The following is a 72089-nucleotide window of genomic DNA, read 5'->3' as shown; positions in this document are numbered from 1 at the left end:
CTACCAATTATTATAATCTCAATAAATCAATCTAATTATTATGTTTATTTGCGAAATTATGTATCTCTTAAATCATTAATAAACTATTCCCATAGCGTATTCCTAGCTTTGGACATTTTGCTGTATAAAATTCAGTATCCATTACATTGCAATGAGTTTTATATTTAATAAAAACGAGTTGTACATAAGTCACTAATCGATTCTGATCCCCTGGGTTATTACCCTACACTTGTGACAAAATCATATCATATACAATATACTTTATTCAAGTAGTCTTTTACATAGTCATTATACCAAATTTTATTTAATATAAAGCTAACTAAGAAAAAGCTCAGAAGTTGTATTGTTGCGTTCCGGTTAAAAGGGACTCACCCTTCCAGCCACCCACCCTTTCAGAGCCAGTATAAATACAGGCACAAGGGACATAACATTTTAGTTCCCATTGGCGATATAAGGAATGATTTTTACACCGCCTATGTCTATGGGAGGTGGTGAGCACTTACCATCAGGTGGCCCATTTGCCCGTTCGCCCGCCTATACCGTACATACATTGTCGTGACAATGTTCCCGGCCAACAACAACAGTTAAATAAATAAATAAGACACTCAATAATGTCATTGTTTTAGAACATAACGACCTTAGTTTGGTGTTAATACCGACTTCCGAAAGTACTCGAGTTATTCTTGCTCTAGCTGTCGGAGCGTATGGACCTCTCGGGTAATATCGCTGAATAAAAGAATATTGATAGTAATCAGTTTATGTTTTTATACATTACCTCTTAGTATGAGTAAACTTCCTGATGAAAATGGTGTTTATCAAACTTTTTAAAAACCACAGTCATATATAAACGTGTAAAAATCATGTACAATTAAGTTTACACTTTTTCATAAGTGCTTTTAATTTATTTATTGTTAAATATAACACAAGTTTTAAGATTAACTAAAGCTGTAAATATAATAATAATAATAATAAGGCACTTTAATGTATTTTGTAGCCAAGTCTTTTGTTTAAACGTAGAAATTCATTAAATACGTGAACGTGTTTAATAAAAAAAACTACAAGTTCAGTCGAACTCACCTTCCATAACTTATAACATCTGTAAAGGTATTATAACATAATGAAGCCTAGTCCAAATTTATAGGTGCTCTTTAATTAAACCACTTTGATTTAATATCCTGTAGCCAGCGTTGTTTGTTAGGCCCGATCGTAAGTTGTCGCAGAGCGCTATTAGAGATACGAATATGCTCTTTAAGCCACCGGATATTATCAAAACTTTGGGAACATTAGTTACAAATCTATGCGGAGTAAAAGTTTCACGTGAAGTTATTAAACTAAATTCTACATTTTGATATAAATGAACCAGTAATAGTTCTCGGAAGTGTAACCTTCCTATATATTTCCTAAAGAACTTTTGAAGGAAACACGGAATGAGACCCGCGAGGGCGTTCAACTATAACGGCGTAGTTCATAGTTTGGGTTAAGATTTCCTATTTAGAGACGTATTACATTAATAACTGTCTCGTTTGTCTAATCGCTAAAATATGAAGATATACTTTGAGGAGAAGCCTTGTGGCGTGTGTGAAAAGTGTGGATTTTTCTGTCAAGAAATTCTCAGTACCAGCCCGAAGTTTGGTAGTTTGCAGTATTATGTTTCCGTACCTCCGTCAGCACGTAAAGTCATTAAGTTCAGCACCTGAGGCGGACAGGCAGATGAAACACCTGATAGTAAATGATCACTATCGTCCACATACATTAGCGCAGTAAAAATCATTGTCAATGCGTCACCAACTTTGGAAACCTTTTGCCTGTAGTTACACTGGCTCATTTACCCTAAACCAGAATACAACAATACTAAGTATTGCTGTTAGGTGGTTCAGTATCTGATGAGTGGGTGGTACCTACCCAGACGAGCTTGCACAGAGCCTTACCACCAAGTAATTTACAATGTTTATCATCAAGTGAGAGATGAATTATAAACACAAAGAAAGTATATGAGAACTCAGTGGCGCTTGACAGGATTCGTACTCATGCTCTTCGTTTAAGATCTACATGTCGTAACCACTACGTTGTTTGAGCTCATCGAGTCAATTTACAAAAACAAAGAAGAAAAATAGTCAAGATGACATCATCATCATCACATGAATAATATTACTCTCTAAACCGTACCGTAACAGCCTGTGAATGTCCCACTGCTGGGCTAAAGGCCTCCTCTCCTCTTTTTGAGGAGAATTACTCTCTAAAATTAAATTAAATTTCCTACTACAAACAGCACAGTCGTACCAATTATAGAAATTGGATTTAAGTATTTAAATATTATGGAATATCAATGTTACCGAATAATAAATCGAGCAGTCGATCGTAAAACAGTTCCCTCGAGAATCGACTGACTCTACTTCATTGGTTTGGAGCTTTTACCATTGTCCTCATACACACTTCGAGAAAAGGCCAATTTTGAAGATTTCCGAAGGGCTTAGCTTCATTTCCTTTTATGTCTCCCCAGATACTAAATTCATCCAAGCAGCAATAAAAAATTGTCAGGGACGATCTAAATGGAATGGACATAGAGGTTATTCTTAATTTCTTCGCTTTCGTATATTTTACCGATTTGCTAAATTTAGTCAATTTTAAAAATATTTGTTTTTTATATTTATTTAAATCTATTTAAATGTTAATAATATAGTTGTTGTTTTATATAAATATTAAAACGCGGTTTTACCGCCTCTTACATATATATTTAATTAAAGAAAGTGGTTATTACCGTTTATTATTATTACCGTTCAATATTACATAACGTTAGTATTTACCTTAATTTATACGTTTACGCAGAATATGAGTAATATTTTTGGGTTAAAATAATAATAAAAATAGTATACAGGATAAAATTATCCCTTCAGGGAGAAGGTTTGGAGCTTATTCCACTACGCTGCCACAATGCGGGTTAAGGTAAACACACGAGGCAGGGTTTCAGTGAAATTAGACACATGACTTCAGAGGTGAAATAAATGTGAAATGAAAATGAAAATTCTGTGGTGCATGCCTGGATCTTATCTTAACCGATATCATCTTACTCTTGAATCTTAACCAATGATCGCGGGTTGAACCCGCGATCATTGGTTAAGATTCAAGAGTGTTAATTTCGGTAACCTAACGACAGAAATTACTCAATAATATAGGTATATAAAACGATTAAGATGAGAAGATTTTAGTATATAATATTCGCTTTGCGCTTCACAGTTTCACCAGCGTCGGATATTCTATAGATGTGACAAACGTGTATTATTTTTGTGTGTGTATTGATTTAACATTCGAAAGAAAAAGACACAACATTGCTTAACTAATAACCCGCGAATCACCGCATATAATTGGATTCTCAAGCTGCGACCTGTGGAGCTGTAATGCGTGTGTAACCGTACGCAACAGTTAGTGCCAATGTTAGTTTTCATAGTCATCATAGTCGGTGAAGCTGGAGTTCGTTAGTTATGTTTGTTCACAACAAAATATTCCATTAGCGCTTTTAGTGTTTTTTCAATTTTTAGCCGGAAAGCTCTTGCTTCCGCGTGCCATTGTCGGGAACCGTCGATGCATAAATTGAGATTTAGCAATTTTACAAAAGCAAAAAATTCAATTCTACCGACCCGTTTACTCGAGTTAGTCGATTATTTTTTAATTTAAAAAATATACTCATTCAATTCGTCTTCAGTGTTTTGGAATATTAAAAATAATACTTAAAAATGATTTTAAAATTATATATTTTGGGAAAAACACCTATATTTTGTAAAATATTATAAAAATTGTTAAAAAACGTCTCCTTAAGTAGACTTGAAGCTTATACCACCATGCCGCTCCATTGCGAGTTGGCAGAATTTTATCACACAATATATATAATTTCCTTTACTACTGACAATATTAATTGTATTGTCAGTAAAAAAGGATTCAAAAGTATTATACACAAATAAACTACTTGAAAATTGAGCGTCGTTTATTGGCTATGAATCTGCGACCTTTACTAAAGAAAACGTGTTCTACCTACACCACTGTCCATCACGACTCTACTTATTACAAAACTTAAAATATATGATTTATAATTGTGTTTCGGTTAATTAAAGAGTATAGAATAATAGAAAGGGCAACTAGAAATAAACGCACACGCCTAATGCCTAATATGTAGTTAGAGAGGAGTAACGATACGAGTTACAAGTGTTTCAAGCAGATGTAGTAAAAGTTTGTAAAGCGTAAAGCAGACGTTGTGGCTTTTAGCGGCGAAGTTTTAACTGCATGACGTTTACTCAAAATGCAAATTACAAGTCCCATATATGTAAGGCTGAGTTTACACAGCCCACGGGATGTGATACACGGGACCCCAATATTAAACCACACGATCGCGCCATAAATTCTGCTTTCCAGGCGTTATATCGTGTAATTTGTGTGAATTACATTTTTGATAACTGATCACTCTTCGCATTAATCATTCTTTTTGTTTTAAAAAATATATTACCTTCAGTATTTTTGTTTACACTTCTGCACTAAGTCAATATTAGTTATACGTTTAGTCGATGAAACTCATCATCATCAATCAGACAACGCAATGGTTAGAACATGTAGATCTTAAACGAAGTGTGCGGGTACGAATTCGCCACTGAGTTTACATATGTTTGCTTTGTGACTATATAAGTCATCTCTCACTTGGGAAAATATTGTAAGAAATTTGCACGTTTTGAGTAAAATTCTATCACATGTATCCACTACACGATCTACTGACTCGCCATTTTTTTTATCCCAGGAAACACGTGTTACGCGTTTCCCCCATGGGAACAGTGGTGGAGGTTTGTGAGGCTCGCCGGTGTCCAAGGCACCGAGTGCGCCCCCAACATCGGAATATGCACTAAAAAACCAGCGATACCCTTTCTGTCTTAACGAGAAGCACCACGGAATCGCATGCTACCGTGACGTTTTGCATACTACCGTGACGTTCTGACGGCTACTGACTCGCCCTAGGCCAGCGTGGTGGAATACGTTTCAAAGTCTTTTCCTTAATAGGACTAGTGCTCGATTCCCAGCGGTGAAACTTCAATGGGATATTACTTTATCTGTTTTGGGACAGTATGTAAAGTTGTACATTAGTAATCGTTAGGAAATTTTATTCAAAATAAAAATGTTTATTTTTTAAATTCAAACGAACATTACAATTTACGTCCGTCGATTTCGGATCTGGCATTTGATTTTGAACGATTACCCGTAATGAACGCCCACACGAAAACTCGATCGATTTTAATGTATAATATATATTTAGAAATGAGTTTAGTTGATGTTTTAAATAGTCCTTGAAAGAAAAAGATCTTGTTTCCAAGACAGGTTATTGCGTCACGAGATATTTAAATATTAAATTTATATATTTCTTTTAATGATGAATCTGACCGAAATTAAATTTCAAACCGTTGGATGTGTGATGGTTGTATCGAATCATTTGTTTTTCTTTAATAATATCAGTTGGTTAGTAAGACTTTTCTTTTAAGCAATTTTCTACTCTTTCTCTGCATTATTCTCTCTCTCTTCTCTGTCTGCGTTTGTCACACAGCATTACACAGGTGTACTATATATTTAGTCACTATCACAATTTATTCAAATAGACGAGCAAGTGACATGATCATGATGATCAAAGAGAGAGTTTAAAATATAAGCTCAAATTGTTGTCCGGAGCATGGAAAGTCCTACATTGCTAATTCCTAACTTCAAGGTGCCACTTAAAGTTGCTTGACAGAAACAATAGCATTTATTAACATGACCTGAGAGTTGAAACAGAAATCTGGATTTTCAACTTTACATAAGTTAATTACACCGACGCAACTCAAGTTGTCATGTGGTATGCTTAATTAATGCCCTTAAACTGAAAAACATTTAATTTATAATGAGTAAGTTTTTTTTATAGAATAGGTAGGCGGACGAGCAAATCGGCCACTGATAGTAAATGGTCAGCACCGCTCATAGACATTGTCATTGAAAGAAATGTTAGCCATCGCTTCGCATCGTCAATATCCTTGGGAACTAAGATGTTATGTCCCTCGTGCTTGAAATTACACTGGCTCACTCACCCTTCAAACAGGAACACAATAATACCATGTACTGCTGATTTCAATCAATCAATCAATCAACAGTCAATCGTTGTCCACTGCTGAACATAGGCCTCTCCCAAGGTGCGCCAAAGCTCCCTGTCCTCCGCCTTCCGCATCCAGTTGGTGCCCGCCACCTTCTCAAGGTCGTCGGTCCACTTGGCTGGAGGGCGCCCTACGCTGCGCTTGCCGATTCGCGTTCTCCTCTCTAGGACTCGTCTGCTCCAACGGCCATCGGTCCTACGACATACGTGACCAGCCCACTGCCACTTCAGCCTGCTGATTTTGCAAGCTATGTCGGTGACTCCGGTTCTTTTCCGGATAATCTCATTTCTGATCTTATCCTTCAAAGATACTCCGAGCATAGCTCGCTCCATAGCACGCTGAGCGACTTTGAATTTGTGGACTAGTCCCGCAGTTAGTGTCCACGTTTCGGCACCGTATGTCATGGCAGGTAAGATGCATTGGTTGAAGACTTTCGTCTTCAAACATTGCGGTATAGACGACTTGAGGACTTGACGAAGGTTGCCAAATGCTGCCCATCCCAAGCGAATTCTTCGATCGGCTTCCTTCTCGAAGTTGTTCCTACCGACTTGTATTATCTGTCCTAGGTAGGTATATTCACTAACAACTTCGAGAGGTTTCCCCTCGACGTATATCGGTAGGCCCGACCAAGGTAGCGGTCGCGGTATCGGCAGGGCAGGGGGTGCTAAGAATCACCGGTTCACGGCAGGCTACCGTATAAAACGACTGAAAATGGCAACGTATAATGGACGCTCGATGAGGCTGGACCATCACCTCGCCGAATTAGAAGTAGAGTTAAGTCATATAAACTGGCATATACTGGGGTTATCTGAAGTCCGAAGACAGGGGGAGGACACGATAACTCTAGAGTCCGGTAACTTACTCTACTTCCGCGAAGGTGATAACCTCTCCCAGGGTGGTGTCGGTTTTCTAGTCAAAAAGGATCTCATTAGCAGCATTGTGGAAATCAGTAGTGTGTCGAACCGGGTAGCGTACCTTGTCCTAAAACTTTCCGACAGGTACTCCCTGAAGGTCGTACAGGTATATGCGCCAACTTCGACATCTGATGATCGAAGGTGGTCAAAGCGATGTACGAGGACATCGCAAAGGCCCTCAACGACACCTCGAAGGCCCACTACAATGTTGTTATGGGAGACTTTAATGCTAAAGTGGGAGTACAAGATAGCGGTGAATCGAAAGTTGGACCTTACGGCTTGGGCTGCAGAAATCACAGGGGGCAAATGCTGGTAAACTTTCTCGAAGCGCAGGGGCTTTTTTTGATGAATTCTTTCTTTCAAAAGAAGCCTCAGAGGAGGACCTGGCGAAGCCCCGATAACGTGACAAGGAATGAGATAGACTTTATCATTTCGAATAAAAGGCACATATTTAGAGATGTTTCAGTGATCAACAGGTTTAATACCGGAAGTGATCACCGCTTGGTTCGAGGCACTCTAAATATCAACTTAAAAGCCGAAAGATCAAGAATGATGAGGTCTACTCTCCGACCTACCATGCTCCAAGCTGCTCAAGGCTCCGAAAAGTTCCAAATGGAATTCACCGCGTTGGAAACCATAAGCAGCATTGATGAGAGAACCGACACGCTGGTCAAAATACTGCAAAACACATCCCGCAAGTGTTTTCCGCCACAGAGAAGAGACAACGCACCAAAACTCTCTGCTGAGACACTCGAGCTCATGAGAAAACGACGAGAACTACCATCGTTTTTGTCAGATAAGGCCTTAAACCGAACAATAAAAACGCTGACGCGACGCGATCTCCGACGCTCCAATACCCGTGCCATCAAGGCTGCGATTGAGCAAAATCGGGGATCGAAAGTGTTCGCTCGCAAGTTTGGGAGGCCGCGTCTGACAAAACTTAAAACTGAAAATGGTGGGGTCGTTACCTCTAGGCCTGAGATTGTCGGAGAAGTAGAGAGGTTTTATGGGCAGTTGTTCTCTTCAAGATCGGATAAACCCGTGGGAATCAGTATTGATGACCAGCGCGCCCCTCTTATGCGCCATTACTGCTGATTTGCGGTAGAATATTTAATGAGTGGGTGGTACCTATCCAGACAAGCTGGCACATAGCCCTACCACCATATATATATATATACAGACTTACATTTAAAATTAAAACTGTACATATCATGACCATGTAGAATGATAATTACTTTCGATTATTTTGCTTAAAATATACCAGACTTCATGTTACTAAAACCTTACTTATAAACGTTGGTGATTAGTTAAATACTGTATCTTTTTCTTTCGAATGTCAAATCAGTAATGACAGAAAGAGATAAATCAGTATTTAATTAAACAGTTACTAAGCAACGATTATAAGTAAGGTCGTTAGATTGTTGCGAAATATTTCTTTACTTACTTTTATTATAATAAAAAAAAAATAAGATGAGACGACAGGAGAATTTTATGAGCTTGTTCGTGTAAAAATCCTTGGAATCTTTAGTTAAATTTATATAAGAAATTGCTAAAAAATATAAGACAAACTTCTAATAAGTTTACACACTAGTTCTCTCTCATTCTCTCATTATTTACTTTTATAATAATTACAAAATCAGGATTTGTAATTGATAAGTTAATATATATAAACTAATTTTATAATTGAATATAGTAAATTTTGGTCCATTTGGTCAAGCTTATATTATTAAAAAGCCCCATAAAAAAGACATTTAATTAATTTGTGTTGAAGATATCGTTAGCAAAAATATAACAGAAACAGTTTACAATAACTCTATAACGGTAACAAAATGTAACAATTCAACAATAAACTTTAATATAATCGTATAAAGATTACAAAATGACTGAATTAAAATTAATTCGTCAGTCATAAGACTTGCTCACCGCTATTTTCTTATATTGATTAACTATATATTTATACGCGAATCCAGTTGAGTATACATAATTATAGGTTTTTGTATGAAATTAATGTAACAACAACTTTACGGTTGGGCTTTGTGCAAGCTCGTCTGGGTAGGCACCACCCACTCATCAGATAATCTACCGCAAAACAGCAGTACTTGGTATGGTTGTGTTCCGGTTTGAAGGGTGAGTGAGCCAGTGTAATTACAGGCACAAGGGACATAACATCTTAGTTCTCAAGGTTGTTGGCGCATTGGCGATGTAAGCGATGGTTAACTTTCTTACATTGTCAATGTCTATGGGCGTTGGTGACCAGGTGGCTTATATGCTCGTCCGCCTACCTATTCTATATAAAAAGGGCCTCCTCGCATTGTAAGGGGGCGTTTAAATTATCATGAGATACATGGAGGTTTCCTAACGATGTTTTCCTTTGCTGAGACCGAAATGAATTGTACCAGTTAATAATAAAATCCGTGGAACTTTCCAAACCTGTGATTCAATTCAATCAAATAAGATCATCAAAAAAATAATTATCGGAGTCTAAATAAAAAAAAAATAGATTTTTGATGATATTTTGTGCGTTTTACAATTACATCATGCTATTAGAATCATAATTTCTATGTCTGCTTTACAACCACGCGTAATCGTAAAGATTGTCTATTTATGATTATTGACGCGAAATAATACCGATAACTCACAATATCTAGTCGTTGGAAGTAATAAAATTGTTATTGCGAAGGAGAGGAGGTGGGGGTGGCTGCTATTTTCATTAGAGCATTAAGTCAAGCTGCCGGGAGGCGGGCGGCATTAATCTGTTTACGATATATCAGTTTGTTAGCCTACCTGAATGTACTACATAACGACGCGACGTTACAGGATTGACCTGGTGGATGGAACACTGAACGAATTAAGGTCAAATCTTGAGAAATTCAAGTGTCCCAGTGTATTTTATATAATATACATGTTGGATTTATTTGAAATCGGCTATTCCAATCCAGTGTAATGTTGGAAATTACTTTGTTTTCTTATATTTTGTAATAACGTAAAGTAACAGCATATAAATATGCCAATACTGGAATAAGGTCTCATCTTCTTTTAAAAAAAAATTTTAGAAGCAATTTCCACCATGTTGCTCCAATTGTTGAATATTCATGTGGCAGACTTTCATCCGACACATGAATATCCTCACGATGCTTTACAGACGAGCACGAGATAAACTTAGATACAAATTACAATACATAAAAATTCAGTGGGTTTGAACCAAAAATCTTCTATTAGGAATCACTCGGCTATTTCTGTCATACCAATATATTTCAAAGATTATTTACATTAAACTTAATCAATACAACGGAAATATCTGACTAAATTGTTCGTAATCTGTTTAATAGGTTATGGCTTATACAGATGTGCATTTGGCTTAGCTGTAGCGATATTATTTATTGGGAACATTACATGTTAAATGTTGTCTATGAATAAGGTATTTAAATTAAAATATTAATTTTTTCAGTTTTGTAATTTGTACATTGTAATGAAATAATTCAAGATGTACCTGCGTCCATATAATTTCATATATATTCATACTCATTGTATTTAATCGTTCCAGCCTTTATATAAGTACTTAATTTGTATGTATATATCTTTTGTCGGTGGTGATATATGTAAAAAATATTTTCCTAATAATTTGAAACATTGCAAGAATATATAATTTCGATGGCAAGTAATAATTTGGTAACAAGTTGTTTTTATATTATTATAATTGATGTTGTGCTATGCATGTCCTATGTATGCTTATGCTAAGGTTCGACGCTTCGTTGGTCTAGTGGCTAGATATAGGGCAGCAGATCCCGAGGTCCTGGGTTCAAATCCCAGGCAAGGTCAATATAAAGTTATTGGGTTTTCTGTTGAAAATTCTCAGTAGCAGCCGGAAGTCTGAAAGATATAAGTGTGTACACTCCCGTGCCTCGGAAAGCACGTAAAGGATTGCCGTCAGTGTGCAATTTGTGCATATATCGTGCACTATAATATATTCCGCTAGTCTCATACATCATCATATCAAGTAAAACAATGATTATAGTTAACACCAAACTAACGCATCAGTGTAATTAACTTTTAAAACGTTACGCTTCGAGTGTTGCACCCAAGTTTGGCCTTGAAATTTAACAATGATGAAAATCCTTTAATTAAACGCGGGCGAGATCACATTGAGTATAAAAGTATATTAAAAATTAACGGCGGTACAGACTTATACTGAACTGTATACAAATAATGGAAACCAATAATGACTGTCGATAATATTGCCTTTGTTCGTGCAATGGATGTGTTGCTTGTATCGGTTTTAAAGCAGTTTGTATTGTTTTTAAACGAAAATTTGTATGAAACAGTTTCATTTGGATTGTATAGGATTTTAGCAGATAAATGTAATTATACTTTAAAATATTTGTCCTCAAAGAAACGACCGGATTATTATATAATGATTTTACAACTTTATCATGTGCTTAATTTGTTTTTATTCATTTCTTGCTTGGTAGGAAAAGTAAGAATTTAAAGTAGTAACAGTAACAGCCTGTTAATGTCCCACTGCTGGGCTAAGGCCTCCTCTCCATTTTTGAGGAGAAGATTTAGAGCTTATTCCACCATGCTGCTCCAATGCGGGTTGGTAGAATACACATGTGACATAATTTCAATGAAATTAGACACATGCAGGTTTCCTCACGATGTTTTCCTTCACCGTCAAGCACGAGATGTATTTTAATCACAAATTAACCCCACTACATCCAGTCTATAAGCAAATCAGGTGACAGCCTAAGGGGTACAGAATTGGGACGCGACGTATACTTTTGCGCCAAAAATTTTAAAATTGTTTCGCATTTAGCATTATTTTTTTAATACCCATAGTCCCGTTTCTGTAGCCCATCGTTGGAAACCAATAAAAAAAATTGCACACGGATCACTTGATAATAGTTTCTTTCATCCTTAGACCAGAGTCACACTCCGGAGAACATATTAAGTAGAATAGATAAAATTATTCGAGCCTTTAACAAAAATATTTCTTAACTTTTATCCGCTTTTACATTCCTATGTCCTTTATCCTAAGTTGTCTGGGAGAGACCGCTTTCTTGGCGATAAAACATCCCTTTGTTAGTATTTATTCTATCTCAGTTTTTTCTTTTTATAAACATATTTCTTTTTATATTCAATATTATACAGAACATTTGTATATATATACAGACATGTTGTTCAGGCTGAACAGAATAGAACCATCCTATTTCTAGCCGAGGGTTTTGGTAAAGTGTCTCAATCTATCAATCTATCTTGTGGTGGCGATACACTTATAAACCAACTCACTTCCAAATGACCAAGGAGCCATAATTGTCCGATTTCATGATGATCAGTTGAGTAGTTAAGACATTAAAGCATTACAAACAAACATACTTCCTTATTTATAGTTATGATAACAATATTAAGTAATATAATTATCTATTCAAGAATTTCATACAATCACTCCTTAAGTCATGTTTATGTATTTGTATTTTGAACGAATATAAAATATACATGTATAACACTTATATAATGGCTATAAAAATTTAAAGGAAACCGCGGGCGGATGTGGTATTATAAACAAATATAAATAGACCAGAATAGAGATAGTTTCACTTGATAATGAGAGTTAGTAGCTTACTATTACATTTAGAAATAGATCATCAAATCGGCTTTACTTCTACTGCAGGCAGGGGACAACAGTCCCCTTTAAATTTGTAAAATAAGAAGGGATGCGAGATCACATATTATTACTTGTATTATGATAAATATTAACCGTTTGTAAATTCATTTTAATTAATATTTTGAGGGTTATTATATGTTACTAAAAGAAACAAAAATCTACCCTATTCGTAGAAAAAAAGGTGATTCATTACTTTACTAGTTCCCTACGTTTCGCTGTCTCATTTTGAGCAGGGTATTCCGAAAAACCCCTTTTTAATATAAATTAATTTTTAATCTGGCCTTATTTATGTCTTTATATTTTTTTCTTGATGATTGTGCTGGTATACCATCACCAAGATATAAACATAACATTTATACTTAGATTATCTTTTAATAAGTTTATGTGTATTAAATAAAAACTATAACGCTTTAATTATATTACATTATAACACCACTAAAAGTTAAAAAATAAATCGTTACTTCCATTAAGAATTTTGAGCAAAAAAGACGAAGGTATGCGTAAAATATTCAATAAATTATACTTTTATCGAAATAAACGAGCAGAATGATATTAATAACATTCGATATGATTTAAAAACCTTTAAGCGATAACGTATTTTTACAGAGTACTCGACTATATCATCAAATTTATCTCCAACCAATGCGGGAACGCTTACAGCGGCAAAACTCACAATGGGCTTAAGGCAAAGGATTGTGAGTGCGCATGTACGTCCGCGCTACGTCGCCCGCTGGCTGGCCCACCACTCCACACTCCAGTCCGCTCGCACGGTCGCGAGGTGCTGCGACGACCGAGACCTCCGCGCGACGGTGTAAACATCCAGCATTGTAAAAGTGAGATGGAATTGAGTGTGTGACACAAGTGAACGAAATTAAAAACAAAACAAAACTCTTTATTTAAACTGTGTTAGTGAAACTAAATTATTTAACGATAAAATATACTTTTAAATTAAACTTGTGCTAACTTTAGGAAAGGTAGTATTTTTTAAATTATAATTAATATTGCTTATTGTTAATTATGCGGGGCAATTGATATTTAGTGTTGATAGTTATTTTTTCTTTGGAAACGGCGTTCTAAAGTCCAATTTGTTAACATTAAAACAATAAATTACGAAACTGACTAAAAAGAAATAACTACCTGAAAAACATAGATTATAAATATTGATGTTAGCTTAAAATGCACCTCGTTCGTTGACAAATTTTGCAGTACAAGATAAATTATTACAATTAATACGTGTTCTTTTTAATCATTTTTTAATTAATTCAACGAATTTTATGAATTTACTTAAATATATATCAATAGTATTATAATTTGGTAACTTTTTTACGATATTAATAATTACTATAAATTTTAATAGTAACCGTAATTTTAAAGTTATCCTAACTTAAAATTACGATCACTCTACTTCATAATCAAAATATTCTTTATCCAAGTGGGTACTTTTAAATCATTATTTTATATGATACAATTTAATGTAAAACTACCGACGGCAATCTAGATTCTAGAATGTAGTTACTCTTTTTAATAAATAAAATACACAGTCAACTACGTACAATTAAATTTATATTACTAGTTCTAAACTAGTAATCCATGCAAAAGAAATCCATGCTTTTATCTATACGTGATCTTATTTTGTGTAATGAGCTTTATTAATTAATGTTTTTTTTAAATAAATTTTAAATTTAATAAAAGGCAAACCTATAATATCAGAATATATATATTTCGTTCTTCAGACACATAAACCCGACGGCTTCATATAAATTTCCTCCAACTATCAGTACATGACTCGATAAAGGAACTTCATTCGTTATAGAATTGTATTAAATAAAATGTGGAGTAAGAAGTATATAGATTTATCTTAAATATTATATTGTTTTATTGAACTTACTACTTTATATTATGCTCTTGCGGTATTAAATACATTGCAGAGCTAAACAAGATCATTTTAAATATTTAGTGCATCCAAAACTGTTCTTATAAATATTTCTTTTACAATGTTAAATTAAATGTAAATATATTGTCGGTTGGCAATGTAATATCTATCGAACAGAACCGTCAAATAACTCGGCAATTAAATTATAAATGATTGAATTTATATAACCGGAATAAAAATCACTGAATTCTAGCAACCGTATAATAGCGAATATCGTGATCGTCAGAAAACACATACAATGTTACATAACTGTGGCTACTATCATGACAAATAATAATAATAATGAAAAGTCCAAGCTCAAAGGTGGTACGGAATCCATAGCGCGAAAGACTGCCACTCCGCTTTTTAATATTAGTGAAATAAATTGTTTTGCATGTTTAATATTTTATATTATATTTTAACATGAAAATTTTATTGTTAATACACAGAGGTCTTTTAAGGCTGCCTAACAAAGGCGATGGCAAGTCTATTATATGGCAAGTCTGCCCATAGTATTGCGCGTCAAATATTGCTCAAAGCTATACAATAGGCATTAATTGTATTCATTAAAAATAAAAGTAATTTGGAATAGTGCAATCGTGAGTTGTACTTAAAATTCATTTTTAAGTCTTTTTTATTTATAATAGAGAGACAGACATGCGAATTAACCACCTGATGGCAAGTGGTCCCTACCACTCATAGACAATGGCACTGTTTGAATAATTATAATATCCCTTATGACTGTCTCGCTTAAAACCGTTTATTGTAGTATTGCTGGTTGACAATAGAATACGTGATGAGAAGGTGGAACGTACTCAGACAATTAACTCAGATAATTAATAATTTAAATTGAGATTATTACTTCATATAATAATAAAATTATTTGATGAGATTGCCTGAGCTTAGTAACAATAATACGAACTAACAGTGAGGAGAAATTGACAATACATTATCATAGCTTTGTATGTTTAAACAGTTAATAATCTGACTAAACTACATGATTGCTAATTAATTTATTGTAAAACAAAGGTTAATTTAACGCGTATCATGCGATGTTATCACTGACCATTCTATTAATTATGATATATCATATTTTAACAAAAATATACTTCGCGGTTTTGTACATAATGAAAGATATATATAAATTATTTACAAAAATCATTTTAGGTAAACAAAATAAATGCAGATGTTCACGATACATTATTTAAATAAGCAATTTTTTAATTTAATTTATAATGTATTTATTATGTGTAATTTATTATATATAAAAAAATATAAAGCCCTCCTGTCACCAATAGGGGAAATAGGACGAGGAAAATTTTAAACGTCAAATATTTATCTTAATATAACCGACACTACAATATTTTAAGACATCACTTGATAATCGGAATATCAGTGGATTTTTTATTTATCATCTCTTAACAGAGAAACACAGCTTTGTAGCTTACGCGGCTAGAAAAGTTAGACAACTAGCTGCTGTTAGTACTGCTTACTTAGTATGTTTTGTTTATTTTATAGTAATATCTTACAGAGTATAATTTTGGGGTCATTTATTATCCAAAATTAACTTCAGGTTATTTGTAATATTGGAGCTCAAGTTTTCCTTCAGGATGGTTCCAACGAAGTAGTAGTAATTACATCTTACGCCACGGTATAATAATATTAATTATATAAAAATAATCTATATAAAAACGTATCAACTGTATAAACGCAAGAAGTATTCTGCCCCCGCAATACATCATTAGAAGATTACTGGAACAGGTTATTCGTTAGGTTAATTTTTGTTAGCTTTTTTTTTTATATGCCCCGGGATGGCAAATGACTCTACTCCACCTGATGGTAAGTGGTAGTAGAGTCCAAACGCGACGACGGCCAGTACAGTTGGGAAGAATGTTCTGTACTAGCCGTCCCCGCCTTGCCGGCCCGCAAGATGCCTCTTCACGCCTCGTTTGAAGGAACCCGGGTAGTAAGAGGAGGGGAACACGTGAGCTGGTAAGAATTCAATTTTTTGGTAGTGCGACAAAGAAAGGAGTTGCCAAATTTCTTTGTGCGCGATGGAATTGATGTCACAGTTAGGCGGTAACATCGAGAACCAGCTCGCGTGGACTTAAGAAGGAAGGGGAAAGCAGGAATTAGAGAGAATAATTCCTCAGAGCACTCGCCGTGATACAGTCGATAGAAAGCGCTCAGTGCTGCTATCTCGTGATGCAATTGTAAAGGTTCAAGGGTGTTTGTGACCTTTACGTCGCCAATAATGCGTACTGCACGTTGCTGCAACCGGTCCAAGGCCTCCAGTAGGTACTTAGCGGAGCCATCCCAAAGGTGCGAGCAATATTCAACGCAAGACCGTACCTGTGTTTTGTATAACAGGCACAGTTGTTGTGGCGTGAAAAAACGCCGCACCTTGTTCAGAACTCCGAGTTTCCGTGAAGCTGTTTTTATAATAGCCTCGATGTAATCCCTTGGACTAAGGTCGAAGCGAACGTCCATCCCCAGCATGGCGATTTTGCTTTGTATCATCAGCGGTGTGCCACAGAGGGAGGGATGAGGGTAAAATGGTTCTTGGTAAAATGAGCTCTTCAACATTTGTCAATTGTAATCATTTAGTATCTTGTTATATAGAAAAAATACTTTTCCTATTATTCTATAAAATTTTATCTATGTGATAAAAAGAGAGGAGCTAGTATTAATTGTAGATGTTTGTAATTTGATTGATGAATAAGAGTAATTAGTAGGATATTCTCGTAGAAACTTACCTTAGTTTTATTATCCGAAACCGGTAAAATTACATTAAATTCAATTGACGAGAAAAAATATCCTTGAATTCAGTTTATTTTGGATTATATTTCGATTTTGATATCGAAACCAACCCGGTCATACCTCATATGTAAAGTATTCTAAATAAAAAAAAAACTATATGTAGGTATTTTAATTTTTAGTCACAAAGAATTTTAAAGTTTAATACAATAAAGATATACTCTTGCTATGCATAATACAAGAGAAAGCAAACAAAAGGCCATAAAGGCGCTAAGTCTCGATATTTGCATTAAGCCCCTCAAGGCTTCCCGCTATTTCCATCTAACCATGCGATCTTCCGCGTTGCCATAAAGGAATAAAATTACGTCCCAGCACAAAAAGGCCAAGTATAGGACGATTGGGTGTGGCCTTTGTAATAAATTGCCTGATACCAATAAGCTATAAGTATATGAAATGCCATTAATGGAGAATTTCTTTCACGATCAGTTGATGATGTAACCTTTTCATTAAATATTAATATTTCTTCAATTGTCAGATAAACCATCAATAAGAAGTAAGCAGGTACAAAATAATGGGCCTTTTTATAATATCCCATAGTATTTTTATCGATTATAAAGTACAGAAGCAGGTATGATGGGCGCTATCAAAAGTATTTTAGAATACTTTATCCGTAGCCCTAGCACCGAAAGGCCTCACAAAGCGGAGCTTAGTACAGTAATATAATGCATGTGTTCATTGAGTTTACAATTTTTTTTGTAGATTATCATTATAAAAGATAATTCATCTATATCTATTATAAGTATTCATAAAAGAGAGAACTTAGAATATTTTATTTAAATTTTTCAATACAGAAAAATATATTTTATTTAACACAAAAATAATTGCGTGCCATTTGAAAATGATGCTGATATTAAAGGAACGAAAATATTTGATAAAATTTGTGAAAATAACTCAATCGTTTGTACAAATATACAAAGTCAGACAAGAGAAATCGACCACGTAAATTATTTCATATATTGTAGGCTTTTGTCATCATTCATGTGAATAAGATTCATAAAATTAACACCCCAAGCACTAATTAGATGTTTATATTAATTAAAATGGGAATCACGTAATTGAATATCATAAATTGAATAAATTTTGCAATATTAATATTTAATGGTTAAATTCTATTGAATGGGAAGTCAGTTCAGTAATTGAATGCTTGAAAGATCGTTAAATCTAAACTGAAATGCTTCATAACTTTTCTACAAAAGCTTTGAGCTTAAAGCGGAATAAATACTTTTATACCTCACGTGAAACATTGATGTAATAATACGTAATAATACTCTCGGGGATTTTAGCCAAATGTACTTCACATAGGATAAAAAAGTATATTTTAATAAATCAGATTTATTTTCAGTAGAGCTGTATAAGTATAATGAAAAATGTATAACTCAATAAAAATAATGTTAAAAGCCTTTCAATCTCTTGGGACGTTGCTACGCAATATTGAACACAAAGCTATAAGTAATTATATAATCTATAAGTAATTTTTAAAACAAAGGCTTTATAAACCTTTCTGCCCTTACAAATTTTATTTATATTTTATTACCAAGTTAAAATTAACTGCTAAATAATTTTATATAACAATTACTATTATCAATATTTAAATGTACAAATAAGTCGAGATAGCCCAGTGGTAAGAACGCGTGAATCTTAACCGATGAACGTGGGTTCAAACCCGGGCAAGCACCTCTGAATTTTCATATGCTTAATTTCTGTTTATAATTCATCTCGTGCTTTTCGGTGAAGGCAAACATCGTGAGGAAACATGCATGTGTCTAATTTCATCGAAATTCTGCCACATGTGTATTCCACCAACCCGCATTGGAGCAGCGTGGTGGAGTAAGCTCCAAACCTTCTCCTCAAAAAGGGAGAGGAGGCCTTAGCTCAGCAGTGGGACATTTACAAGCTGTTACTTACTTAAATATCGTTTAAGTATCGGAGAATAATCTGATAAAATGAGCAATGGCAGAGTATTAAATACTATGAATTTATTGATTTGTTCGATAACCTTTGTAACCTAACAATTAATCATTGAATACATTATTATACGCAACTTTTATTATTATGATATATCTGATTGTCTAATGCCATTATTCTGGTTTTAATTGGTAAAAAGCTATTAAGCTTATAAAATAATAATAATATGAGTAATAGTTTTGAGTATATATATTATTTCTTATTATATATTATATAAAGCAAATTGCTAGTCTTTTTCTTGATTTCGCAAAGGTATATTCATTTTAGAGTTATATTAAAAAATATAAAAAAAAAAAATCTCGACAGAATAAATCACGAAACGTGCTCTATTTTATTTTCTTAAATTTATTGGCTTTAGGCGCTTATAATAAAATCAAAGTATGTACGTCATTTAGTGTCCAAGAATGATTGCTGCAAGTTATTTATAAACTTGTACCAAGACGTGTTGTTCATAGAATCACAAGAAAATCCAATTTAAAATAATATATTGATCTTGATATCGAATGTAAAGCATAAGGATTTAGAACGTAATCTTTTGTAGATAGAAATATAGATAATCTTAACGGGAAAAAAAATACCTTATTTATTTTATAAAAAATAAAATTAAACAAATTAAAAAGATACATTTATATTACTTTATTTGCATTTTCTTCGTTCTATATTCGTTTCGGTTTTATATGGGATTACTATGATTTGAGAAATGATATATTTACATCAAATATTCTACCGCAAAACAGCAATACTTGATATTGTTGTGTTCCGGTTTGAAGGGTAAGTGAGCCAGTGTAATTACAGGCACATGGGACATAAAATCTTAGTTCCCAAGGTTGGTGGCGCATTGGCTATAAGCGATGGTTGACATTTCTTACAATGCCAGTGTCTAAGGGCGTTTGGTGACCACTTACCATTAGGTGGCCCATATGCTCGTCCACCTTCCTATTCTATAAAAAAAAAATTAGTAAACCTTCAAATAAACAAGCAAATAGCAGTTATGTCTTATTGTCAAAGTATTTCGATCATATAATCATTTTGATTTCTATTTGAGTTTGTATTACTTTCACGAACGCTTTCAATTACTCGTACGTGACATAAACATGTTTATCGCGTCGAGGGGTATATATATACGTATATACATATGTATATACGTATACTACAAATTATTTAGTGGTTGACTACGTTATTTGAAGCGGCATTCATTACAAACTCATTATGGATCTTATCTATAAATTGTTCGGACATATTTCAAAGTAAATGTCTCTTATTGATTTTCACAATTGACTACCAGAACCATTAAGGAGTTTAGATATCAATTTAGGGTATAATAATGTATATTTTGTCGCATTTTAACATTTAAATATATAAATGAATACAACTATCATAAACGATGAAAACATGAATATATAATACATATATAAAACTATATCTATAATAACCGTTAGTTTTTGGAATTTGAATTTTACCGATGCGATGGAGTCAGCTGATAATAATAATTAATTTATTATTAAAAAAAAAAGAATTATTTCAAAAGTTATCTATTAATTTACTATTTATTGTGTTCGATTTTAAATTAAACATGATCTCAGATTACTTATTCTCTATTTATAAAATAAACAATGATATTATACTATGAAAGTACCGAAGTTTGAACTTACGTTATTTATCGCTCGTCATTTCGGGAAGACAGCCATTGATATCAAGTATCGATAAGTCCGCTCATTAACGATTCGAACCGTAGTCTCCCCGAAACATCCTCAATTCGAGTCGAATATTCCTCGATAGATAACATAAGTCAAACCGGAACGTTTCATTTATAAATATAAAACTTGTAGCATAATAAAAATTTTGTTTATCAGATTGAATGGACGATTAAAATTTTGAAAACTTAAACAAACTTGAAGTATGTCAAGTATAAGTGAACGGTGTTGCAGTGCAGTGATATTTTTGAGTACAGTGTAATAGAAACACGATGTGATAGAACGTTCACAATGTGGGCGGCGGAGCTGAGCTGTTTTTTTATTTTATTCGGTGAGTACATTTATAATATTTAAAAAGTATATAAATCGGTCACGAACAATATTTCATCCGTCTAAGTCCGTAACAAGAACCGAGATGATGGTGTGGCTAGAACACATGAATCTTAAAAGATTAAATACCAAATTTAGGCAAACGCCACTGAATTTGCAAGTGCCTAATTTGTGTTTATAAATCATCTCGTGTGGTAGTGAAGGAAACCATCGTGAGGGAAACCTGCATGTGTCGGATGAAAATTTTCCACCAACAAACTAATGCACCATGATGGAGTAAGCTCCATTCCTTCTACTCAAAAGAGAAGAGGAGGCCTCAGTCCAGCAGTGGGACATTTAAAGGCGGTTATGTCACTATATTTGCATGTTATGATTTAATATGTGTGGGTCAAAACTTGCAACTGATTTGAGCCAGTTCCTTCTCAATAAATTGAGCTTATTTTTTCACACCCTCTTAGTTTTGAATACAATCTGACAGATATAAAGTAATATTGGAATATAGTATTAAAAAAAATACTCTTAAGAGCGTAATAAGGGTGAATTGTTAATGGTGAGAAAACTTACTACTACGTACATATACTTTTACGTATACTTTTCAAGATATACACGACACAAGCTTGCTTAGTGTGGATGTCACCGGAAATACAATTAAGATATCGTTTCAGCAAACAACCCAGCTATTGTATTAAGTGTGTCATATTTTTGCTTATATTTTGCTGTAAAATAAACTATTTTGTTCTTTTTTCGATAACTATTTTATTTGTCAGTTGTTTTGAGTGCATAACTTTATATCGCGTATAATTGTGAAGCGAGTTGATATATTATTTTTATTTAATACAAAAAGCAAATTAAAAAATCGACAAACAAAATCATAAATTGTTTCTCTAAACGGCATTGTCTTATTTTAAGAAGAGCGTTAATTGAGGCACACCTATGTATATTTAAAATATAAATTATAACACCATTTCAATAATATACATTATAAATATATATAATACTTAAATACTTACAATGATTACTTATTTTTAAAGTAACTAATTAAGCTACGAAGCTATTTAAAGTCAATATTAAAACATGTATTGTTATCTGAGCAACGTATAACTTACAATTATAGATCCCTAGAATACAAATAAGCTTTTACTATTACACGATAAAGGCTTTTGTAAACGTTCTTGCGAAGGGGATAATAACGATTCTACCCTTAAAAGCCGGTCTTCAATGTAACCTAATAGTTGTTTAGAGAGCCATGTCCTTTCTGTTCCGCTGTCCGGTGTATTCGACTGAAACAGATAAAAATAATAAATAGGTTTTACAGAGAAATAAAACTTGATTATAGGTTTATATTGTTTGTTTTGTTTTGTTTATCCTTATTATTTTTAATACATTTTATTATTTATTTAGAAAAAAAAACAGCACAGATAAAAAACATTTCCGTTGTGTTGTCAAAATTATTCGAATTAACCATTAAAGTGTTGAGTATAAATATTCAATCGATATTTAAATATTACATTTTATAAGAATACGCTTCCTGAATAATTTTGAAAACCGACTTTCAACTATACATTACTAACTTTCATGCGCTTATTATTTAATTGTTATAATTATAATATATATATAGTCAATACAACATATCCCTTTCGGAAACTTCACGATCCTTTTTCGTGTTAAGATTCGAATTTGTTGTAAATGGAAATCTATTTCAGATACCATAATGAAATATTTTAAAAACAACACAGCAGTTAACGTTCTATGAGTAGAGTATAAAAAACAACGGGACGTGACGGGAAACAAAGTACATTTTTATCGTCGCTAGGGATCGACGTAATGGTCGGCGCTTCGGACGAGCTCGGTCGAAATCAGCCCGGTTAAAAAATCAACGTTATTCTGGAAAAATGCTTATAATACATACGCATAACGACTTGTTTATTAAATGTTTCGCCTCATTTCCCTCTTTTCATTGCTACGGATTAATAACGATAGAAATGGATACAAAATGAACTCGTTTGTTATTCATAAAAATCATGTGAGCAAGGAGCAAATTATTATGTTTTATAATAAAGAAAACATTTTTTATAAAAAAAGATATAGAATTTGCATTGGTAAAAATGTGTAATACTAGTTTTTTTCAACATATAATTCGATTATCGATGATGATGTCCTCCTGACCGATTTCGGTCACGGTGGCCAAATACAGTGGAGAATAGTCAACTGCGCAGGCCATATTATAGTGCACAAGTGTGTACGCAAAACAGGTGCACTCTCCCTTTCCTCACTCTCATAATCCGATGGGAAGGCAAATCCGACACAACCGGAAAGAGTTCAGGTGCAGGACCAACGGCTTTACGTGCCTTCCGTAGCACAAGAATGTACACACTTCCTATTTCCAGCCCGACCTTTGGATTGAATCCAGGACCTCGGCAGCAATATTTAGTATTGTTGTGTTGCGGTTTGATTTTTGATTTAAAATATTTAGTAAATATTGACAAATTGAGTTGCTATAGCTTAGTGGTAAGGCTTTGTGCAGGTCCGTCTGGATACGTACACGATAAACCACGATATACCACGCATAAGATATTCTACTGCCAAACAGCAATAGCTATTGTTGTTGTTTTTGTATTATAATAGTAGTTTTCCCATGTATCAGGAAAAAAATCACCCCATTATAATATTAATATGATTATTTAAAGAGGCTCTCACTATCTGCCTTGTTGGGTAAATTTATCATACAATAAAATTTATCATAGTTATACATTAAATAGCTTTGCCATTAATATGACCTAGCGTATGATATATTATGTAAATATATAATATTATTAACATGTTACCACGCCCAAATCGCTAAACATATTCAAAATGTCTTAAGTAATAATATACTATAAATATTTTAGATTTTCATTTATTAGGTTTACTAATATAATCCTAATACATAAATGACAAAACAAAAATTAATAATAAAATAGAACAATACAGAGAATTGTTATTATTAAAATAAAATTATGTTGATGACATAATATTTTATTTACACTCAGATTAGAAGTAGGACGCAAGAAATCCTCGATTTACATAGCTTTTTTAGAAACATATACATATAATGATTCAGAAAAAATATAAAAATAAATTTCGTTAATATAAAACATATTATTTATTTATTTATTTATAGAATAGGAAGACAGACGAGCATATGGGCCACCTGATGGTAGTTGGTACTAACGCCAAAATGAAATAAAATGTTAACCATCGCTTACATCGCCAATTACACTGTAATTACACTTGCTCACTCACTATTCAAACCGGAACACAACAATATCAAGTACTGCTGTTTTGCGATGGAATATCTGATGAGTGGGTGGTACCCAGAGGAGCTTGCACACAGCTCAGATATAAATTTGATTCAAACTGTTGTAGTTATATGTAGTGTTACTTACCTGTTGTATGTTACTTACTTAAGCTACCATCTCCATAAATAGCGAGAAATATGCTCGAAAACGCTATGTGGCTTATTCGTATTATATTACAAATTATATAAACATTTTTAGTTGATAATCATAATCCATACATATTATAAAAATTCAACTGATCACTGTCTGTACATGGAAGATATTTTAGTAAAACCTATATCGGGTTTAATATCTTGAGTGAATTATATTAATTGATAAAGGCCATCAACGCAATAGAACCCAACACAATGATTGTTAGAATTTTTGTCTGTTTAATTGTTTGTCTGTGCATTTGTGTACGCTAATCTTAGAAACGGTTTAACTGATTTTGGTGCGGATTTCACTAATCTATTGTGGCAAATTTCACTTAAAATTTAGTGTTTGTTTTATTTCAAACGATTTATGAATAAAACAGGTTATGTCAATTTAAGGAATCACGTCGAACATTTATTCAAAAAAATGCTATAAAATAACTATTCAGTTGAATTGGCTGAATGCTGTTTTTCTCATGGCTAATTGTATGCCTATCTAGATAGGTGCGGCAGAAACCGATTAAAAATTATATTTCCAACAAAATAAAACAAAAAATGTTTTATATACTGAAATACTATAATTCTGCTCTTAGTGATTTCTTTAAGTTATACGCGGGTGAAACTGCGGGCACAGCTAGTTTGTAATAAAATTTGAGTTTTGTACCTTGGAGCAATAGCGCAAAAGTTATCCCGTTTTATGACCTTCAATGCTAATTTAAGAGCTCGTTTATTTTCTTCATCTTGAAGAAAATAAACGAGCTCTCGATATCGAAACAACAATAAAATACCGCTAACATTCCATACGGTCATGTACACGAGTTATTTTGTCATCTATCTTACAAATGTTATATGTAAACAAATGCGAGATTGCCCAGTAGAAGAACGCGTGAATCTTAACCGATGATCGTGGGTTCAAATCCGGGCAAGCACTACTGAATTTTCATGTGCTTAATTTGTGATTATAATTCATCTTGTGATTTACGGTGAAGGAAAACATCGTGAGGAAACCTGAATGTGTATAATTTGACTGAAATTCTGCCACATGTGTATTCTACCAACCCACACTAGAGGAGCGTGGTGGAATAAGCTCCAAACCTTCTCCTCAAAAAGGGAAAGGAGGCCTTTAGCCCAGCAGTTGGACATTCACAAGGCGTTACTCTACTGTAAACAAATCTAGGATGTCGATATTCGTCTAATTGTTGTTCAACTTTAAAAATTTGCGTTATTATGAGCTGGTTATACAATAATGTGCTATCAATTTTACCTGGTGAAACTATAAATTTTCATTTTAGTACTAATTTGATTATGATTGGATTCTATATTTGACACTTTCTGGGTCAGTATACGTCTATAGACGTTATAACAAATGCTTAGCACTTATTGTGTCTAATGTAGGTATAGTATTTTAAATTAAGACAAATTTACATTTTATATACAACATTCCCTAACATTATTTTAAAAATTTTAAAGTACAATTTGTTATTATTTAATTATTACATGTTATAAGATTTCAAATTTTAATCATTTTTACTTAAACTAATTTGTTTTAATTATCTCATGTGAAATGTTTGCTAACATTTGTTAATATTTTTGTTTATATTTAAATGACCTCAACATGCAACAACAATAATTACAGCATGTCGTGTTTGCTTTAATATGGTTGTGCATTAAACAACTAATTATGTAACATTAAAATTAAATTTATTATGTAATGTACTAGCAAACCCATATAAATAAACATATTTAATTACAAAGCCCACTTCTTGATTTTATTCAGAATCAATTTTAAGAAGCTCATATTATTCTAAAAGTTTATTTATATCATTACCAAGTAAAATCAAAACTAGCCGAGATGGTCTAGTGGTAAGAATGAGTGAATCTTAACCGATGATCGTGGGTTCAAGCCCGGGCAAGCATCACTGAATTTTTATGTGCTTAATTTGTGATTATAATTCAACTCGTGTTTGACGGTGAAGGAAAACATCGTGAGGAAACCTGCATGTGTATAATTTAACTGAAATTCTGCCACATGTGTATTCCACCAACCCGCATGGGAACAGTGTAGTGGAATAAGCTCCAAACCTTCTCCTCAAAAAGGGAGACAAGGCTTTAGCCCAGCAGTGGGACATTCACAGGCTGTTACACAGTTCACATGCTGCTTAAAATCAAAACCAATATACGGACATGTTTAAGTAACGTTAACTGTTAATTAAAATCATGTACATACTCGTAACGAGGTAATTATAATTAATATTTTGATCATACTGTAACATATATAGTTATCGTGATCATTATTGGGCTTACAATAGCTATGAAAAGGATGATTGAATTAATATTATTAACTAATTATTTTGATATTGTAGTTAAGTACATTAATGAGATTAAGCTGAGCATTGTTTTAGGATGTAGAATTATTTATATCATACATTCCTAAATAGTTATTTCAAACTGAGTGCTTTGTACTATTTATCTACGTTAATATTAGATAAGGGACTGCCTTGTTGGCTTAGTGGGTCGTTCGTAAGGCTGTAGACTTCGAGGTTCAACTTTCGGGTCGGGCTAATAAAAACTCATTAGGTTTTTCTGTAAAAAAAATTTCAATGGCAGTGAAGTGTTAAAGCTGGCTGTGTTATGCTTCGGAAAGCACGTAAGTCCGTTGGTCCTCCATCGTTTCTCTGGTCGTGTTAGATTGCAATCCCATCGGATTATGAGGGTGAGGGAAACGAGAATGCTCTTAGGTTTGCGCACACGCTAAAGCACAATAATAGCGACTGCACCGTTAGTTCACTGTTCTCCATTGAGTACAGCCGCTGTGGCCGAAATATGGAGGACATAATCACCATCATCACAAATACGAAAAATAACAAAAAATGTTGTAACATATTCCAAATTATGATCGAAAATAAATGATATATTCATGATTTTAGCTTTTTATAAATAAGACTCAAATATTTCTAAGAGAATACAAGTATCGTACCCTAAACAAGCAATACAAATTTGTTATAACAGCCACATTCACGGTTCAAGAAGTATTTATACGGAGTGTTAGCTCAAGAGCAAAGTTTATTTTAGTAAAACTCAGATAAAACTTTGATAGGGAAAATTTTCGTAGCAGCTGAATTGTGAATGAAAAGTTACATAGAACAATGGGAGAAGTTTAAATAATTACATCTGTGCATTATTGTTTGTAAACGTAAGAAATACGCGCATGGTGGCTTTACTATATAACGATATTGTCGACGCTTGAGCAATTTTATTGTGAAAACCAGTTTTCGAGCGCGTTTTAGGGGGAGGGGGCTAGTGTTAGATATACAAAATGCCTTCTTTGCTTTACAAAATGCTTTCTTTTATATGTAAATAAATGCCTTTGATTTCTTTTTTAATAACAAGGTAATGAGCAATTTGCCTCTTTGATGGTAATGTATGTAATATTATACGACCGTTACAGGTTGTTCTGGCTCGACTGATTAAATACATGTTTTATAATTAAAGATTGCCGATACAATCCTGACTTCACTGAAATTATACATTATGAAAAAGGAGTAGATGTGTATCTATTGGATGAATCAAGCTTGCTTCGTACGAAATTTCATCAAATTCAGTTCAGTGGTTTAGCCGTGAAAGCGTTACAGACAAAGATACGTTCGCATTTAAAATATATTCCGAAATACCTAATCCGTAACCATATTGTCATCTTAACAATGTATCATATTATTGAATCTCTTACAAATAAATACATTATCTGTAAGATATTTTTCATCGTTCAGTCCCATGCGGGACATATCCCTAGCAAGTAATGGGTGGTATCCCTGTCCGCGCCATAGTGATCCATAGATCTTATACTAGAATAGTGGTCATCATCAATTACCTTTTTTTAACGCTGGAAAAACGCGTTACGCGTTTCGCCCACGAGAACAGTGGGGGGATGTGGGGCTCGCCAGTGTCCAAGGTGACGCCACGCCACTAAAAAACCAGCGGTACCCTTTCCGTCTTAACGAGGAACGCAACGGGATCGCTTTCGCATGCTACCGTGACGCTCTGAAAATCATCCATTACCTGCGTAAGTCGGAAGATGGATCATCAATCTAGGTTTGACCGACTACGCACTGGTAAAAAAAGGGTATCACCTCCGTGCTATTATTATAAAGCAATCAATATTCGTCTTATTTGTTATTTTTTTATATAAAATAAGAAGGTGGATTGGCAAATGCGTCATCTGATGGTAAGTGGTCACCACCATCCATAGACATTGGCGCTGTAAAAAATATTAATCATTCCATAAATCGCCAATGTGCCACTAACCTTGGGAACTAAGTTATTATGTCCCTTGAGATTGTTACACTGGCTCACTCAACTTTCAAACCGGAACATCATAATATTACATATTACTGTTTGGCGATAGAATATGTGATGAGCGGGTGGTACCTACCTGAACGGCCTTGCATAAAGACCCCATCAATTGTTAAATTGTCTTAAACATGTAGCAACGAAATATCTAGATTTTTTTAAGTATAAAGCTTTTAGGGCTTTTTTACAAAAAAAAAAACCTCTCCGTAAAATAAAATGATATCGTAATACATGCCAAAGATACAAACAGAAATCAACAATATTATGATCATATTAAAATTATCGTTTCATCGGAAATCGTTGCAATTTTCGTTTCAAAACCGAATAACGTTTCGAACAACATTAATTTGTTAGCGAGGTTTCATTTCGATCAAATCAATGGTTTTAAATGATTTTATTTCACGCAAAACGTTTTGTTTTAACACTGACAATGTTGTTAACAATTCTATTTAAATTAACTTTTATACGTAAATAAATGCTTTTGATTTCTATTTTAATAACAACTTAATGAGCAATTTGCCTCTTTGATGGTAATGTATGTAATATTATACGACAATTACAGGTTATTACGGCTCGGCTGATTGAATATATGTTTTTTAATTAAAGATCGCCAATACAATTCTGACTTCACTGAAATTATACATTATGAAAAAACGAGTAGATGTGTATCTATCGGATGAATTTCAACATTGATATTCACTGACTTGCCGTAGATGAGCGAATGGGCTTCGTGCCTTCATTTAAACTGAAGAGGAGTACTTTGCCCTTTGTGACAGCCATTGACTTAAAAAACATCTGTTACTTTGAATTTATGCTACAAATCTTATAGTCTGAATAATTATTTAAGTTTTAACTGCCTATTAAACACTTTTATATAATTGCCATATTTATGGATGATAAGATTTCATTATGTATACTAAATGAAATAAATTTGTTCATATATTTATTTCAGTTAAACTGTCTTAATCCGTTCGGTGATTCCCCCTGAAATATTTTTCGATGTTACAAAGAGAAAGTAATATGGAGTTGTGTTTTTCTTATTTTTCTCTTTTTTTTTAGTTATAGCCTGATTTCAAACAATTTTTGCTCGCTTACTATATTGAAAGAACGATTAATTATATATTATAATTTTTGATTATACTTTCGAATATTGTAGAACTGTCTAGGAGACGTAATTTAGAAGCTAATGTTGACTGCTTTAATGTTAACTTGCGGATCAGAAGACTACGAATTATGTTTGAAAATGTTATGTTCGTTGAGACATTAAGACAACACATTCAGATTTTTCTAGAAATTGTGACGTACATACTTTTAGGGCAGAGAAATAAGCTAAAGCTGGATACGAATGTCATTCGTCTTCAAAGAGTTGTTAATCCTTTTCTGGGGTTTTACAACGGCATCCCAATAGGTAAAATTTTTTTAATTAAAATAATATTAATGTAATTTTTTAAACAATCTTGGGTGAAATTTCTGCGTTGGAAATTAAACGATCGCCTTCAGGCCGATTCAAAAACAATTATAAATATATACAATTTAAAAAAAACTCGTTTAGGTACTATCCAGTACTTCTCAGTCTGATATGTTTCTTTCCGAACCGAATGAGTCAATCTGAATAAAGATCTTCATTTTTCTCTTCTCTCATTATATTTTCAGGAAAAATATGTATAATACGCTTACACTTAATATAATATTAGTCGAGAAATTGTTAATGTTGTTTGATCGTATCGTTAACGATGCTTTTTAGGGCGTTAAAAAGGCTTACGCTGATTTGATTACAAGATATACAAGAAATTGATGTATAAATAAGCCTTGGGTATTAGAAAAGCTCGTAGAAAAGCCTTGTACATCTATTTATATTTTATATAAGGCATTAATTTGCTGTCTTTATATGAATTTTAATAATACAATATTATTTATATATTTATTTTGCCTGTGACAAATTTATTTCAATAAGTGTGTAATAGTATTTTTGTAACAACGTGAAGACATCTAGCATATTGAGATATCGAAATTGATTGATATTGAACGAATCCATATTTAAAGAAAACCAATAGGTATATATCAAATATATGGTGTGGTGACATAGTTTCGTTTATATAGTAAATATATGTATCTTATCATTATAATAATACATAGCAACGAAGTATATAGTATACGCGCCACAAATACACAAGGGAGTGGCAGCGGACAGGGGCTAAGACAGCGCCATGTTCTTTACATTCACGGTAAACAAGATGGTCGTTCGTTGAGTTAGTTTCACTCCCAACCGCCAATGTGTTATCCATTACATAAATATTATAAAAAGTAGCCCTGACTCCTGAACTGGCGTTACCCGTGCGTCAGAAGTTAGTTCCTTTCCATTAAATTATTACAAACATTTACAAAGGGTCTTATTACTAATTATTGTAAGTTAATCCAAACCGTACGTGCGTAGGTGTGTAAATGTGTGTGTGTATGTATGTGTGTGTTATATTTGAGAGTGTCATGTGGATGTTCATTTATCAGGTAGTTAATAGTTTCTCAACGTCTTGATAATTATGTTGTTTTAAACATATTTTAGTTTTGTCTTTGAATTGGTAGTTATTTAGTTAGCCAAAAGATGCTTTACTACATAACATATTTATTTAATTACTAGTTTGCGCCCGCGGTACCGCTTTCTGTAATGACACGTGAAAACGTAATAATCAAACAAAAAATAAACTAACTTTCGCATTGATAGTTGTGATTATATAATGACTTTATGATTTATATATATATATATATATATAGAATAGGAAGGCGGACGAGCATATGGGCCACCTGATGGTAAGTGGTCACCAAATGCCCTTAGGCATTGGCATTGTAAGAAATGTCAACCATCGCTTACATAGCTAATAGCCAACCTTGGGAACTAAGATTTTATGTCCCTTGTAATAACATATAATAAATATAAAAAATAAACTAAAAATAATGACAATAAAAAACATGACCGCGTGGAATGATGGAAAAGATGCTAACAGCATGCTAGCAGTATTTTACTGGTGATAGGGCTTTATGCAAGCTTGTCTGGGTAGGTACCACCACCACTACTCAGATATTCTATTGCAAAACAGCAGTAGTTTCGTTTAGTGTGTTCCGGTTTGAAGGGTGAGTGAGCCAGTGTAATCACAGACACAAGGGATATAATATCTTAGTTCCCAAGGTTGGTTATATATTGGTGATGTAAGCGATGGTTAACATTTCTTACAATGCCAATGTATATGGGCGTTGGTGAATCCTTACCATCATGAGAGCCATCTGCTCGTCCGCCTACCTATACAATAAAAAAAAACATTCCACCATTGAATCGAAATACCGTTTATCTGAGCGAATACTGTTATATAGTAATAAATGATTGTAATCGAAGTAATTTTGTAATAAGTGACTTCCATACCTAAAAGCCGATCGAATCACACGCGTGATCTGTTTTATATGCATATATTATTATAAGACCGCTATTATCTATGATATTATAGTTTTCTGTTGAAAAATAATATGATCATTGTTTCTTACTGTATTCGAAACCTTTCGAATTTGCAAGAAGGTCATCTGATGGTAAGTTGTCACCACAGTCCATAGCATTTGGCGTTGTAAGTAATGTTAACTGTTCCTTACATGCAATGCTCCATCAGCATTGGGACATAGGAGGTTTTGTTCCTCGTGCCTGTAGTTACTCGGGAAACAACAATACAGAGTATTGCCTCTGAGTGGGTGGTACCTACCCTACCATGAAAAATAATAAGCATGTTAAATTATGTTCAAATATTAATATTATATTTTTCGAACCTATTATATATTGAGAACAGGAATCCTTCTTTCCGGGAAATGATTGTAATGAAATAGGAAGTTGGCTTCATTATCATTAACATAGACTAATCAAAGACTAATTACATTGGGCAATGGAAACAGTATGATGATATGATGGCTATTACATTATAATTATAAGGCTATTTCTATTAAGTTATAAAATAACAAAAATATTAGATAAAGCTTTATAGAGTGAAAAATAAACCAATTGTGTCTTTTATCAAAAGCTTTTGTTTGTATTACAAGATTGTATTTGCAAAATTTTAATCATATTTTGTATAGATGCCAGGCCAGGTCGTCGCTTTTTCAGAAAAAGAAAGAAATGAAGGAGACGATCATTTCGTTAATAAAGTCCATGCTTGAAGCACCTTTCTTTGTTTTATTTATAAAAATAAATGCTTGTTTTGTACGCATTTTATGCTTTTAACCGAGTTGAAACTTTTTACATTTGTTGTTGGCGATAACGTTAAGGTTATCTACGTAGTACCGTCAACAAAAAAATGGCGCGTTAGTCGTATCGGGTAATTGTCAGAATAAAAATTATACATTGATGAATGCCAGGTATAAGTTAGTTATAAATATAGTTTTAATGTTTAAAATTTGTTCGCAGGTGTAACAGCCGGCGGCGGAGGGTGGGAACCTCTGGGACAGCCTTACTTCGACAACAGCACGAAGCGAGAGGCTACCGCCGCCGTGGGACAACCCGCGTATCTACACTGCAGGGTCAGAAACCTCGCAGACAGGGCGGTAAGTATTTATTTATTTAACACACACTGACTTGACTTGAGTCGATCGTTGGCTATTTTATAAGGCTACAGATCTCGAGGTTTTGAGTTCGAGTGCTTTAACTCCACTGCCGTGACAAGCATCTAAGACTGTTGGTCCTGCGCTCGAAATATATCCATTCGGAATGGCGTCTCATTTCATTATACTAGTAAATTAGAGCACCTGTTTGCGTACATACTTCTGCACTATACTGAGAATTTTCAATGGGAGTTAACTCCCAAAATACGTAACCGAATTCGGTCAGGAGTTCATCATCATGATAATACGCGGTAAAAACATATATACAGATACTATTTGGATTATCAAATGATAAATAAATATTTTTTGTATACATACTTAAACGTGTTAAAAACACGTTAAAAATAACCTTAAAGTTTTTTAATAATCTCATTCATGTGTATTATTTGATATTTTATTTCTGTTCCTCTAATAAACTAAAGTTTGTATTTGAATAAAAAGTTACAACACACGTATAAATAAAACTGTTTTCATTAGTTCGTGTAATTATTTATGTTTTTTCTTGCTATTAAACTGAATCGTTTTACGTTTGTATGTGACGGACGACGCGAAGGCTTTTATTTGTATTAAAACTCATTAAAACGTTTTATTTTATCTATGTATAAGTTTACGAGCAATATTTAAGTAAATAAATACATCCTTAATTGCCGATGAACATTAACTCTATACATTACGGAGCTTTCTATTGTATTATAGTATTGTTTTATTTTGTATTATTTCTACTTACTGTATTGTAAGTATTCCGTATTGTATACATCTAAGGAAGGCGCTTTTGTTACCTCAGCTACTTATTATTGTTTTCTTCATATTAATATTTGAAATAATCCTAAGCGACTTCTTTACGATGTTAATGATGATAAACGCTCTATAAGAATTTATTTAATGTTTTTCATCGTCTATTATTTTATATTGAATTTTAATATACATACATTTACCCGATATAACTTGCGATCCATATTCTAGATTGTAGAGAGAAACTTGCGAGTTGTTTCAAGCGAGTGCACCATCTCAAGACCTATCGGATATGTACCGTACTGCATGCGGGCGGTGACGAATATTAACAAGAGAACAAATCAATAGATTAACCGCTTGGACTGAAACACCACCAAAATTGACTCACAACTCATAAGGTATTTACGCCTTTACGAAATTGGAATGGCCCGGCAATTGAAATAATCAATTAGTGACGTAAATTTCAAAGCCTGTATCTAGTTTAACTTTAGTCAATTAGGAGAAGGCCATACTAGCATATTCCAATGAAAAATGTTCGAATTTCAACTCAATCAGATGAATCATATTGAAATAGTTACGATATTAACAAACAATTATTTATATTTATTAATTACTATCTACGCGTCTCGTCTTACTTAATCACTGGTTCGAATTGCTAATTGTTATATCAACATGAAGCGCTTGAAAATTATTATGTTAAATGTTTAGCTCGGGATTTATGCTTTGTGTCAATTAAACTAAACTAAAGCTCTAATTTTTACTTTTTCTTTCTTTTAACAAAAAAAAATTACTGTGGTTATAGCGAGTTGTCTGTAAAAAGATAGATATATCGTTGACTTTTTATAGACATCATAAAGACTTACAAATATCTTATACAAAGCTTTTGTGTATTTGTTATTCGTATGTGTACTTATTATTGTTCGTTTTCTTTTGTTAACTTGCAAATAACTACATTAACTTACAAAGAGTTTTACTTAGGAATCACAGACAGACACTTCAATTTTTTTTGTTTGTCATCATTCATCATTTCAACTTTAAATATTTTATTACATTATATAAATTTAGCCAACTACATCCACATATTAGTAACGCAACCCAACCATTAATATCGTGGTGAACGTTGGTATTAGACAGGCGGCGGGCCGGCAACGCCAAATCCTATTAAAAGCTGTACCGACCCCAAATAAGGGTAATGATGATGATGAATTTGAAAGGATAGTAGATTCTAGCATGTAATCATTGTAGTTTGTTATTGTTATTTACAGATATTGCAAAATTATTAATATAATTATAAAATTTACATATTTAATGGTGTAGCGTTTTTGCATATTTGCATTAAATTGTCCGACGCAGCAATGTTTAGAGGACCGTTTAGATTATATATTTACTTAATTCGTTCAAATGTCGCACCTAACGTAAATAGCAAACACATGTTTTAATGCAGTTGTTGGTTTTATTTACACATAGCAGGAGTCAAAAAAAGGTATATATTAGCTCGGTTTTGCTTGAAAATGTGGTTTATTTAACAACATTGCTCCGTTCTTGTACTTAAGCGAATGTTTTAACATATTGGAGTTTCTTTTCAGTTCATGTATCAATTACGTGTTCGTAGTATTTGCGAAAACACTGTATATGGTGAATTATAAGGCGATAGCCCGAACACGTTGACCCAAGTCATGAACACCTTTAACAAATTACACAAATCGTACTTGATAACCAATCAATCAATTATCTATGGATGCATATTAGCAACGTAGATTACGTATATATTATCCTTATGTAGTATTAGCAAAAACTTAACATTCAAAGTTCTGAAGATCAAAAAAACATTTTCTTCGGCTTTTCAATCAAGAATATCAAAGTTTTTCGGCCACATCTCTTGGACTCGGTCGAGTGTTTGGTAATACAAGGTCATGTGGAAGGAATCTAACAAAGGGCTTATTCAATGGACATATACGTTAAACAGTGACAGAAAACAACTATGATGAAGTGCTTCCGCAATGAAAATCACATAAATGAGAAGCATCGCATGACAGGCGATGTGACTCCGAACCGGCAGTAACTACTTTGTATATAATCCTAGAAGTCACAACCATTCTGTTACGAGTGCACGACTGCGGAGAAATAAGAAGTATATTTCTCCAAAAATAATATCCAAAATAAAATAAAAATAAAGTTAAATAAGCCATTTTTGTATATATATATATTTCAAAAATGGTTCAATTTATTATTTTGACAAGGTCTTGCTTTTTAAGATTATTTATACGGGTCCTTTTGCTCAGTTTCACAAAAAATAAAATTATAATGAATTACTTAGTAGAGCCAAAGCCGAAGCACAGTCGCCCTAATACTACTATGATATAATATATGTGATATTTATAAATTTTGCGAAAAATCTACAGTGTCTCCCAAATAACTTCACAAAAAAAAAATTTTTTTTCCTCTTCTCAGCTGTTTACAGTTTTATTCAAATACTCCTGACAATTATAAACAGCGGCTTGAATGCTTAAGATGTGCTCAATATAATAATACTTTCAAATGCAAGTTCGTTCGTTATTATTTTAATGATACTTATGTTATATATATATATAATTATAATTATATTTAATAATATATTTTTATGTATGTTAATACATTTTTATTTTGTACAGTAAAAATATATCTGTGAAATAGAAATAGATTCTAATATTTGGTCTGATATTTGCGCTCATCAACTAATTCCTCGCTTGTGTGACCAGATTTTAACGTTACTAAGCCTATAAATCATTATAAAAATTAATATTAAGATGCTATTAGATTCAAAACAAAAGTCAAAATATCGATAATATATAATTAATTAAAATAATATATAAAAATAATATATTAAAGTGTACTTCCGAGATGCGCATACCGCCGATCTATCTGAATTTTGGTATAATAACCTATTTTGACCTCCTTATCACGAATATTAACGCCATTTTGAAAATGAACAACGAAGGCGAACATCTTTTCGTTTGGTGTGCATAATCGCATATTCCTAACCGATTTAGACCGATTTATTTTACCTTTCCCCTAGTTGACAGTTGACAGATGAAAGTTGACAGTTGACAGATTACAGTTGACTACGCTCACACTCACTCTAACACACGCACTTGCACACACACACACAGTGGAGAGGGTTTTATGTTGTTAAAAATATATGATTGACAAACACTTTCTGGGGAAAGCTAAAATAGTCTAAATCGTTTAGCAAGGATCGGTTCGAATCGGAGACGTCCTCTAAATTTCAGTTCGGTTCTTGTCAGCAGACTTACATTTAAGGTTTAAAATTTGTATCTTGTTAGGCACGTTTTTGGTACTTGTGTCCTTTTCCGTATCACTAACAACAAAACAGTAAAACACGAAAGTAACAAACTAATATATAAACAAACTTATCGTTTTAATATATATACATAATATTAGTTACCATTAGAATAGTAAAATAGAAATTCAAGTGCTATTACGAAAAAAAATTAAAGAATCGTTATTATTTTGTTATCGTTTACGAAAAACTATAATCTAATTAATTACTTTACTTAGTAATCAATTACATTATATATTTACACGTACATTGTAACGACCTGAATTAAGGCTTCGACCACCAAAAATAAACTCGTGTGGATTATATGGATATCGATCAAGAAGCCATTGGTAATAAATTAATAATCTTTATTTAACACTATTGTTCCGTATTTCATTTTGTATTAATACAAAAATTTACATAATTTCATTACTCTTCATAAAAGGGCACTGCTATTTTTTACTTATATATTATGCAGTTAAAAGCCGAAATGGCCCAGTGATAAGAACGCTTGATCCTTAACCGATGATCGTGGGTTCAAGCCCGGGCAAGCACCACTGAATTTTCATGTGCTTAATTGTTTGTGATTATAATTGATCTCGTGCTTGATGGTGAAAGAAAACATCGTGAAGAAACCTACATATGTCTAATTTCACTGAAATTCTGCCACCAACCCGTATTGGAGCAGCGTGGTGGAATAAGCTCCAAACCTTCTCCTCAAAAGGGGAGATGAGGCCTTAGCCCAGCAGTGGGGCATTCACAGGCTGTTACCTTACTTATATGTACTTATTTAAATATTTTTAGTTTTTCAACGACGTCACAGGATACTAAATTTCGAACAAGAACATTAGAAGTTGCTCAAATCCCATCAACAACAAAAAATATCTGATTATCTTTAAACAGCCGAATAGATTTTCAAACAAAATAACTAAATCAAAATCGGTTCCGTTCAGGCGCAATTAGCCACATAAATACACTTATAATAAATAAAAGAGGATTTTTTGCATCAGGTATTAAAATAGTTCAGTTTGAATCACTTAATATTATAAAAAGCAGCGTCACGTCAATCCCTGACTGTGTTAACGGCGACGGTTCGAATATTTCAAATAGAAATAACATTGGAGGTCTATCGCGAAATATTTCTTTCTGTATATACACAAAGCAATGCCCGTATTTTTATATATATAAACGGCTTTCTATACATATGTGGCAGGTTATACGGTTCTTTTCGGTAGAATCACGAGATTTTAAGCGCATTTTTTTTTGTTGCAACGAATTCTTAAAAAATATTAGATGTTATATACCCATGTTAGTAACCATGACTATATTCTTATTTTTTATCATATGTTTTATTAGTGTCTGTATTATTATTTTTATTGTAATATTTAGAAAGCAAAAGAGTGAATTGGTTATCTAATGACAAGTGGTCTTCAGCAGATATTAGCATAACAGGAAATGAAAACTGCAGCAACTGCCTGTCAACATGATCATTTGCAGTTGAAACATTTGGACGTTGGAGTAAACTTGTAAAAACATAACATCCCATCTTATTGGCTCCACTGGTGACGTGTGGTCTGGTTACTTTGGCTGAGATAATCGGAACTACGATTCAACAGAGAAATGCTGCTAGCATCATTGCCAGTATTCACAGTCATGATTGATGCAGAAACTATTTTAGAATTTGATTTATGAATTTATATAGGTCCTAAATGTAAATATTTCTTATGCAAATAGCGGAATAAAATATTCTACTGCCATATAGAACAATATTTGAGGTGGTTGGATACCACCAAGTAAGATGGAGATTATCTAGGATGGTATATCCTGGATAAATACTTGACCACAGTCATATCTGACAGTAAGTAATGATGTTTCTGAGATGAATCGCGCTTGTCTAAAATGTTTTTTCTTTTTATCAACATTACGAAAATATCAGAAACCGGATGGACTGCAGCTATCCGTTAGTTATTTGCTTGGATACAAAATTTATAAACTTAACATCTGGTGCGCTACTATGAAACTGTAATATTTATATGTATATATATAGTAGTTGGTACGTATGATAGTGATAATAAATGAGGTCATATTAACAAATATGTTTTGTTACGACGATGGCGGATATTTAGTTTAGGATCTGATACACGGCGCTTTTGTCAATAGCATATTCTATATATTTTATGGAAGAAATAAATATATATTCCACATTTACGTTGGCTCATTGGCATTAGAAATTATCAAATCGGATCAAGTTTTTTATTATTTTTATTATACTCATAATTCTGCGGACAAGACTGCGTCGCTTTATACCATCAGGTTATACTACAATAATATCTTTAAAGCTGTTATGAAAAAGTCTTATTTATAATATTATGTATAGTCTAAGTTTCTCGCTTCATAAATCCTCAGTGCAGTGATATATATTAAGAAGCTCTTTTATGTAAACATAAAAACAAAGTTGATGATGATATAAAATCCCTGCCTTAATTTATGCTCATACTTATGCCTCGCTCGATCGCAAAGTTCTGTATTTAGCATAAGATAATACTCAGTTGGCTATGAATTTAGGTCACGATGAACTCCTTGGAGCACAGCAAAATGAGCTTGGTGAAATATTGTGAGAATTGTATAATAAATAAAATTCAAGCGACATAATTCTTTCTTTAGTAATATATTCATGTTTTGAAATCACATGAAAACGCGATATGATTTTTGTCGAATGGCAAGCAACTTTTTCATTTTCTTTCATAATGGCACCACTTTGATTGGCTTCTAAATGGAATAGTTTTCCGCTCTATTCTTTAGGTCTTTCCTTAACTTACCTAGTTGTAGACACGGGCTGCTAACGGAATTTGGTGAAAATTTAGCACACAATGGATGTTTAATTCATAATTCTCAGTTTAACTACGTCTTTAGTCTTATTGTTTTATATTATATCTAGGTTGGAAGTTGGCAATGGTTACGGTCCTTCAGACACGAGCTTTTGTGTCCAATTACTATATCTTAATGTCACTTGTACAATTTACATGCACAGGTTTTAATCGCCATGGATGAAATCGAAAAAAAAAGTTATCTTCATCTCAATAATTATATTCCTTATGATATGTTTGATGGCTAAACAATGACATCTATAACTCATTCTTGAAATTTGATAACATTGTAACTTCATCAACATATATATAACTTTATCAGCTCTCAAATATATGGTTCTCACATCAATAAAGGTTATTTTTATAATAAAAGTATTTCTATGTATACAATATGTTGTATAAAGATGAGGATAAAACATTGTGTAAAAGTCTTTTCCATGAAAAAATACATATAATGCTAAAAAATATTTGGGGTTTATGTCACAACCTTGTTCCAGTGCGGGTTGGTGGATATACATGTGGCAGATTTTTATCCGAAACATCATGATTTCCTCACGATGTCTTTTTTTTATTCTTTTTTTTATTTTAAAGAGGGTTTTTTCTAACTACGATGTCTTCCTTCACTGTCAAGCACGAGATTAAATATAAACATAAACTATGCACATAAAAGTTCAGTGTTGCTTGCCTTGCAACCGCATTCTTCGGTTAATATTCAATCATAATCTAACCACTGTACAATCGTTCTTAGAATTAAAACGAACGAAAAATAATGATGATTAATTCAAATGAACAGCGAGCTACTAGAATTAATACGTATAATTACATTAAATTGTACAACGAAGTATTGGACTGTACAGTAGCAGTTTTTATCAGTCAAAAACATCAGACATTAAAAGCTTTAAGCGAACCACCAAAAGTCACGAATTCCAGCCATTCGTTTAAGTCCAAAATAGATTAAACACAAACATGAAATATAGCCTAATATAATTGTAAATACGCCTATTATTAGACTGGATAAAGAAACTAATTTAAAAAGTAATCTCTCATTTCAATTGCGACCTTACTATGTGGAGTTACGAAATAAGTTACTGTTTTCAATTAAATATTTACTCAAGCTTTATTGCACACAAACAAAACACATTATCATAGCGCCGGATACACAGCAGGTTGATATGGGGCGTGCAAAGGGAGCCTTATCGCCATAGCAATCTCTTCCCAGAAATAAATATTATAATTATTGGCCTCTTCCATTTAATTGGTGTAGTATAAATGCGCATATTTTAAACAAACGTATGCTATGCTATTTGGTATGCTTAATAAATATTTTTTTTTTATTACCAAACGTAAATGGTAAAACCCTAGATTACTGATGACGCCCTCCTGACTGATTTCAGCCACGGCGGCCAACGTCAAGATAGAGCCAACTGCCCATGAAGTGTTATAGTGCACAAGTGTTTACACAAACACAGGTGCACTCTCTATTCCAACATCTTATAATCTAATGGGATGAACAATCTGATACAACTGTATCGTGTTCAGATTCAGGACTAACTTCATCACATGCTTTCCGAGGCAGGATAGTGCACTCACTTCTAATTTCCTGACTCCGGGCTGCCACTAAGATTTTTTTGGCAGAAAATTCCATTATTAGCCTCATATCTCAGCTACTAGATCAACGAGGTAAATTACTGAGATGTATTAGACATTGCAACGTGATCGTATCATCAATCAATATAATCATTCTTATAGTGTCGCTGACGAAACCACAATCTGGTTTCTTATTTCTCATTTCAATTTATGAACAGACATTTATATCCACAGCCTTAAATTATATCCATAGTCTTAAAATTTATTTTTAATATAATGGTGTTAGTTTATATTCATTATATATAACTGAGATACCCAATGGTTATAAAATTAGAATCTTAACAAATTATCGCTGGTTTAAACCCAGGCAAACACCATTGAATTTTTATGTGCTTTATTAATGTTTATAATTCATCTCGTGCTCTGCAGTGAAAGAAGAAATCTTAAGGAAACCTGCATGTCTAATTTCACTGCACCAACTCGCATTGGAGCAGCGTGGAATAAACTCCAAACTTCCACAAAGGGAAGGAAAAATCTAAGCCCAGCATTGGGACATTAAAAGGCTCTTACTATACTAAAAATATTCAAAGGACTATATCCAGATCTGTTTGAAATAAATGTGATTAGTATAAAGGAATAATTTCTCAACCCACGAGCGAGGAAACACAAGGTTAAAGCAAAAAAACTTATCATTTTTGAAAAAGTCAAAAATGTATTATGTATTTAGTGCGCTTCTAACATAACGCGGAAAAAATTTCTTTCTTGAAGTAGGTTAATAATTAACATCGCATTTCTTAAAGCTACAATTACAATTATTATTCATTAAATAAATTGAATTGAAACTTACGATTGTACGACCTTTTGCTTGTTCATTTTAAAATACATCAATTTAAAACCTTTCTTTTATTATTTTATAATAGAAAAATTTACTTTATAAAAATACGATAAAATAAAGGTAACAAGAAAAATATATTATTGCTAGTGAACAAAATATATGATAGCGTGTGATCGAAGTTCAATTTTTTTTGCTGTCTATTTTCGATCTATTATATTTTTGTGCCTATCTGTGGCATTAGAATTTGGGTACATTTTCAATGTTGATATGTTATATCACTATCTCGTTGGTCTATTTATATATTATACCGAAGGTATAAAAAGCTGCATAACTCGAGGTCTTGTGTTTAAATCGCGACTCAGCTCAATAATAAGTAGCAGCTGCCAGATGGGAAATTGGCAGCGTTATACTCCTGTGACTCAAAAATCACATAAGGGCTTTAGTCCTGCACCTCACCACTTTCTGGTCTTGTCAGATTGCCAATTATGCTTTGTGGCACGCATTGACGTTTCAAGAAATGGCGTTCTTCATTACCCTTGCTCATAGGATCAAATGACCATTAATCGTCAGATGGCCCATTTATTCGTTTAACTTCCTAAAATATTATAATTAATTTAAATCTAATAATAACATAAATAACATTGAAGTAAAGTCGAGTCCAAGTTTTCTTTTCTTTAGTCTTCAGTAAAGTTGTGTAAAAATTGTGTCATAGCAATCAAAACAATGCAACTTAATCAATCTGTGTTTTAAAATTAAAAACAGTTAAATATCATATAACATATTTATTATTAAGAAAACATTTATTATTATGTGTACAGACTCCACCTCCAAGTATCTCATTTCTAACCGTAGTTCACAAAAAAATCAATGTTTCCAGACGAACACTTTAATATCATTTAAATAATAAATATAATCTGTAATAAAAATTAGTAAAAGTAATTAAAATATAACAAATTATAGCGCGATTTAACTTACTACTAACGCCATCTATTACTTGACATTGTGCTAAACATTTTCAAGAATAAAATGATATGAACGTACAATACTTGATGACTTAAACATACAAGCTGTATATATTGTTCGTATTTTTTAAAATCAATAAACACACAACTACTTCAGAATACTTGCTAGAAGGGATCATTTTTGTAGTGGTTTCCTGTGTGAGCGTTAACTGAATAGTGTCTAAATTGCCATTGAAGGGTTCGCCTTGCTGACTCATCTGAGCCGTAGATTGCGCCGATTCATACAAGAACCATTCATAATTTGTAGGATTGGAAATTAGAAATAGTAAATAAATACAAAATATAGAATAATAATTCATCAATAAATAATTTAATGTATTTGCATATTCGCTTAATTTTATCATAACTTTGCTGTCTCTTCAGCCTAGGGGTCCTGGATTCAAAACCGCATTTTATTTGTTTCATAGATATACAGTAAAATAAAGGTAACATGAAAAATATATTATATTAAAGCTAGTCTTGAAAGTGGTATACAGCTCAGTATTTTTTATAGCTGTTGATGTTTGACCTTATTCATTTTTTTGCCTATCTGTGGCATTAGATTTTGGTTACATTTTCAACGTTGACGTGTTGTATGACTATCGCTGGTCTAGTTATGCACTAGAAAAAAAGGCTTAAAAGGCATAACTCGAGGTCTTGCCTACAAATCATAATTCAAGTCAATAAAAAAGTTATTGGGTTTTTCTGTCCAGAAATTCTCACTAGCCTTGTCAGTGCTTACATTCCAGTGCGTCGAAAAGCACGTAATGCCGTTGGTCCTAAGTCTGCTCTTTTTTAGTATTGCGTCGGGTTTAAAGCTATGTAAATAAGACTTGGAAATTTGAAGTTATCTTAGTAAAAACAACGTAGAAAGATTAAACAAAATCACTTTAACTTTAGTTCTTTTTTCATATAATTGGTAGGTGAACGAGCAAATGGACCACCTGATGTTCACCAACGGTCATAAATATTGGCATTGTAAGAAACGTTAACCATCGTTTACATCACCAATGCGCCACAAACCTGGGGAACTAAGATGTTATGTCCTTTGTGCCTGTAATAACACTGGCTCACTCTTTCTTCAAACCGGAACACAATAGTACTAACTACTGCTGTTTTGCGGTAGAATATCTGATGAGTGGGTGGTACCTACCCAGACGATCTTGCCCAAAGCTATACCACCAGTGATTCTATTATGATTATGAGTCAGCTGTAATAGGCTCAATATTTTAACGCAGTTCCGGAGATTAAGTAAACACTTTGAACATAAATTAAATTCATCAGTCAATTTTGTTTATTATAAATTATCATAGCAGAAAATACTTATAGTAATAAAGCGATATTTCAATAAATCAATATCGTCTGAGGTAATAAATTCACGAGTCGCGAATTGGTTTTCAGCTTTCAGCTTCTTGCATCAGTATTTTTAAGGTCTTGTTTGTCGATCTGAGTTTCATTTCTGCGTTGCCGCCTGTCGTTCTACGAGTATATACGTCTTAAATATTTGAAATTGAGGTTTTAGGCATTGAAATATGACACGTTTCTAAACAAATGTTAAGCCTAGATGGTCCAATAGTTAGAACACATAAATTTTAACCGAATTTTTCGTGCATTTTTTTTTTTTTTTTATAGAATAGGAAGGCGGACGAGCATATGGGCCACCTGATGGTAAGTGGTCACCAACGCTCTTAGACATTGGCATTGTAAGAAATGTCAACCATCGCTTACATATCCAATGCGCCACCAACCTTGGGAACTAAGATTTTATGTCCCTTGTGCCTGTAATTACACTGGCTCACTCACCCTTCAAACCGGAACACAACAATATCAAGTATTGCTGTTTTGCTGTAGAATATCTGATGAGTGGGTGGTACCTACCCAGACGAGCTTGCACAAAGCCCTACCACCAGTAAAGCCCTTGGAAGCACCATTGAATTTTCAAGTGTTTAATTTGTGTTTATAATTCATCTCATTTTCGGCAATTAAATCAAATCTGAATCCTTTATAAAACATAAAAGCATTACATTTACTTATTATTGTCAAATTAGAAACTATACATAACAACAAAACCAATAAGCAACAGAACAAATATTACTACAACAAAAATCCCCAACTCATCTACTCATCTATAGAATGCGTTAAAAGAACTCAACCGCCATTGTTTTAAAAATAGCCGCTGTTGTTAAAAATGGGCACGAGGACATTGTATATAATTTACACATTTTATTTCTGAATATTATATATAATTAAGTGAGAAAATCATTCAATTTCTGTTGTAACTAATGTTATATTCAATTATATTATTCATTTTTATTTCGCAGTAGTAGAATTTTCCAACATTTTCGTAAAAGCGACTATACTTCAACCGTGCAATTATTTGTCTCAGAAAATAAATTCGAATTGCCACGAAACGTCGTTGCTGTTACTTTCTTTCGCACAACGAGCTTAATGCTGCTTGATCTAGGCTTGACCCATAAAAACTTTTACTCGGAGCGAAAGAATACTTTGTGAATATGCAGTTATAGTCGGTTAGTTCACTTAGTTTTGTCGCCACCGAGCTTTTAAACGCGCTACGGCGAGAAGAAAGTTTTAAAAACTCGGAGTGAACCTACCGAATACAGATTCAAATAAAACTTCCGATACCGCCAATCCCAAGCTCCGGAAAATAGATCACGAATTGTTTTATAGGTGCTCCCATAAAACGTGTTACTGTGTTTCATTCCAAATGTAAAATTTTATTTTCATCGCAACCAAGTCGGTTATGGAATTGAAATATTTTATACTTTCACATAGAATGCCGGATATAAATACATACCGTTGTTTTGAAATGTGAATAATTTATACCGAAAGCAAATCAGTGCTGTTCTGTAAGAATTCACTTTGTATCTCACTCGTGAAATTGTAAAAACTCACACATAGCTAAGCATACTCACTCTCATAAATGTTATTAATTTTATCTTTATGTCATATAACGCTTTCTGATAATTCTTTTCGTTTTCTACATATATAGCCGAGATGTCCCAGTGGCTAGAACGCGTGAATCTTAACCAATTATCGTGGGGTCAAACCCGGGCAAGCACCACTGAATTTTAATATGCTTAATTTCTGTTTATAATTCATCTCGTGCTTGACGGTGAAGGAAAACATCGTGACGAAACCTGCATGTATCTAATATCATTGAAATTCTGGCACAAGTGTATTCTATCAACCCGCATTGGAGCAGCGTGATGGGATAAGCTCCAAACCTTCTCCTCAAAAAGGGAGAGGAGGCCTTAGCCCAGCAGTGGGACATTAACAGTCTGTTACTGTATTATAATTGTTTTCTACAGAACAAGAACAGTTTTTAAAATAATATTCCACGTGACATATTTGTGTTTTCAATAGAGATTATTTCATAACATTATACATGTGTATAATGTCTCGGAACGCTAAACGGTGCGATGATGTTATTCGTAACTGAAACAATTAACTTTATAGTTTATTACACCAACATCACACATTTTATGTTACAATCCTCGATATATGTTTATTTATTTATTAAATATTTGATATAAAGGAATAGCAAGAATGCGGGTAGTTATTATATAAGGTGTAAAATATCTATCTATTTCTATACTTATATTAAAAGAAGATATTAGATTTTTTGTATGTTCGTTTGTATTAGATAAACTCCAAGATAACTAAACAAATTTTAAAATATATTGTTAGGGCTTTGTACTGGTGGTAGGCTTTATGACTGGTGGTAGGGCTTTGTGACTGGTGGTAGGACTTTGTTTACTGGTGGTAGGGCTTTGTGCAAGCTCGGCTGGGTAGGTACCACCCACTCATCAGATATTCTATCGCAAAACGGCAGTACTTGGTATTGTTGTGTTCCGGTTTGAAGGGTGAGTGAGCCAGTGTAATTACAGGCACAAGGGACATAAAATCTTAGTTCCCAACGTTGGTGGCGCATTGGATATGTAAGCGATGGTTGACATTTCTTACAATGCCAATGTCTAAGGGCGTTGGTGACCACTTACCATCAGGTGGTCCATATGCTCGTCCGCCTTCCTATTCTCTAACAAAAAAAAATCTGTCTGAATTTTTAAAAAAAATATTTCGATACGAAAACAGCAAAATATTATTGCCAAGGTAGAAAAAAAATCCTATAAAATATCAATTAAGATAGATAATTATAATTGATCAAACTAGACGAAAGCATTTGTATCATATTGAATTCATTTTACTTTAGACAATTATTTACTTTTAGTAGTATTTGAATTTTTTGTTGTATAAAAATTCTAAATTTTAAACATTTATTACCTGATCTTAGTCTGTTTTTAAGCCCTAATTTTAGAACATTACTTGGACCGTCCTTATAATGAGTATTTTTAATGTACTTTGAAAAGCTATCGTACCCTTTCTAAGGTCATTAATACAAAATTGTATAAATATGTCAAGTCAAGAAAAATTTACAACCCCAGTTAGATCGCAAAGTCCATATTCTTCCTGGGGTTTCTTTAGTAAAAAACACGAATATACTATTGAGAAATTTATAAATAAGTCGATATTAACTGACATTGCGGGGCCAACACCAATGAATATTCATGAGCTTATTGTTGTTACTGGCGTGAACCCGCAATCTCAAGGTTGAAGACTGAGCAGCTATCTATATGACATTAGGTTTCCCAGTGCTAAGCAAAGGTCTCCTCTCTTCGTTTTGGCGACCGGTTTTGGAGCTTATTCAACTACGATTCACCAATACAGGTTGAAAAAAAACAGTTTTTAATTAAACCATGTATTGAAATGCAAAAGTACAAAAATAAGCTCATTCACACACTTTCAAAAGAAATTAAATAAAAGCTTATAAAACAGGCTCGAGTGATTTTGTAATTGTCCGATGTTCGTTAAAGTACATTTATTTGCTCGCCGGTTGATCTAAATTTATCCGCGTGACTGACAGTTCAGACGAATTTCTTCCATATATTTGTTCTTCTGCGAATCAATCATGCCTACACCGAGTAATCCCTTTACTCAATCGAATGAACACGGAGACCTTTTGGCGCCAAGGAATGAATATATACGTTACATGTTCTCTATATACGAATGATTAACAGTTAATTGAACGTACCTAAAGTAAATGTAACCTCGGTACACAAACAGATTACTTACCTAAATTCACTTCGTTCCGGATTTTATCCAATTAAGACGTTTAGAGCTGTCTTTATTGTCTTACGAGAAACTTTCAATCCGAGGACTAATTCTATTGTGCGCCGGTCCAAGTCGCGTCTTAAGTGTGCCAGATTTTAAGGTGCTCTTAGGTACAACACGAGGGGACTTAAACAAGTTTACAATTACTTGTAATTGGTTCTTAGACCCCGAGCTGACGTCGTTTCGTCTTGGCAGCTATTAAAGTACAGGAAAATTTTTATATAACCGTTTATATCCTTACACGGGGTAATTTTGGCATTTTTAAATGTCAGTGTTTAACATATTTCCTTACGAGTTATTTTTATACATTATGTTATATACGTACGTATGTTTAAAACTAAATTGTTCACCTTTTTTGCGATGATAAAATTTCAAGATTGAATTTATTGCTTCGTTGGTGCATGTAACGTTTGCGTGTAACTAATTGTAATTTTTTTAATAAACATTATGAACATAATGTATCTTAGAGCTGAGAGCTAGAGATCTGTCAAATAAAGAAAAATAATCAATTCAAGGAATGTAAATTGGATTTAAATTACATAAAACTATCTAGTTTTATTTTAAAAAAAAACTATTTTAACCGTCTGAGTTTCTTTTAAATATATATTAAATAGAATTCTGAAACGAAATGGCTCAGTTATTTAAATACGTGAATCTTAACAGAAGATTGCGAATTCAAAACATAACAAAAACGGTTAACCTTAACACACTTCGACTTTTTTCACAATAACAGAGACCTTAACCGAGTAAACATTAACAGTCCTCCTAACTGCATCTGAACCACGATGGTCGATCGCAAACAAAAATAAATCCTAAGAGTTTTAATACTATTTGTGATCGATAAATTGTGTCCAATAAATACTACATGAAGAATTGGTGACAGAATTTTACGCGTAATCGCTTTCTTGACGATAGCTCATGGAATGTTTTTGCCGGTGATTCCGCACCCTCTGCGTGGATGAGTTGTTAATGTGCTCAGTTGATGGATCGTATGTGTACGCAAACAGATGCACTCTCTATTTTATAATCTAATTTAAAGTTTTATCAAAATCTGTTCATTGGTTTAACCATGAAAACAAGAGACAGATAAACAGAATTATTTTTGCTTTTATAATATTTGTTTAGATAGGTTATAGATTTTTGTTCTAGTTTACGATTATAATATTAAATCTTGTTACAGGTATCATGGATTCGTAAACGCGATTTGCACATTCTCACCGTGGGTGTGCACACATACAGCAGCGATGCGCGGTTCGCAGCGCTACACGCGGACGGCTCCGACGAGTGGACGCTACGTGTGGCTCCTGCACAGCCTCGCGATTCCGGCGTTTACGAATGTCAAGTGTCTACTGAACCCAAGATCAGTTTATCGTTTCGATTAACTGTCGTTGGTTAGTATATGTTATTTATAAAATAGTCTGTTAAAGTAACAACCTGTAAGTGTCCCACCGCTGGGCTATGTTTCTTCTTTTTAATGAGAAGATTTGGACCTTATTCCACTACGCTGCTCCAATGATGGTTGGTGGATACAAACGTGACAGAGTATCATCCGACATAATGTTCAGGTTTCCTTTCAATGGTTTCCTGTACCGCTGAGCACGAGATGAATTATAAACTCAAATGAAGCACTTGAAAACTCAGAACTCCTTCAGCCTTAACCTAGGCTTAAACCCACTTTCACTTGGTCATAGTCTCTCAAAAATGATTCGTTATACAAAAATAACACTTTTCAAATAAAAATCCAAAGTTTGAATAAAAGATAACTTATAAAAACTATTAAAAGATACTATTATTATAAATCTGTTTGAATGAATGCTAAGTAATTGAAGCTATTTTTCAATGACTTTTATGCAAAAAATGTTTTCATTTTGTTGAAAGCCTATTTCGTTTACTTTGTATTTTATAATATTTTTCTGAATTTTGTTGGTAAACTTAAATTTAATAACAATAAATTAATAGAAAAGATATAACAGCACTTTCGTATTGTGGAAATTATTCAGATAAATGATGTTTTTTTATTATGTATATAAATAAATAACAGACGACTTTGAACTATGCTTTAAGCAAATGAATATAGAAATAATGAAACATAAACTTGGTATTTAAATAATCTTAATAATATCAAATATATTTTATAAATATATTGCTGCTCAAACACTTAAAGTAGGCCTTTAAAATAAAACTATAATTATTATTAGAACTTTTAGATAAATATAAAACTATATTTATCAGCTATTTAACGGCATGTGTTCTTTAGGGGAAATACATTATTAGAACAAAATTACACAGTATATGAACACCTATTATGATCAAACCCAAAACGCACCGTAAACACGATCCTGAAAATTAAAGGACACACAGAACAAGATCAAGAAGTATCATCATGGGTAATCTGTTTTAAACATTTCACGAGTGAAATACGAAGTGAGTTCTGCTTTTCGGGTTTCATTATAACTTTAAGAATTTTCAATTTCAACAATATTTTACTAAGATATTTAAGAAAAATATTTTAAAATAAAATTATTTTTGTGTCAACAGTGTCGAAGGCGGAAATTTTATCCGGGCCAGAGTTGTTCGTGAGAGCGGGCTCTGATATCAATCTCACTTGCGTCGCTAAGCACGCCCCCGATCCTCCGAGGTGAGTAAAGATTTTTATTTATCGACATCCCATAGGCCTTTATTTTAAGATGTTTTTTAATAGTTGCCTCGTAATGCGAAACAGCGATTTAGGCAAAAAATGTTGTACATTTAATTGTTTGGTTAATTTAAGATTAAGTTTAAGTAATTTTATTCACACAACTCATACAAGTACAACGGTAGAAAACTTTTGAGGCAAGTTAATTAAACTCATTAAAGTTTCTTCACAAGTTGTTAGTACTTCGTGTGTTACATTTCTGGTGTTTCTTAACTTTGGAAAACTTCAAATTATGTTATAGAGTACACCGTTTATTTTTTTTACCTTGAAATCATATTCAAGTCTAAGACGGAAAATTACGCAAATAGAGGATTGTGTTACACTTTTATGAAGGTTGAGGGTGATAATTTGATGAAAAGTAATTATTTTTGTTCTTTAATAGTTTATTTCTGAATTAATCAGGTAACTGACTGATTTTTTCACATAACTTAATTTATATAAAAAAATTACTATTATTAATTTTTATTTTGCTATAGAAGTTAAAAAATGTAATGTAACGATTCAAAATTCTTTTAAAAAAACCTTTTAGATAAAACAACTATGTTTTCTTGTATTTATATATGTAATATATATAAGTCAATTAAAACCAAAGACCCAGCTTAATACCAGGGTTCGAGTGAACACATAATATTTTATAAAAACCCGAGCATTCTATCATTGGATTGCATATTCGTGAGCTGAATTATCTCATCAGTCTAAAAGGGTAGGCCTGCATCGGATATATCTTTAATGTAATCAAAGCGTGAGACGAGCGCAGACAAATACAGTTGACTTGACTCAAACTTAATGCTAGTTTTAATCTTACTCATATTATAAATTGGAAAGTAACTCTGCCTGTCTGTTATGCTTTTATGGCTAAACCATTGAAGCGATTTTGATAATATTTGGTGTGAAGGAAGCTTCAACCCTCAGAAATGGCATACTTACGTAACCTAAGTTAACATTAATTAGTCGGTAAGTAATCATTAAGTTACTAGTAATATATTTTTGTGATAGAAATATAAGTTAAATGAAATTTGTTTACATATGCAAACTGCACAGTTATAGTACAGGCAACGACTATCGAAACCATACATGACTACGTTACATAATGCTTACTTGCGAGATTTGTTCTCCGCATTTAACCCCAACAACATAATTGTAAGACATTTGTAATTCAAGTAATAATAATATATCAAATAACTTAATATAAAATAACTCACTTGATTCGATTTACAGTACAGTAGAGTACAATAGCAGCCTGTTAGGGAACTGCTGATCCTCTCCCTTTTGAGGAGAAGGTTTGGAGCTTATTCCACCACGCTTTTCCAATACGGGTTGGTAGAATACACATGTGGCAGAATTTCAATTAAATTAGACACATGCAGGTTTCTTCACGATATTTTTTTCATCGTCAAGCACGATATGTATTATAAACACAAATTAAGCACTAAAAATTCAGTGGTGCTTGCCCGGATTCGAACCCACGATCATCGGTTAAGATTCACGCGTTCTAACCACTAGGCCATTCGGTTTAATCTTAGTAAAATAAATTACATAAACTTATTTATTTACTTTATGTATTATCAAATCATGTTACAAAATTTCAATTTAAAAATTTCTCTAAAAAATATGATGTTTACTTTAGCAATAAAACCCTTTTACAGTTAAAAATGTTTTAATATTTTTACATAAAGATGATGACAGTAAGTATTTAAGTAATCGTGTTTTAATATAATTTGAAAATAGAAGAAACATATTTTATCTAAAATTTGGCTTAAATAATAGAGGATATTGATAAATAACTCCTAAATGGATAGAATTTCATAATTGTATTAATGTTGTAATGTCTTAAATGATTTTCAAAATAAATCTTTAAACTAAGCCATTGGCTTTATTCAAAAAAAAAAACTTTACCGAGCGCGCTTTATTTAACTAGCGTCAAATCCAGTACAGTGCTTATGATGTAATCTAAGTTTCTGTTAAATTTCGTCTGAACCCACACAACTTGATCTCTTGAAAGAAATATACAGACTATGATCGAGTTCCACTTTTTTAGTTTCCTGTAATATTTTCAAATTTATTATATATTTCATAATAGGTGGGTAGTGGGTGGGTTATATGAAGGTATTAACCATGTACGAGATGAATATCTCTTACACTGGCCCACTCGCCTTACAAACCAGAACACAACAATGCTCAGTATTGCTATTTGTGTGGAGTATGTTATGAATGGGTGTAACCTACCCAGAAAAACTTGTTGACAACTATACACGAAATAAATAACATACTATTCTGGGCATAACATAAATCTTACTTCATTTCAAGTTTTGATAGAATAATTACGATTAGTAAGAGTAAAGAAATGAATAAATATGAAATCGCTAAACAAAGACTGTTCGAATCTGATCTGAATCTATTTTCAATAAAGAAAAGACTGTCTTCAGAGAATCTTCAAGTTTCTCTTTGTCTCCATTATCTTAAGTCTAGTCTTTAACTTGTTTAAGACGAGAAAATAAACTGGCGATAGTATTTGCAGCAGCTAAAGTATAAAATAAGCTAGTCCTTCCACTGCTAATGCGACGCCAAATATAGGATCTAAGATTTTATATCTATAAATACGTCCTCACGGACTGTCGGACGGCAATCTGACACAATCGGATAAAATTCAAGGAATCAACGGCTTAATGTATTTACCAAGACACCGGAGTGTACACATTTCCAACTTCCAGACTCCAAACTTCTACTGAGAATTTGACAGAAAAATCCAATAACTATTTTTATTGGCCTGACCTAGGGTTTTAACCCAGGACCTTAGAATCTGCGGTCTTATATTCAGCCACTAGACCAACGACAGTTTAGGATTTTACACCCTACAAACTGGAACACAGCAACACAGAATGTTACTGCCATCCTCCCATTCCGGTCGAAAAAAAAAAATTATATAAAAATTTTGAATTATATTATTCTCATCTTCTAAATATATAACCGTGATACAATTTTATTAATCATATTCAAACGAGAAAAAAAATAAAAAATAAATCCAGGACCGCCATCAATAACTTTAGCGGTTTCGTTTTAATAAACTTAATGTGTTTTTTCACACGACCTAAATATTTCCACATCCATAAACATGATAAGCTTATTTTCTGATAAAAGGGTCGGTCGAGGTCCCTAAGTGAGGCATTCTTTGCCTATCAACATTTAATGGTACCATGTGCCTGAGATCTTTCAGCGAGGGACCTTCAATTTGAATATTGATAGGCTGATACGCTGTATAAGAAACTCGGAGATCGAATATTTTATTCTGGACGTCCTCTCATAAAATGTATTGAAATGTGAATCATGGGTTAACCAATAGGTCTAATTTTTCCTACTTGTAAATATTATATTTTTAAATTAAATATTATTTTTTCACGTTTCTATCCAATTGTATGTCCTCTTTAGATGTTGTCTGAAACAATTATAATGCCGCCTTTTGTAAACGTATTCGTAAATAATTTAATGTCTGTATTCTCTTTTTTCTTATATATAGAATATTATTTATTTGTGTTTGAAATAATGTCGCAATACTAAGCAATAGATTTTTTTAATAATATAGGTACGTTTATAAGCGGACGAGCATATGGGCCACCAGATGGTATGTGGTAACCAACGCCAATAGACATTGACAATGTAAGAAATGTTAACCAACTTTGGGAACTAAGATGTTATGTCCCTTGTGCCCGTCATTAATTACACTGGCTCACTCACCCTTCAAACTAGAACACAACAATACCAAGTATTGCTGTTTTTCGGTAGAATATCTGATGAGTGGGTGGTACCTACCGAGACGAGCTTGCACAAAGCCCTGCCACCAGTTAAAAGTTAAACGCTTAATGGCGTTACTTTGTACACGTTGTTCAGCCGTCAGTGGGTGATTTGTTAAACAATGTTGTTGCCTTCTTCTTTCGAATGTCAAATCAATAATGACAGAAAGAGCGAAATGAGTTTAACAAGTTTAACAAAGCGGCCGCTAAGCAAAGTTTATAAGTAACGCCGTAAAATTTTCGATACATTTCCGTAGTTAAAAGTTACCTATAATTGTTCCACTTGGATTTTTGTCGGTATATCCCTCTGACACAGATATACTCATCAAATTGGTTCAGTTTATTTTAAGGGCACTCTTAAATATGTCTGGTGTTTCCATTAAATATTTAGTGTACAGATAGCAAAATTAAAAATAAATTCGGTACTCGTATTGTACACCAGTATTTATGTATTAATTATATACACACATCACATATTCTGTCGCCAAACAGCAATACTTAGTATTGTAGTGTTTCTGTTGGAAGGGTGAGTAAGCCAGTGTAACTACAAGCGCAAGGGACATAACATCTGAATTCTCAAGGTTGGAGGTGCGTTGTTGATATAAGGAATGGTTAATATTTCTTAGTTGATTGTAAAAATATATAAATAAATATCTCATTGTACATTTATGTGTTATTTATGGTTATATTTTCTTTTAAACGACTGAGTACCTGCAGTGCAATTCTGTGAGAACACTCTTCATATATCAACCAAAAAATGTTGATAACCGACTTACACTGACTGATACTTGTTATAATTATAATAGTCACCGTATGTCACTTTTGACGCTTCAAAATCGTATGCAGAATAGAATTTTGATTTTTACTTGCAGAAAATAACACAGATCATCTAACACAATTATCAAATTCAGTGTCATACAAATACAATTTGGCCGGCTTCATCGTCATACATACGTCTTCTTTTTACTTTTTTATACAATTGTACTCTAAAAAATAATAAAAATATTTTGTGGTAAGTTAAAAACCTTATCAGCCTACTTGAATAATGAATCATTTGATTGGTTTGAAAACGATTCAAATAAGCACATTACAATGTCTAATGACAAATAAATATAGCGTCCAACTAGTAGCCATACATACAACATGCCACAAGTTAAACAACGCAACAAATACACTTCGCAAATAAAGTTACACGCTACGTACATAAAACCCCAGATAAATGTCTATTTTAAGACTAATTTGAAGTCAAAAACAATGTAAAGTATGCTAGAGAATTACATATTCATATAATCTGAAACACTTGAAATTCAATAGAGAAAATGGTTGGAGCTCATCCAACACCTGGGATCAACTCATTAAACATTAAAACAGTATCAGTTCGAAACGCTGTAAGAACCTTCTACGTGCTTCCGATCGTTACTCAAAATATACCCTCGGGAACTGTTCCCTGTACTTGAAAATGAAACAGAACCTGCAGTACGGTTATTCTGTACGAACAAACTCGAAATTCACCGCTGATAATGGTCGTGAAATGTCAGAAAGTGATATGCGATATTGATCATTATTATTTTAATTATTTATTTAACAAACAATAATGTATACATAACCAATGATCGCGGGTTCAAACCCGGGCAAGCACCACTGAATTTTCATGTGCTTAATTTGTGTTTATAATTCGTCTCGTGCTTGACGGCGAAGGAAAACATCGTAAAGAAAATTGCATGCGTCTAATTTCGTTGAAATTCTGCCACATGTTTATTCTACCAACCCGCATTGGAACAGCGTGGTAGAATAAGCTCCAAACTTTCTCCTCAAAAGGGCGAAGAGGCCTTAGCCCAGCAGTGGGAGATTAACAGGCCGTTACTGTACTGTAATGTATACATTTAGTGTCCCTAACTTATAGATACATTACAATTACGTACTTATTCAATGAGTACAAGCGCCCAAACTGGGCCGAGTGTGTCTCTGTCTCAAACGCTACTCTCTTCCGTGCACTTTTAAAATACAATTTTAAAAGTGTACGTTACATGTTAAAATGTAGTACAACTCAATAAAAGAAAAATATGCTTATGATAACATTATTTATTCATCCACCGACTCATTTCAGTGAATGCGACCTTCTATATAATTTTTTTATACCAAAATTAAATATCATTAACTAATAAACATCGGGATGGTTGGCGTTATATGGGGGACGCTTAAGTCTAGCAGTGGACGGCAAAAGGCTGAAAAAAAATACATAACATTTTATGAATACACCCATCAAAATCGTATATCACCATAAGTCTGTACTCAACATTTCACGTGTGAGTGATGAAATGAGTTCTTACAGAATAGCACTGCTGTACACTTGAGATGTTCAAAATCTTCACTCAGATATTAAGTTTTGCTATCAAAGTAATACCGACGTTCAGACGTTTTACTGCTAACCTACTTTATGAGTTAAGTTTTACTCATGATGGAGTCAATTGCGGTTTGTCTAGTACGTTTAATATTGTCACTATGATATATACGTAACTTCGTTATGTTAACTCACAACATTGATGTTTTATATTTAACGTACAATACATTGATAGATTTAAATAAATTAATATTTCCAATTAAATAAGTTTATTTATTTATCGATATAATAAATTCACAAAATTACCAACAAAAAATTACGACGATAATAGAAATATTCAAAAATACTATCGAATGACACTATACTCGTAAAATAAACAATTATAATGATAACATTTTACTAAAATAAAAGAAGGTAAGGGAAATAAATAACAAAAATAACATGGCAATCAAACTATAAAAAATAAAACTTCAAAAACTGCTGTTAAATAAGTGTTTTCATTAAAATTATCTTAAAACTAAAATGACTATGGCTGAGAATATCGATTTCATTACACACTCTCATACAACGATTTAAGGTTGAATATTTACCGGTATTTGTATTATATCTAGAAATCGCAAATGTTTGTTTAATTGGAAAACGGAACATATCCTATATTGATGAAACTCCAAGATAGATTTGATATAGTAGTTTCGGTGAATCAATTTGACAATATATAGTATGTATTACTAGCAAAACCCAGCAGACGTTATTTTATCAAAGTGAATCGTGTAAAAATCGTCTCTATTTATTCATTTATTATACTATGAAGAAATATATTCAACTGTCAAACAGAAATACTACACAGTATGCTGTGTTACGGTTTAAATGATAAATGAGTCAGTGTTGAGCCTTACAGGCATAAGGGCAAAACATCTCAGATATTGTGATGGGCGACGCATTGGTCGTGTAAAAAGTGGTTTATATTTATCACAATGATAGTGTCTAAGAACGAAATTGATTACTAACCTAAGCTCCTTTTCTTTCGCGTTCCGGGTCAGGAAGTATTTTGTATACAAGTATGTATTATGTATTTATACAATCATTTAAAATTATATGTACATATATCAGTCGGCTGTTACCTATAACACAGGTATAGAGAGTCTCCTATATACCTACCTATAGTCATCTGTTCCTACCTTAGGAACAGATGACCGTGGCGGGCAACAGATAAAAAAGGACAAAAAATACATCTAACCATAAAGTTGCTAATATGAGTACTTCTGTTTTAAGTTAAAATATAAGAAATATATTCTACTACAAAGAGATTCTATTCACTTTGTTCAAACTCTCAACTGGATGTAGCACGACTTCTATATAGTTCAACTGATCGCCATGAGAATTAATTTATACAATATATATTGTCAAATTGATTCACCGAAACTCAATTCTCAAATCTGCCTTGTTCCATGAAAATACCCTCGTTTTCTAAGTAAACAAATATTTTTGATTACTTACTTCCTAAAAAAACATAAAATAAATTGTAGGTTGTTGGAATAGCCGAGATGGCCTCGTGGTAAGAACTCGTGAATCTTAACCGATAATCGTGGGCTCAAACCCGGGCAAGCATCACTGAATATTCATGTGCTTAATTTGTGTTTATAATTCATCTCGTGCTTAACAGTGAAGGAAAACATCGTGAGGAAACCTGCATGTGTCTCTTTCATTGAAATTCTGCCACATGTGTATTCTACAAACCCGCATTGCAGCAGTGTGGTGGAATAAGTTCCAAACCTTCACCTCAAAATGGAGAGGAGGCCTTAGCCCTTACATTAACAGGCTGTTACTGTACTTTACTGTCATTGTAAGTACGTAAAAAGCCATTATTACATCAGTACGACGTAATGTTACAATATTGTACATCGTGAACTTCAAGAGCTTGCTGTTCATTGTTTAAAGCAAACTCTACCTAGCTTTCAGATTTGTGGTAGGTGTATCCGCTCACTTGCTGGCTACGAACCGACACCGTGAATACAATATGCATAAAATTAACATTAACTTGTATTAACATTTCTATTTAAAACTAAATTTCATTATAAGGTATAAATAAGGTTATGGATCTTACCTTATTAAGTGTAAAAAAAAATTTACGTCGAGGGGTTGATATCTAATACACACAAAATACTGATAGGGCTGCTCAAAAAATACGGTGAAAATATTTATTACGTATAAAATTTTATTTGAGCTTCTTCAAAATGTTCTCCTTAGCTATACACTTATCTCAGTGTTGATTCCATGATTGAAAGCATTTTTGGAAGGCTTCTGTCGAAAAGTCCTTCAGCTGCTCTGTCGTGGTTATGTCATGTCGTGGTTCGTTCCGTTTTGAAAGAGGGAACACTTTGAATAAATACAACGTTAATCGATAAATATGACTGATATTTAGATCCGTTCTTCTTAAAATAAACATAAAACACACTACTAGAGGTATTTTGTTAATAGTTTTTGACATACAGTTCTTTGGCTAATAAGATAAAATCTAACTGTTAAATGCACCAGAATCTTTACTTCAAATCTATATAAACTACCTAATATTATAAATAAATGTGAGTTCGTTAGTTACGCTATTACGCCTTTATGGATTTATATTATCCTATCATTATGGATTTTGCATACACGTCTTTAGGGGTTCAGAAAATCTAGGGGTACCTTAAATCTTCCCCCCCCACTTACATGCAGGCAAAGCAACAGGTAGGGACTAATAATATATATGCATTTCCAGACAATAACAACTTGTATCTGAAGATTAATTAATAGTAAAATATCAAACTAATATGCACGCAACTAATTTAACAACAAAACATTTCTTGTATGGGTCTTAGACTCGTACAAGAAATATTCGGTATTAATTTCGTCCGACAGAATTTGAGTCATTCTTGCTCAAGCTGTCAGAGCGTGTCTTATCGTGTAACATCGCTGAATAAAAAATATTGATAAGCAATTGATGTTTTTTTTTTAAATATTACTATTGCATCAACTGTGAGCACTGATGATGAGCCCCGCCCCGCCCTAAAAGAAATTGTAGTCATTTTTTTAATTTAAAAGCTTAAAAGCAATTCGTGTTATTAGGGATGTTCTAATATTTCTGTTTACCTCTCCAAAAGTTGACCTGTCAGGTCAGGATCAAACCTGCGGCTTTTATATCGCTAGGCGGACCGTAAACCATTGCGCTATTGAAGCTTAAATTATGACGTCATGCTGACTTAACTATTTTTAAAAGAACACTTCGTAATTCGTCTCACGTCATATATTATATACGTTTAAAGGATATTTTTAAAGTAATCGAAATCGTCATCGTATATTTGTGTAATTTCGTTTTTGTACTATTAGCTGGTTCTAATATATGTATAACTGAACGTTTTGTAATTACAAGTTACTAATTACCGCCCGCGGCTTTGTACGCGTGCGAGGGTGAGGGATCCATTAGTTACCCTGTGTTCTGTTCTTTACTAATATTCGATTGAGTAGTTTAGACGTGAAAGCGTAACAAACAAATAAACAAACTCACTTTTGTATTTATAATATTATATAAAATGACACCTATCGATCTAACTTTACTGTACAACCTTATTATTGACTGACAATATTTCTTGTTATTTAAATATTCAGCCCTTGGATTGTTTAAACATAAACCATTAAAAGAAGTCACTAATGTGTATTGTTTACCCATTTAGCTATTTAAATCTGGCCTATATGTTAACTATACACTGAATACAATCGGCCATAAATAATGTTCACACTTCAAACCAGAATACAATAATACAGTGTTTTGCTGTTTGCTGTTAGAATATCTGATAAGTGGGTCGTACTTTCTCAGATGGACTTGCACATAGCCCTTGAACAAGTAGCTTTGTTTGATTTCCAATTAAAATTGTGTATTCTCTTGCAGTTTTATATACTGGTACAGAGGGGAGCAAGTGGTCAATTATGCTCAACGCGGAGGCATAAGTGTTGAAACTGAACAGCGCACGCGTACCAGTCGCCTACTCATAGCTCGTGCAGCTCCCCACGATTCTGGAAACTACACATGCGCGCCCAGCAGTTCAGGTCAGTTTGTAACATTACATCTCAAAAGGTAGGTAAACAAATATAACTTGGCATATTTGAACACGTTATTGCTTTACAAGTTAAAATATTTGTGTTTTTAATGTAATTCCACAGACTAAGCTTACATTCTTTAATTTAACTGCTAGTGTTTATTTTTTCGTTTCAATTGCTCACAGCTTTTACAAAATTACAACAATATTTACATTGCAAACATTAACTATAATAATTTTATTTTTAAAATATAACCATTTATAGGTAGCCTGATTATTTTAAATTGATTTAACATTGATGACATAAATATATTCATATTATATATAATTTAGGTAGCATATTTATAACAATTATCATTTCTATTTTCGACAAACAGTTACTAAATATAAATTAAAATATAAAATATTGAGACGATAATTACTAAACTAACAAATTAATAATATTTTTTTATACATTAGTATTATTTCTTTGTGTCAGTTAAAGCAAATCACACAAGTAGTGCATAAAAATTTTATAGACTTCAAAAACACTTTTAAATCATTAAAAATCAGTTATTACATTCAAAAAACCAATTTTGGTGTTTATAATTTTATATTAAAACATTCGTATCTGTCTGCTTCGTACATACATACATATACTTATTTATTATTTTGACCAGTATGTAGCAAGCCATTGGTGGTTTCTGAATTCCGTCTCGTACATAATTTTATTATTCGTAAGAGAAACAAGTCGTTTCTCGAATATAGTAAAGGGACATAAATTATTTAAAAAATATATATTAAGCCGCTTACATATGATAGAAGTATGTATTTTGGTGAAAAATATTTCACTAAATAGTTCCTTTAAAAAGATGTCACTCAATGTCCTTGAATTTTACTTTCACGTCCAAATAAGTTTTACTTATCTTTAGTTACTATATAAATAAGCAAAGAAAATAATTCAGCATTTCTTTTTCCTTTGTTTGTCAAAGAATTTTTCCTTTTTTTAATTTTTAGTTCACAAACTTTAGTATCATCTATATTATGTAAAAAAATGGATAAGAGTAGATAGAAAACGTATTCGAAACATGCAACTTCAAATACGTTTTCTTGAAATTTTCAATATCAGTTATGGTTGAATTTCAACTTCACGAACAGTAGTATAACAAAATTTAAGTTAAACTTAGTTTTATATAGCCATTATGTTATATGCATTGCACACAAGTAGCTTAAATACCAGTGAACGCAATGCGGATACAACATGCGGAGACTAAATTCGGCTAACTTTGACTAACCAGAGTAACTTGTTCTGAAAATATGGGAAGTAAGTTATTATTCGTTATCGCATACGTGGGTTTTAGTTGCTAAACAAACTTTTGGTTAAGCAAAGTGATCAGCATCCATATAATGTAACCTCACAACTCCGTCATCTCGGCAAACTACTCGTGTAAACGTAACAAAATCGATCACTAGGGTTGCTGTATGTACGTTTCTTTTAAAGTAATCTTCTAGGAGAGTTAGTATTTTATATGATTGTTTGTGTTTTTTTGCAACGTATATATATATATATATATTTAGAAAATAGATACGTGGACGTGCGAGTGGGCCACATGATGGTAAATGGTTACCGCCGCAAATTGTAAGAAACCTTTGGAACTAAGGTTTTATGTCCCCGTGTCCCTGTAGTCACTTCAATACTGCCAAGTAAAATTATATTATGTGTGGGGTTTGTCCTCAATCCGTATTACTTTGAGTATTCAAGTCGCTATACATGTATAGTAACATCGTATGATTGTCATCAGGGAAAGGATGTGATGGGCATGTTAATACTGTGAATGTGTGTCTCGAGGTTCTACCACTCTAACCCTTATAATATTAACATAGTTGTGGGAAATACTTTTTATTTATATAATAACAGATTAAATGAGTTGCTGTCGTTATTTTATCTGTAATTTAACGTTAAGCTAATTAGTTTAGGTTTGAAATAAAATATTTATTATGATTAACTTATTCAGGTGCAACAAAAACTCGAATTTCAAGTGTCTATCAAATTTACTAGTGTCGACTCTAAATTGATAAATAAGTGGAAACGGCCATCTGAGACTTTTACGCGTTTGCACATTAAATATTATGAAACCAATATTTTGTTGCTGTTGTACGTGTGATATAATTCGTAATCAGTCGCCTACATTTAACCAAATACGTAGTTTGTTGTTTGTTTCTAGTATAATACTTTTGTTATTTTATAAAATTCAAAGGTTATATGCAATAAATTAATGCTAATAACACATTAAATGTATTGTAAACATCAAAGTAACTCATATTAGTTATCTAAGATTTGGAACAGAGTATATTGAAAAGTAAATGTAAACTATCAGTCAATGGACATCCCCCCACTTCTGGACAAAGGCCTTATTATCCTATTGAGAAGATACCAAGCCTATTGCTCTAGTCCAGGATACACGTCTCACTATGTCATCCAATATATGCAGGTTTCCTCACGATGTTTTGCTGTCTTCGATTAAAGAGTAAAACATATAAACACAAATTAAGCACCAAAAAACTCAAAATTGCTTTCCAGTGATTGAATTCGCAATCTTTGGTGAACATTTCAGTGTTTTCGCCACTGATCATCTCGGCAATATGCACAGAAGATATCCTAATTTATTCATCGAATTTTATCAAATAATGTCAATTTTTTTTTTTATAAATATATTACTGATATATTGAATTTAAAACCACCTTTATAAAAATATTCTCCACATATTTCTAAAAACAAATACAACACGGCTAATATAATGTTTGTCGATATTTTGATCCGTATTTAAATTTTAATAGGGTGCTACGATATTGGCAACGCTCGCTACATCGCTGGCTGATACGCTTTCCATAATAAAAATGTATTAGATTTTTAATATTATGAATATTTCATGCAGAATCCGCATCGGTGATTGTTCACGTGTTGAGCGGAGAGAGGCCGGCCGCCATGCAGAGCTCCGGTCCACCGCCGCCGCGCGTCTCACCCGCGGTTTTGGCTACCATAGCTACCGCCTCTACTGTCCATCGACGAAGACCCTGGCTGCCCGTCACTATATCCATCCTTGTCTACCAACTTACCTCAATCTTCATAGTCATGTTTATCGTTTTCACCAGTGTAGTTATTCAATTTTTCATAAATAAAACCCAAGGTCAATCAAACCTACGTGATTCAAGGTGACCAATTACGGATTGAATTTTAAAAGGGGATGTAATTATACATTATTTATAAGCTGCTTTGTGTAAATTAAAACTGTTAAATGAAACTGCGTTGAGCACGATGTGTATTTGAAATACAACGATTTTATAATATATTGTGACTTTTAATGGTCAGTAAATTATTTTATGACTTAAATATAATATAATGCGGATTCATTTAACTTATCAAATTAACATCCGACTTTAAAGACTAAATTAGGCAGTTAATGAATATAATAGCTCAATAAGTCCCTCATAAAAATGGAGGCTATTATTTCAATAATAATTGTCGTTAAGGATATTAACGTTTCGCATTTACGTCGGCCGGTTTAGGTATTTAAGAGATTATTCGTCGCTTATTCTCTTTCGTTTCTCCAGCTAAATACGGCCATTCTTAATCCTGTAGCAAGATTAAGAGCGAATCGATTTCATTATTCCGATCCGCTATGAGCTTAGATTCAATATAAGCAGAGCTTAAGTCAATGTGTTACTTATTTAAGACGGCGGTCGGTCAATTTACCACGTATTTGTTCCATCTAAACATTCGTGTAATACAAATAAACTGGCTTGTTATAAATACAACAAGTTACTGGATAAATATTTGATTTCATATTTAAAGTACATTATCGAGAACAATGTAAAGATACTGAGCATGTCAAGTACAAGGAACCAAGTAGGGTACGTCAAAAATTTTCCGCGAGAATTGCGACGTTGACAATTTTCAGTGAAATTGCTTCCAATATGGAGCACAAGCCGTGTTGTTGATCACGCGGGATAGTGAACAGACTATACAATAATGTTGCACGCTTGAGCGCTGTGTCAAGCTACTTGGGACCCGTGAATCAAATTTTCACTATCATCAATAAGTGCTTAGCATACTTTAAGGTGATTTGCATCCGCACGAAACTAATAAATTTTTAATTTCAGCTTTTATATACTATATAGGTTTTGTCTGTTTCGAAACTATCTAAAATGTATTGCTTAACAAAAACCTCTTTCATTTAATGATATAGTATTTAAATTGAGAGAGGCTGACAAGGTAAACACCTTCACCAATGAAACCTGGCGCTGTACGAATTAGAATCTTTATTATTTTATATTTTATAAAGCTATTGAGAACATGAAGAAAAGCTGGCTGGAAGCTCAGCAAAGACACCAGACACGCCAAGTCGTTCATCGTTTTGTTATTTAGAACTTTTCTCGCTAGAACCGAACGATTTCTCTTCTTATTTTACCTTTTGTTTATTCTCACCGCTTGGTATCGGCGAAAAGTAAATTTACGAGACAGTGTTAACGGTTCGGAATAACAACAAAAATACATCTACAAGTTTTGATACTTGATAAATTTATCAACTATCGAGTGTTCTTCTGGGTTCTTTTTACCTTATTCTTTTTATAGTTATGATTATTTACGTTAAATTATTATAAAATTAAGTTAGAATGTGTTTTTAGAAAACAAACTTATTATTATTTGAAACTGTAATCTTAAATTGTTTTCACTTTTGAGACTTTACGTATACATAATAGATTTTTTTTAAATGTTGGAATTGTCAAAGACATAAATTTCGTTTTCAATTTGATATTTTATCGTATTAATATTTGTGAATAATTTAAAAATAAATTATACTCATAGTTAGCGATGTATGCACTTTGTAAATACTAATTAAGGTTTTGTAAATAGCTGTATGTAAATAGGGTTAACATACTGTAAACATTATAATTTTCAACGGCTGAACGATATTGAATATAAAAGTTGTAACACTATCGTGTAAAACGCCACAGCTGTCATTTAATATTAGTAGAAAACAAAAGGGTTGTGTAATAAACTATCAAATGTAGATGTATTTAAATATGTTACTTATTATTTGTAAGAATAATCATAGTAATAAATTATTGATGAATTATTTTTTTTTTTTTTGAATAATTTCACTACCACGAGACAAAGAATCCCTGACGGAATTTCTGCGACGGCGGCCAATCGGAAGAAATTTGTATCGAAGACCTCAAAATTTTCAGCCATATATATATATATATATATATATATATATATATATGGCTGAAAATTTTGTAATATATATATATATATATATATATATATTTATTTATAGTGTAGGTAGACGGACGAGCATATGGACCACCTGATGGTAAGTGGTCACCAACGCCCATAGACATTGGCATTGTAAGAAATGTTAACCATCGCTTACACCGCCAATGCGCCACCAACCTTGGGAACTAAGATGTTATGTCCCTTGTGCCTGTATACTGGCTCACTCGCCCTTCAAACCGGAGCACAACAATATCAAGTACTGCTGTTTTGTGGTAGAATATCTGATGATATTAACAATATAATTAAAATTAATTATAATATTGGTGGTACCTACCCAGATGAGCTTGCACAAAGCCCTAAGGGTATATGAGCCACTAGACCAATATGGCAGTTTATAGTGCTATCGAGGTGCTGACGAGGCAGTCAATTTGTGATAAGTACTCACTGACACGAAATGTTTTTTAACATAAAGACAGTTTATTGTTCGGTGAGTGACATAACCTATTGTTTATCACGTGAGAAAAATGTTAGTTAATAAAAAATATACAAACGCTGTAAGTCAATTAATGTTTCATTATTTAATCAATTTGCAGGTAAAATTTAAGCCTTATTATTATTTACGTCAAATCACAATCTAGAACGTTATTATTTATAACTGGACTTAAAAATTCATCACAATACTTTATGTACAAGTTAATGAAAAACTTTTATGTTAAATTTTGTGTATTGCTTTGAGCGTGCAAGTTTGATTTATAGCCAAGCCATTTTTATTCCTTAATTAACTTAAAAATCGACTTATTAATTTTATTAATTATAACAAATAACGCTACTTTAAATAAAGGAAAGATTATTTGTTTGTTTTTTTTGTTTGTTTCTTCAGGATTCATGCAAGAACTACTAAACTGATTGAAATTTAAGTTTCACATAGCTTCAGGTCAGGTATAGTAATATAGTATGTTTATATTTTGTACATATATTTATATATACACCTTATCAGGTCAAAGTTTGAGAGAAATTCGTTGAACTAGGCGCTTTTAAACAAACGCTGTTTCAGTTTAAAACAGATACACGAAAACTTTGTATGTTTATACATAAAATATATACATACAAATTTAAATTTATATGTTATATTTGTAGTTCTCAAGCTTAAAGCAGCATACATGTATCCCGTCACCAAACCTTATAAAATTAGTCACAATAATGTTCAAAAAATTATATAAAATAATTGATAACTTTACGAACGCGATAAACTCAAAAACTACGTTAATTCTCATTCGGTTTTCATTAATGTTCTTCCCTCCCTCTGTGGCACTATGCTGGAGATACTAAGCAAAATCACCATGCTGGGAATTGACGTTCGGTGCGACTTTATTTCAAGGGATTACATCGAGGCTGTTATAAAAAACAGCTTCGCGGAAACTCGGAGTTCTGAACAAGGTGCGGCGTTTTTTCACGCCACAACAACTGTGCCTGTTATACAAAACAGAAACGTCTTGCCTTGAATATTATTCTCACCTTTGAGATGGCTCTGGAGCTCTACTGGAGGCCTTGGATCGGTTGCAGCGACGTATGGTTCGCATATTGGCGACGTAAATGTCACAAACACCCTCGAGCCTTTACAATTGCGTAGAGAGATTGCGGCGCTTAGCGTTTTCTATCGACTGTATCATGGCGAGTGCTCTGAGGAATTATTCACTCTAATTCCTGCTTCCCCCTTCCTTTATAAGTTTACGCGTGCTGGCTCTCGATTTCACCGCCTAACTGTGACATCAATTCCATCGCGCACTAAGAAATTTCGCAACTCCTTTCTCTGTCGCGCTTCCAAAAAATGTAATTCTTTACCAGCTCACGTGTTCCCATCCTCTTAAAACCCGGGTTCATTCAAACGAGGCGTGAAGAGGCATCTTGCGGGCCTGCAAAGCGCGAGCGGCTAGTGCAGAACATTCTTCCCGACTTTACTGGCCGTCGTCGCGTTTGGACTCTACTACCACTTACCATCAGGTGGAGTAGAGTCGTTTGCCTTCCCGGCAAACATAAAAAAATAATGATAATAATGTACGGACTGATTCAAGGGTAAGAAAAAGACAGACAGAATTACTTTCACATTCACAATATTAGTATAATATATTAAAACATTTAAGAGTTATTTTATATTTCATACCCTCTATGCTGTAAGCGTCTCGCAGCCACGCCAACATTATTTCAAATCTCATTAAAAATTTCACGAGCGCAAACGCAGAAGAGTTCAAATCTCAGTCATTAGAGATACACAAAGGCTAAAGATATCATTATATTAAGCAATGTGGGACAGACTTGGAGGCAAAGACTTGAAAAAGTCAAAGGTCGTATATCAAATCCGCAAATACAATGAAATATATGCTTTATAACGTTTGCAGGAAGTATAAATTTCACTAATTTAATTTTACTAATATCTTTTGATATCTGTTCAAAGTATTTGGTGAGCTAAATTGAATGGATAGCATAGATATTTAATCGAAGATTCAGGGCACAAATTCCCGTATCGGAATTTTAATTTCTTCTTATAATTTGTCCTTTTGAAAGAAAACATTGTGAGAAATCTCAAGTTAGTTCAATTAGACGTAAAGTCAGCTAGAAGTAAAACCAAATAAATTTAATAATCCCTACGCTTGAAAATGATCGGATATATATATTTGGACATAATGAAAGCGTTAAACAGCATGAAACGTGGGAAATCGCCGGGTCACGACGGCCTCAGCATCGATCATTTAAAGTATGCCGGTATTCATCTTTCCAGAGTTCTCAGGTTACTCTATAATCTTTGTTGTAGCCATGTTTATCTACCAGATGCAATGATGATGACTGTTGTGGTGCCCATAGTTAAAAACAGAACAGGGGATGTGGCAGACGGGTCAAATTACAGGCCGATATCACTGGCGACAATCACAGCAAAGGTCCTGGACAGTCTTCTTGATGCACAGTTAAATAATTCAGTCAAAATTCACGACGCGCAGTTTGGCTTTAAGCCTGAATTATCAACTGAGACCGCAATACTGTGCCTCAAGCAGACTGTGCGGTACTACACTGACAGGAAAACGCCGGTATACGCTTGTTTTTTGGACCTGTCTAAAGCTTTTGATCGAGTGTCATATAAAATTCTTTGGCAAAAGCTCAAAACCGAAACTAGCTTAAGATCCAATCAAATCTCATTGCTTAAGTACTGGTATGAAAACCAAACGAACGTGGTGAGATGGGGACAGTCACTAAGCGATTCATACAAATTGAAGTGCGGAGTAAGACAGGGTGGCCTCACATCGCCCAGGCTTTTCAATTTGTATGTGAACCAACTGATTGGGAGGCTAAGTGGAGCCGGAGTTGGATGTTCCATCGATGGCGTGGCTATGAACAATTTCAGCTACGCGGACGACATGGTTCTGCTGAGCCCTTCAGTCAGTGGTCTCAAAAAATTGCTAAAGATCTGTGAGGACTATGCCAGGGTGAATGGACTCAGTTACAATGTGAAGAAAAGTGAATTTATGCTTTTCAGGGGTAGGAACAAGCCGATAAATTGTAATCCTGACATAAGACTATATGGCACACCCCTGAAACAGGTAACTGATTTCAGATACCTTGGTCACATAGTTAATGAAAACCTCAGTGATAACAGTGACATTGAACGTGAGCGTAGGGCTCTGTCGGTCCGAGGTAATATGTTGGCTCGCAGGTTTGCACGGTGTACGACACCTGTAAAGCTGGCCCTGTTTCGAGCATATTGCCAATCATTTTACACGTGCAGTCTGTGGACGGACTATACGCTGAGGGCCTACAGTGCCCTACGCGTCCAATACAACAATGTGTTGAGGGCGGTGTTGAGGAAACCTCGACACCGTAGTGCGTCGGCAATGTTCGCTGATGCTCGCGTGGAGGATTTTTTCTCTATAATACGCAAGCGTGTCGCCTCCATTATGAGCAGAACTTCGAAAAGTACCAACACCCTCATCAGCACATTGGCTTGTAAATTGGACAGTCACTTCTGGGAACACTGGAATGGTGTACATGTGAAGCGGGTCTAATTCTAGGATAAAGTACTAACATAGTTTAAGCATTCGTTACTAATCTATTTAATTTTAATTATTTATTTTAATTTATTTGTTATTATTTTTAATTTTATTTGAATTTAATGTTAATTTTAATTTAATATGGATTGTTTAATCTGAAATAAAGTATTATTATTATTATTATTATTATATTTGCTTTGATCTTTTACACATATACGAAGTAAAAGTTTTAAAATTCCGACCGAAATATGTTTGTTCATACATGTCGATAAATTAACCAAATCTTTAAAAACATAAACAAAAATATAAGTAAATAACGAATGTACTAGAATAAAATATATGCGCTGATTGGAAGCAATATATTTGAACAAGGCGAATATTGTGGGCGAAAACAATTTATAAATGTATACATGAATTCAAAATGTTTTTTTTTCATTTGCCAAATGAATTAACCACTCGTGGCTAAAATAAAA

General features: G+C 33.1%; 1 protein-coding gene across 1 annotated transcript; it reads left to right on the top strand.

The window, feature by feature from the left end:
- The first annotated feature begins 13504 nt into the window (after positions 1-13504).
- On the top strand, positions 13505-66481 carry LOC126773135 (hemicentin-2-like). Its single transcript, XM_050493760.1, has 7 exons — positions 13505-13702; positions 21276-21447; positions 33698-33834; positions 50603-50813; positions 51961-52060; positions 62172-62329; positions 65235-66481. The coding sequence occupies exons 2-7, from the start codon at positions 21408-21410 to the stop codon at positions 65513-65515; spliced, it is 927 nt and encodes a 308-aa protein (XP_050349717.1). The 5' UTR covers positions 13505-13702; positions 21276-21407; the 3' UTR covers positions 65516-66481.
- Positions 66482-72089: the final 5608 nt, after the last annotated feature.

This window comes from Nymphalis io, chromosome 14, assembly GCF_905147045.1.
Source record: "Nymphalis io chromosome 14, ilAglIoxx1.1, whole genome shotgun sequence".
Classification (NCBI taxonomy): domain Eukaryota; kingdom Metazoa; phylum Arthropoda; class Insecta; order Lepidoptera; family Nymphalidae; genus Nymphalis; species Nymphalis io.
The sequence above is the reverse complement of the archived record's forward strand: the minus strand, read 5'-3'. Positions and strand labels throughout refer to the sequence as shown.

What these genes read in the sequence shown, in the direction of transcription:
- LOC126773135 (XM_050493760.1), top strand. Translation starts at nt 21,408, where the DNA reads ATGTGGGCGGCGGAGCTGAGCTGTTTTTTTATTTTATTCG. An exon ending in GAAACCTCGCAGACAGGGCG is followed by an intron (nt 33,835 to 50,602) that starts GTAAGTATTTAT and finishes ATCTTGTTACAG; the next exon opens with GTATCATGGATTCGTAAACG. An exon ending in ATGCGCGCCCAGCAGTTCAG is followed by an intron (nt 62,330 to 65,234) that starts GTCAGTTTGTAA and finishes TATTTCATGCAG; the next exon opens with AATCCGCATCGGTGATTGTT.